The sequence below is a fragment of the Myotis myotis genome, unplaced genomic scaffold (genome assembly GCF_014108235.1).
Source record: "Myotis myotis isolate mMyoMyo1 unplaced genomic scaffold, mMyoMyo1.p scaffold_m19_p_1, whole genome shotgun sequence".
NCBI classification, from domain to species: Eukaryota; Metazoa; Chordata; class Mammalia; order Chiroptera; family Vespertilionidae; genus Myotis; species Myotis myotis.
In genome coordinates, this window is record NW_023416313.1 from 27,623,274 (window position 1) to 27,695,362 (window position 72,089).

Below are 72,089 nucleotides of genomic sequence, written 5' to 3' on the forward strand. Positions count from 1 at the left end.
ACTCTGAGGCTTATCCAAGACAATGGCAATAAATAATTTCTGGTGTTCATATTTTAATCCTTTAGACTCCCTATATTTTACTTTCAAGTATCTGTTCCCTGTTTCACTTACTTCTCAAATATCATCTGTACTTCAAGATGTTTACAACTTCATTTAACCCGTGACCTATTTTTTGTAAAAGAGTAAACTGAATGAAGTGCATCGAGTGGGTTAATAAATATTTGAAAATGGGTTAAAAATACTCTTCAGTGCAACGACTTTCCCTGGCAGGTACAAAAATAAATATGAATATATGTATCCAAGAATAATATTTTGAGAAGCATATTCACAAAAATACATAAACTATAAATTAATAATGCATTTATATTGACATTTTATTAACAGCTTATTTTAAAAGTAATCAACAAAAAGAGGGCATTTAAGACATGTTTTTCTCTTTGACAGTTTTTCATGAAAGGGGAATCTGCTGACTCAAGTGTCTGTGTAATTAATCTGCCAGTCCTTAGTGAACATGAAATTTGTGATGTACAGAAAGTGTCAGACTCAACTATTTATACTGTTTGCCTTATGAATAAACTATTACTATCGATTCTTGGCATTCTGTGCTATTTTTTCAGTGTTTTTGAAAGCTCTGGCCATTGCTGTATCTCTTACCCAAAGAAAAACACAAATCTACTCTAAGGAAAGTTTAAAAGTGGATGTGATTTTCCATAATTGGCTTTATTTTAATTGGAAGATGTCCTGAGTCTATCCAGTCTTCTCACTAGCACTTCTTCCTCTCTCCTGATTCACGTGAAAGTATGAGAGTTAGTAAATGGCTTAGCTTCTTGGTGATAGACGTGTCCTCAACATCCATGTAAGTGTATGTAAAAGCAGAAGTGAAAGTTTGCTAAATCACATTAAAAATAGCTGATACAATGCAGAAAGTCATAAAATACAACTTTTTATATCAGATCCTGAGCTGATAAAGAGAAGCCAAAATTTCAAAGTATGTGTCTGCAGACACAGTCTCCCTTAGTAGTATATTTTCTTTCTATCAAAAGGGAAAGGCAACCCTGTCAACAAACGATTTGCAAATTCTGGGTTATATCCACTGCACAATGTTACTTTCTAAAGAGGACTAGGACACCGGGCCGTCATGGCTTACTGGTTGAGCATCGACCCATGAACTAGGAGTTCACAGTCCAATTCCAGGTCAGGGTACATGCCCAGGTTACAGGCTCAATCCCCAATGTGGGGCATGCAGGAGGCAGCCAAACAATGATTCTCTATCATCATTGATGTTCCTCTCTCTCTCTCTTACTCTCTGAAATCAATAAAAATATATTTTAAAAATCTCTCTATATATAAAAGCCTAACATACTAAGTGTCCAACCATTCGTTTGACCATATGACCAACCAGTTGCTATGATATGCATTGACCACCAGGGGGCATACACTCTGACTGGTAGGTTAGCTTGCTGCTGAGATCCTGCTGATCAGGACTGGCGAGAGGGGCTGGACATACCCTGGAGTCCTCCCATGGTCCCTCCCCAACCCTGATTGTGCACCAGTGAGGTCCCTCGACCTGGCCTGTGCCCTCACGCAATCTGTGACCCTTCGGTGGATGTTGGAGAGCTGGTTTTGTCCCAATCCCTGCAGGCCAGGTCGAGGAACCCACTGGTGCACGAATCTGTGCACCAGGTCCTAGTAAATAAATAAAGAGAACTGGGATGTAGTCCCTGTCTTCAAGGAGATTTTAGTCAATTGCAACATTTAATAAATCAAGTAAAATGATTATGATGATTTAAAATCTATGTAGTTTCTAAATATTATCTTTATAACCCTTCTCAATAGTCTCTAGATGATCCAGACATAAGCAACACTTTCATTGGCAAAAATGTATCTATTTGATCCAATTATGGAATTTACTTCAAATTAACTTCCTTTTAACTTCTAACTCCCAAATGCTGGGGGAAACAACGGGTAATAATGTAGTTCTCATGAACCAAGGACTTACTCTACCCTTATTAGAGGTGCTCTGTGAACATGTTTCACTTACTTCTCTCTCTATTATTCCTCTTCAGCAGCTCCACTATTTACTTGGTCCCTAGTCCAAGCACCTTAGCAGTCTGTTCCAAATTTATAATGTTTTTAAAGATGTGTTTTGTTTTTTCTTTCTCATCATTGATGTTTCTATCTCTTTCTCCTTCTCCCTCTCAGAAATAAATAAAAATATATTTTTAAAAAAGAATTGGCTTTTTGCTTTTATTCATAAATCCATTAGCTCTCCAAGATGCTAATTGTAGAAGAGATTTCATCTCCACCCTACCAGCCTATTTCTCCTCTATTTCTTTTTATCCTGGTACATGTTAGCCATGTAATCCAGACACTGAGGTTGGAAACTATAGAACCATCCTGAGTACAGATTTGAATGTGATTGCTGTTTTAGCTTACAATAATCTGTTTTATCCTAACCTCTTGCTTCTGAGGATTCTTAACAATATTTGCACAGACAGTTATTTAATCAAATTTAGAGGAATTGCTCTCAAAACCCCTCTTTGAAAAGCAATCATCATATTTAAAAAATAATGTTTCTTACTTAAAACAATAGCACATGTACATTAAAGAATTCGAAACCAAAATTACATGATTGGAGGGGATAGAAGAGGTCAAAGGGGGCAAAAGGGGGTCATATGTAATACTTTCAACAATAAAGTTTTAAAAAAATAAATTAACAAAAAATAAAGTTGTTGTTAATCATCACCTGAGGATATTTTCCCATTGATTTTTATTTTTTAGAGATAGTGGAAGGAAGGGAAAGAGATATAGAGAGAGAAACATAGATGTGAGATGGACACATTGATTGATTGCCTCTCAAAGGCAGGCACCGGGACCAGGGCTGGGGATCGAGCCTGCAATCAAGGTACATGCCCGGAGTTGAACCCAGAACCATTCAGTCAGTAAGCCGACACTTGATTCTCTGAGCCAAACCTGCTAGAGCTAAAAAGGTAATTTTTATGGTCTGAATAGTGTGTCTTTAAGAAATGAGACTATGGAGCCCTGACTGAGTAGCTCAGTTGGTTAGAACGCCTGGATACACCAAGGTTGCAGGTTCAATCCCCTGGTCAGAGCACATACATGAATCTACCAAGAAATGCATAAATAAGTGGAATAGCAAATGGATGTTTCTCTCTCTTTCTCTTCTTCTTTCTTCTTCTTCTTCTTCTTCTTCTTCTTCTTCTTCTTCTTCTTCTTCTTCTTCTTCTTCTTCTTCTTCTTTTTCTCCTTCTCTCTCTCTCTCTCTCTCTCTCTCTCTCTCTCTCTCTCTCTCTCATAAATCAATAAAATAAAAATTTAGACAATGGACATGAAAATTAAAAACAATTACAGGTAAATTGTACTCTACTATTGTATGAATATGCTTTGAATGCTACTATGTAGAAAAGTCAATGGAGGTAAGAAACAGTATAAAACATCATCCCAAGAATGAGATTTAGGGACAATTTCCAATGCCTTGGTTGCAAAAATCTAAATCTAAATGGGAAGATGTACGTGAGAATTTCTTGTATGATTTTTGCATGGGGATGTTAAAAGATTCTAGGCATTATACATGTGTCATCTACGATTTTAAAAATATTTTTTGTATAATTTATAAACATATGATACTCCCAATTTCACATCCCTAATGATACAGGGTTGTAAAATGAATTTGGTATGTTCTGATATAATTCTACTATACTACATTCTTCAGAGTAATTTTATTCAGATAACATAGCGTTGTCAACTTTGAGCAAAATTGAATCTGAATTTCCTGAGTGTGGTGACCTTATGTCAGTTAGTGTTTTGCCTTTAAGAAGGGAAAGTGATCATTTTTAGAATATGTAATAGGAGACAGTAAATTATGGGAGTGGGCTGCAATACTGGGTGGCCTTTTCAGTATTCAGTTGTTTGAATAGCTGGTCTTTTTACTCACTTGATTAAAACACCACTAATCATCAAGAAAGTGAATACAAGATAAAACATTTCTTTTTAAATGGCATAGCATTAATTCTTTCACATGGCAGAAGTTGAAATGGGAGCTGTTAGACATTTGTAACAAATTTCAATGTCTCTGCTGTAGTTGCAAATCTTTCGACAGCAGCCATTGACTTTGGATGATGGAATTGTGACCTGGTAAAACCTTGGTCCAGCACTTTTTAGAGTTATGGTAGGTTACAAATGTGTCTGCCATACAGAGAGTAGACTTGACCTTGGGAAATAACATTGATGTGTCCATTTCTCTTAGAACATCGAAAATAAATTACATCTCCTGAGAATCCTATTTATAACGATATCCAATAATATCAATTTTATCATATTTTTCAGTAACCCACTGCAAAACAGAAAACTCAATGAAAGAGAGTTCTTATTAACACTCAGTGAAGTAACTTATAACTGATGTAAATCTGTGTTGTACTGGTAGGTAGTTTTGCTGGACATTCAATAAACATGTATTGATTGAGGAGCAGCTAATGAAAATAATTGTTTCAAATATGCTAGGTTTTTATATGTAGCAAATTTTTAGGATCATAAAACTTATTTCACTGATTAATTGTATCCAAAAATTTAGTTAAAGTAAGTAAATTTATATTTCAACACATTGGAGAACACAGTAAATTATAAACAGATATTCCCTTCTTATTTAAGAGTATACTAAGTATTCTATTATAATCATCAATATGTAATATTTGGGATTTCAATGGAGAATAGAGTATTATATTTATTGATATAGCAAACTTTTCAATGTCTGACACAGAGCAGAACTCAATAAATGTACTGGAACAACAAGTGACTGAATGAGGAATGAGAACACAAGGATAATTACATATGTTAAAATGTGTTCTTTGTTTCCATAATACTACCAAGTTAACATGAAATAGGCTTTAGTTGTGTTATAGATTTGGAAAATAGAAGGACAAATATTGATTGTGAACAGATTATATGGATGTTTAAATATAAGCAAGTACCAATAGGAGAATGGATATATACAAAAAAATAATTATTCATAAGAGAGTTAGTTAATGAGGAGATTGAAAGTTACCTATTGTTCCACTTAATGATCAGAGTTTAAAATAAACTGAAAATAAACCAGACTTCTCGCTTGAAATAGTTTTGTTTTTCCTTATTTTAAAGCAGACCTAACTTCTTAGCCCTTTCTTAAGGGTTAGAAATCATAATATTCCTTTATCCTTTTTTTGCAAATGAGATTTTAGAGTTTCAAAGAAGCAATACTTTTATTATGGTCTCTCAAAGATTTCTGTAGTTTATATATATATATATATGATCTAGTTTGCATTTCCTCCATCAAGTGGATTATCTGGCATAACAGGTTTTGGGATTTTTTTTTTTTTTTGCCTGACCTCTATTGATTCAGAATCAGAAATTTAAACACTAATATAAGTAAAATAAGTCTTGGTACAGTGGAAAACTAAGCTTGTGTGTATCTGATATTTTTTTCTGCATGTCTTCTACAAGATAATGTAATTCTCCATGTTTTATAAGACTTGTTTGCATCTACCAGGTGCAAATAAATGTTTAATAATGAAGAGTTTATGTATCCAGAATATAGTTTACTTCATTATCCACTATTTCATTAAATAAAATTTATGAGGCATCTAATATGCACCAAAGTTGCAGTAAGTGCTAGAGACTCTTTGTTAAACAGAGCACAAAAGTGGCCTGGTCGTTTATACTTCAGTTGGTAAAAGCAGGATATAAACAGATACAAGATTAACAAATAAGACAATTTTAGCTGATGAAAAATTTGTGAAGGCAACAAATGTGGATAATGTACAAGAAAATAATCAGGGCTTGTACTCTGTATCTGTGTTTTCATTTAACAAATTAAAAATAACTTTACTATTCTTATTCTATAGAGAAGGAAAATAATTGTAGTGGGATAAATCAGTAAGAGTTCATCGAAATTGCTTACAATTGAATTTATTGAAACTGGCATACCCTCAATGGTTAGCATTACAAAATGTAATTTGGTGGTGATCTTTGAATATTGCTTAATATTAATAAATAATAATTCACTTTGCATTATAAATATTAAAAAAGAAGCTAGTGACTTCTCCATGCAGAGTGAGGTTAATAATTTTACATGGGTTGCATCAGCAATGTTAGTTCAATCACCAAGAAGCTTTTAAATTTTGTATGCTTTTCTCTTCTATTGATATACCAATAGAGGCAACTCACCATTTTAAATCATGAAGTATGGATTAAAGTACTAGCAACTTGGCATCATCCTCTAGATATTCATAATATAGAACTAGCTAATAGCTGTCCAAGATTATGCTGTCTGAAAAATATTGCTTAAAATATTAAATTCTAACTAAAGTTTCAAAAATATGGCAGCAGGATTCATCAATTTAAAGAGAAGGAATTGGTTATATGGTAAGTAAAATTCAAAATCCCCAATAGATTTTTTAAGTATCTTTTTTTAAGATGAGTTTCATACATAAAGTAAGTTGCTAGATTATCTGGCATCTCATTCTCCATGGACATCTTAGCACTCTGATGGATCCAAACAAGGCAAAGGCAAAATTGGGATTTATTTCTAAAGAATTTGTGCAGAACTCACATTAGTAAAAAATCATTTCTATTCAACAACTTCCAAATCACACACATTATGGGGATCAGCTCTCACAATATAAACTATAAATAAGAGATGGGGCTCTGACCACATTATAACTATAGAAATAACTAAATCCATGTCTTGGGATCATCTTCTTCTTTCTTACTGAATTTAAGATTACCTTGGATGTTTTTCTCTGGTTCAATTTATAGACACTGAATATATTTAGAAGAGCATATGGTATAACTAACGGTATTGGAAACCGCGAGAAAGAGGAAGAGAGAGGTAGAGGTAGAGGGAGAAGTAGAGGGAGAGGTAATGGGAGAAGTAGAGAGAGGGGACAGAGAGAGAAAAGAGAGAGAGAAAGAGAGAGGGGGAGAGAGAGAGAGAGAGAGAGAGAGAGAGAGAGAGAGAGAAAGAAAGAAGAGAGAGAAGGAAACAAAGCTCTGTTATTCTCAAGATTATTTTAGAATCCATTCCAATCTTGTTTTTCTGTGTCTCTGATCAAGATTTTCTCAGACAACATAGGAATTTCCCTAGTTGGGAACTGTGCCTAAGGGGCCAGTGTTGTTTTAAGTCATTAAGACTGTAATTTAAACTTTGAAAAAAAAATTGTTTCATGTTAAAACTTGAATTTATCTTTGTGTCAGTTCCCTTTGGACAGTGACAGATAAATCAATCATTAGAACCTTGCGAGTTAGGCAAGAACTTAATGTGGGGAAGCAACTGAAAGGAAGAATTTATGGATCAGACATTTAAGTGTTATATTCAGTAAGGTAGATTTACTGTCTTTTGTAACAGATTTATATTCCTGCAAAGGCTTCACTTAGATTAATGTGTGTGTGCGTGTATGTTTTCCTAAGGAAACATTTAGACTATCCTATGGCTTATTTAGGCAAAGTTGGGGATGTTTTTGTTCAGACAGTTATCCCTGGGGGATCTGGAATGCAGACCCTTAAAGCTTCAGGACCTCCAGACCTGCTATATGCTCTTTACCTTCTACCGTAAGAGAGTTGATGAGAACAACCTGGACTGGGGATGCAGAACGCAACCTAATTCAGCGTGATGATGCAGTAGGCTCAGAGGACACTGCTGCTAATATTTTTGACTGATTTTCTTAGATCATGGGAAAATGTACTATGTTGAAATATTACTGTTAACTTTTGCAAAACCATACCTGTGCTGCTATGCACAGCTGTGTAAACTGTACACTGCAAAAAAAAATACAAAACAAAACAAAACACAAATAAACAAACAAAAAACCTGTCTGGGCACAGCACTGGCTCCCAACTGAAGGAAGGAGCATCCTTGTCTTGTTTGTTTGGTTTTATTTGTCACTGAGCTGTGAACCCTGTGGATGTGGTTCTTAGAGGGCCACCATTTTTTATTTGCCTGAACAAGACACCTTTTTCAAATTCAAACTTGGGCTCTGGATATCCTTATAGATATATACTGCAGTCTTGTGGATGGGAGACTTTAAAAGGTTAGATTTATCCACTGCGAATTATCTGGGAAATTATCCAGGAATCTAAGATTCAGGAGACCAGGTTTCACCTAAAGTGAGGAACTTCATTTGTAAACTTTGGAGTCAGTTTTTTCTGGATTCTGTAACATGGCAATGTATAGATGTCTCCCAATGCCACCTGGTTGTGACATGGAGCAAGGCGGGGATCTCTGATAGCAGAAACTCTGCAGCAGCTATAAGCCATAATGACTTCCCTCCTGAATTCTAAACCTTTAGAAAAGCCTTGTCAACTGTGATGACTGACATTGACTGTGAGGAATTAAGGAGACTGCCTATTCCTTGCCAGAGATGTAGTTAAAAGAATAGAGCAGTATTCTCTTCCCCTATTCTAAATAGCAAGGACACCTTTACTTATGGGAAGGGCACCATTTGGATTAAGCACAGAGGCCTGGTAGGGCACGGAAGGTTGTTTTTCTTCTTAAATAATATAAACATATTTAGCCAGGTGATTGCTCTGGAAGTTATATTTTAGAAAATAGTATGAAAACCTGTTCATAATAGCTTTGGATAAAAGTTTTTCTAAAATTAATGTTTACTAGCTGAAATTAAGTTTCACAACTTTTTTTTCTATGAAAGTATTCAATTCCTTTTTGGGGAGGAGGAATTGTGGTATATACTCAAATGATACACATACTTTTTTCTCTTTTGAGGTGTAACTGGGAAAGGATCACCAAGAAAATATGTGATGTTCTCAAAAGAAGAGTCATAAGTTTTAGATACAAACACATAACTGAATTTGACAAATAATCAAGTAGAAGGCATTTAGATGATGGCTTTTATAAACACTTTATATATGTAAAAAGTCATGTGACCATAAAAAGAAGTTGTAATACTTTCCTGTAGGGGCTCTTGTTTTTGTCTGCCCTTTATTTAAATTTTTATTCTCCTAGTTTTATTAATAAACCTTGTTCTGTATAGCATAAGGAATACAGTAAAAAATACTATAATAACTATGTATCCTGCCAGGTGAATACTTAAAATATTGGGGGATCACTTTGGCAAGTATATGATTATCTAACCATTACGCTGTGTACCTGAAATTAATACAAAATAGTGTTGTCAACTGTAATTTAAAAATAAAATTTAAAAAACACACACCTTGTTCTCCTGAACACAAAAACAATTTCTAACTCTGTCAAGCTAATCACAACCAACCTTTTTTCCAGGGTGATTGGTGCAGAGAAGCATATACACTCAAGCACGGACCTCTCAGAGGCCTGGTATGATGTTACATTATGGTCCCAGGGAAAAATGCTGGCTGTCTTTCCAAGGGATTACTATCCTGGAATCTTGTAGGAAAAGATGAGCATGACTCTTATCCCTACCACATTGAAGAAGCTTAACTCCAGTCAGAGAAACTACTAGTAAGATCTGCACACTGAGGAAGCTAAGAGATGGTTGGGGAGATAGGAAGCATGCAGTACCCTGTAGGAGGCCTGTGCTCAAGAAACATTGAAGCCAGTCTCCTCCACCTCTGGTGTGGTAAGCAAATCCCCTTTGTTTGAGTGGAAACTCTAGCTGCTCATTAAATAAGAGAAAGCTGTGAAACTGGATAAATCTAAGCTCTAAGATTTAGACTGTTTTCCTCTAAATCATTGTGTCTTTAGAGATAGTTATTCCTTCTGAACCTACCTTAGATGCTATTAAAGATATATGATAAAATGATTTTATAATTTATTTTTTTGTTATAACAATCTACATTTTATCTGGCCTTCATTTTTACATTAAATGCAAAACTTTGACTTTAAGATAAGGTGTTAGAGAAACCATTTGCTGTTCCTGTAGCTGTTTTCCAGGCAGATAAATCAGTGAAGTAGGGGTGCCTTGCATGAATGTTGAGTAATTGTCTGTGACTGTCAAGAATGTAATATAGATATACAACTCACTCATTCACTCAATGACTATTTTTATTGAGTTATAATTGACAAAAATCCTTGTGTAAGTTTAAGGTGCAAACCATGTTCATTTGAAACACTGATATATTGAAATTTTGGTAGTATTTCCACTGAATCTATGGATGGCTTAAGGTACTATTGACAAGTTAACAATGCAAATTCTTACAACACACACACACACACACACACACACACGAGATATCTTTCCAATTGTTTTTTTTTTCAATTTGTCTTAGGAAAGTTTTACAGTTTACATTGTATAGATCTTTCACTTATCTGATTAAATATATTACTAAACATTTTATTTTTTTATGTTGTGAATGAGATTGTTGTTTTCACTTCTTTTTGACATATTTCATTGTTAGTATGCCACTGATTTGTTGATCAGTTCCAACATTTTTCAGTTGAGTCTTATGCCATCATACTCCTGACTATTTTTTAGTAGTCCTCAATAACTACTTTTTAAATAACTTCTTTGAATCAGCTCCTTTCGAGTGATGCAAATCCAGCAATGAAAAATAGAGATAGCTCTTTTGTGAGACTTACTTTCCAATGGCATTTTTATAATTAAAATTAACAAATAAGTAGAAAATTCCACATTTAGTGCAAAAAAAAAAAAAGAAAACTAACAAGATAATGGGTTTTGAATGGGGTGGCTATGTAATAAAAGTGCCAATTTAGCTAGATTGTTCAGGAAAAATTCTTCTACAGAAGGGACATTTGCTATGAGACCTGAATGATATAAGAAATCAATCATGTGATAATCTTTGGAAGAAGGATAGAGAAGAAAGATCCAGGAGTTTAAATAACAAAGTATACTAGATTTGGGTTGACTTCATAGTAATTATTAAGGGAATTACTCATGCTCATTCTTGGTACCCTAATTTTGAATATTCTGATAAAATACATCTGAAAACATGAGAATCATTTATACATAATTTCCACTGTCCTAATTTTTTAATGGATCTTCAAAAATCATACTGAAGGGGCATTCAAAGGTGGGCCTTCTTTCTCATATAACTAAGACCAACTGGGTAATTAGGGGGAAAATATGGAAGGATGAAAAAAACAGTACCACCTTCATATTACCTCTACTAAATATAGTTAGAATCAATCATCGATGACTCCTTAGTTTATTCCAAAATAAATACTGCAGTCCTACAACTTTTCACATGTACCTAAGCACATAAAATATTTAGAAAATTTTATCTCAGCAAATTTGGAAGATATAGTCAATCTTAACTACCTTTTCTTACAAAGATTTAGAGGACTTTTGAGAGATAGAAAAAGAAAGCTCTAACCATCATTCAGATCAAGCCTGGACCATTAACATGCCTGTCACCCTAATGATAAAAGCAAAGATGAATGCAAACTGCTTTTGTGGTTGAGAAGCTATCGGTAAGCAATTTGACAGTATATTTAGAGACTTGATATTTCAAAAGTCTAAAACATTCCTAGAGAATATATAAGCTCCTGTTCCATTAATGGAACCAGCACACTTACCTTAAATCATTTCTGATGAATTTAAATGCTAACTTATAAAGCAAACACAGCAATATAAATGTTATCAAGATCTTCTTGTGAAAGTATCTTACTTGGTTTATTTATTTAGATTGATATGAATAGTATTTCCATTTCGTACTCTTCCCAATTTACACCTAATCCTGTTACATATACAGATATAACTAAAAGTTATAACATGGACTGGGTACCTGGAGGATCTAATATATTTCAGAGAGCCAGGCAGTAAGTGCTCAAATGCAGATGAGGCAAGGGTTGCATGGTGCAGAGAGAAACTCATCACACATGAAGCTGAAAGTTAGTTCTACTCTGACACTTTCAATAACCAGTTGAAGTCCCAAGTGGAACATGTGTTTTGTGCCTGGTGAGTGTGATGATATCAAAAGTATAAGGTCTGTTCTGGTAAGAGGGATCAGTTGTTGCTGAAGGTGAGAATGTAAACTGCCTGCACTTCTGTCCGAGGAGGATGCCTTCGGAGTAAATTCAAAAGCCAACATCTATGAACCACTTGTCTAGGTTCTCTGTCCTAGGAACTCAATCTCAGGCCCTCGCCATACAAATGCTACACTTGAAGAAGGCCACTCTACAAATGAACTTCAACCTTGAAAGGCAGTGGCTTTGGGGGGAAATATGAAGTTCTGAACTAAAATGACCTGGGTTCGTGTCCTGGGTAGGATCAGCTCCAGGTGCATGTGGCCTTCACACGGGGACCCAGACCTGGGAGCGAATGCTCTACAGTAGCTGTCTTGAAATTCTTAATAATTTTATCTTTAATTTGTGTTTTGTAAGTGAAGCTTATGGAACAATGGAGTATGTATGCATTAGGAACTTACAGCCTGGGATGACACATGCCCTGCCTCCCACCTCTCCCACCTTCTTGCATCCCCTAGCTAGGTTCTCTGCCTCCTGCACCCACTCAGCAACTGCTGCCGGCCTCTGCCCATGGGGGGAAGGGTGGGGAGTGGGAGAGTGAATCCGGGCATACCCCCTACTCACAGTTGGGGTAGGACTCCAAGCATCCTCAAGAGTCTCCTGCATTTGTCCCACGATTTCCCCCACTCCCGTGCTGATAGGACCCTGAAATAAAAAACACCATGACAGCTAGAGAGACAGACTGTGGAACAAAGGAAAAATTCTTTTTCCCGATTTTTTGAACAAGGGACCAGCCTTGCATTTGCATTTTCCACTAAGTCCCTCAAATTACGTAGCTGGCCCAGATCCCATGTCCTACCACTTTACTGGCTGCATGATCCTTGGTAGGTAATTCATTACTTGAAGTTTGTTCATTTATCTGTAAACTGTGGGTTATGTTTGCTGTTACTCAATGGTGTCAACTGAAAATGCCATTATCTTGATAGGAAACAAGTAGCAGGGAGTTGCCTTTGAGTTGATTCATTCAGTTACTTGTACTTCTAAATCACTTTAAGCAGACAAATCTATAGATTACATAAATCTATAGATCGTTCTCTGGAACAACCAGTTCTAGATGTCTCAGTGTCAAATCAGCAGGAAGATATGTTTCTCAAAGACCAGGTTAGCACTTTGCATAGAATTAACTTTATAAATTTTAACGAGGTTCAGAATCAATAGTCTTTTTAGTCCCACTGTTAAACTGTAAAGCAGATTAAATGAGATTATGTTGTCTGGCTTAGAAAACTGATTGTCACTTTTAACGTTATAGTGCCATTATTATATTTTCATAGGAAAATGAATTTTGCAGTTCAAGACACTCAAACATACAAAAATGAACTTTGATATCTAGCCTATTTTTATGCTGGAGGTGGACTGATAGTAATTCATTTTGAGGAGATTTCAGTATGACAGTTATGGATGCACAAATTAAACAGTCACGCCCTAACCGGTTTGGCTCAGTGGATAGAGCGTCAGCCTGCGGAGTGAAGGGTCCCAGGTTCGATTCTGGTCAAAGGGCATGTACCTCCAGTAGGGGGTGGAGGCAGCTGATTGATGTTTCTAACTCTCTATCCCTCTCCCTTCCTCTCTGTAAAATATCAATAAAAAAAAATTAAACAGTCACCTTCTTCACCCCTCTAGCTCTCCTCTGCCCTATATTTCTAATTAAAAATTCACACGCTAGAAGGATACTCTGATCTAAGATACCTTGAAGTCATATCTTCTCCCCTTCCCTTTCAGCCATTTGTTCCTGTGTACGTTTCTTCACCATCTCCATATCTTTGCCAGTTAAATTTTAAATGCACCAATGCCCATGTCAATTTCTAAATTAATGATGAAAAGAGGAATAAACATTCATATGAAAATATTCTAGAATGGCTAGCAGTTTTCTAGCCTTTCGTGTCACTGAGAAATACAGTACTGTAAATCTTTAATACTCAAGAAATATTTATCCCAGGAAACAGAAAGATTATCCTCTTGGGTAGAGTCAAAAGTAAGTTACATCTTGGAATCATGTTTCTAAAGCTTAATTTCACCGTGAAGCCAGTTATTAGGAGCACATCTTTCCTGCAAGTGGAATTTAAAATTTATAAGCATGCCAGATAGTTTGGACTTTATTGCACAGCAGCAACAAATACATAATTTAGTATTTGGGCTTATTCTCATTGCCCTACACATCAAATATCCTCACTCCCAGCCTGTATATTAGATTGACAAGTGGTGTTTAATGCAGGTCTGAGGACCCTCTTCCACTTTCTTACTACACGGGCTGTAACAGATATGTTAAGCACATTGGGAAAATTCAAAAAATATAACTGGGTAAGAATATTATAAATTAAGTGTTTTATAATTTACTAAAGATGATCTGATTTTAAAAGGGAAAGAAATAAACGCTCAGTTCTTCTCACTGACTAATATCACATCAAGTTAAAATAATCAGATTATATACAGCAAGACCCTTTTTCAAAACTTTAAAGGAATATGAGGTTAACAGGAAGGAGACTTAAAAACTACTTAGTTATAAAAAGAGGATCTAAGGTTCTTTGAGGTTTTGACTCCAAGAAAATGAGGTGAGAAGATGTGTATATTTGGGCTGGAAACAGACCTCATGTCTCAAATGGGGCTCCATGCTTAAATCCATGAGGCACTAATCTGATCTGTTCAGTCTTTTTATGAAATTTTCTCTAGTCACATATTTTCATGTTCAAAACTCACTGTAAATCTTATATTTAAAATGAAATACTCCTATCATTCAATATCCAGATCACCAAGGCTCTAATTTTTCTATCCTTCTCCAAACATTGTAACATTAATCATGACATATTTTTTATAGATTTGTTGAATTTCCCTTTATTCTACTCCCTCTTCTTCCCCAAAAGATTAAATTTTTCATACAGTTCTCTTTTTTTCTATTTAGTTTTCTACCATTGGAAAAAAATGTAATGCTTTCTTTAATTTAGCCATATTTGTACTGAACTTCTTAAAATGAATTCACAGAAATGCTTTCCTTTAATGTATAAATGTGCATATGGCATGACATAAAATTATATTTTGGATATATGCATTCAATTACATGTGCACAGATCATACACTGAAAGCTAAACACATGTATCCTGTCTTCTATAATTTTACAAAGCAAATTGTATATATCATATATCATATTTTAGAAGGATAAATCATAAGCCACTGACATGTAGATACAAGAAAATATCATGACAAAATATCGTTACAAATAAAATTAACAAATATCTTGGAGTAAACTTCACAGAAAAAAAAGTAATTTTGGTAAATATTGCCAATTTTGTTCTGTTGTTCTGTGAAAAAATTTCACCTCAGATATTGGTGATAGTGTGCAGGTTAGGAAATAACTATTATAGGAATTCTAAGTGTGCTTAGGAAAAGAGAATATGAATTGAGAGCTATTCAAATAGCTCCTATTATAGAAGGAAAATATAGAAGCCAGCATTTAGCAGTTATCAAAAATAATAAATAATATTGTATACACTTTCTCTACCAAGTCATTATTCTAATTGATACATATCTATAATCATATCTACATATCTATCTATCTATCTATCTATCTATCTATCTATATACTTACCTAGTCATTCAAGTCTCACAGCCATTCTAAGAAGGTGCTCAATTTGTTGCCATTTAATAGTTGAGGATAATAAAGCACAGAAAGGGTAACATGCCCAAATTTCTCTCCCATTAAATGGAAAGCTAGATTAGATTAATGATTCTAAATGAGAATGAGGATTTTGAACAATTGTTATTTCAAATATGATTAGCCTCTCAAGTACATTATACACACAGAGCGTAGTATTTGAATGCCTGTTAATTGATTTGAAAGGGTGTTTATGATTTTCTACCTTTCTTGTGGGATATGTTTTGTACCTATAGATTAATGATCACTTATATGAAATAACTGACCATGTAGTTAGGCTATCACTCAAAATATCTAACAAGAAAGTCTCTACTTCCTGTTTCTCCGTAGCTATGACCATCTGTTTCTTATATGAAATGGCGCATAATTAGATGTTATCTGTTTCTTGTATGAAATGTTGCATAATTAGATGTTTGAAATTTCTGCTGCATGAAGAGTAAGCATATATTAGGCAGGAAAGTGTTGATTGCAAGTAAGAGAAACTGAACTCAACCGAGCTTAGGGAATGAAGAGATTTTATTGCTTTACAGAGACAATGAAAACCAGGGGCCAACCAGTTTTGTTCTCTACATAGTGGGGAACATGGACACCGACATTTTGAGAACCTCATTTACTATCATTTCTGCCACCAAAATGCTGATTTCTTTACCTAGTTCCCAGGTTCACAATCTTAGAGAAGAACCGTGATTGGTTCTTGATAACCATACACCTAGCCCCCAGACAACTGTGGCCAGAATGAGCTGTGTATTTGTTTCTTCTGGAGAAGCTAGAAAAGAAAGAGAGTGTCCCTCAGATGAAGGGAGAAGGGGAAGGACAAGGGAAAGGAGATAATATTGGTCAGACAGAAACAAATTGCATGCAATAAAAATAATGCACTACAAAACAATTAATGAAAGGAAGCTAGATGAACATATTTGTTGCTTGTTTACAAAGCACAGGACAGTGAATGTTTATACTAATCAAGATGATAAATCACTCCTTTTATGGACTATTAACAATTTAGAGATATCCTTTTTAAAATTCTAGTTGATAGATTGGACAGTCTAATTGTTAATAACTTTGTTCTGCATTTACATAATATAAGTAGTTCTGAGAATTATAAAGATTCGTGTTGCATGACAAAAATCAGTGGTGGGTACAAGAGTGGTAGGATAATGATTTCACTACATGTCACAGAAATAGCCTTCTCCATTGAATGGTAGGTAAAGTTTGCCTTCCTTCTACACATATATAGATATGCAACTCTGCATGTTTTATGTATGTCCAGTTAAGTTATGGCTTTCCTAGGACTCTATCACATTTTTGCCCCAGTTTTCATTTTCTTTACATGCAATTGGTTAAAGATAGCATAAAATGTTTAACTGAAAATATAATTTAAATAAATTTGTGAATCAAATTCTAAGCATCTAGCTTTTTCCCACTAATACTACATGTGATCTCTTATATGCATATTCTGGAAAATATGTCTCTACTAGAGGCCTGGTGCACAAAATTTGTGCACTCAGGGCAGGACAAGGGGGTGTCCCTCAGCCAGGCCTGCACCTTCTCGCAGCCCAGGAGCCCTTGGGGGATGTCTGACTGATGGCTTAGGCCTGCTCCTTTGCGCTGCCATGGAGGCAGGAGAGGCTCCCGCCACCGCCGCTGCCCTTGCCAGCTGTGAGCCCGACTTCTGGCTGAGCAGCGCTCTCCCTGTGGGATCACACTGACCACCAGGGGACAGCTCCTACGCTGACCGGCTCTCTGACGTCCCTTAAAGGGTCCCGGATTGCGAGAGGGCACAGGCCAGGCTGAGGGACTCCACCAGTGCCCATTGGGATCAGGGAGGGACATGCGAGGTTGGCTAGCCAAGGAGGAACCACAGGAGGGCTCTAGAGCATGTTCAGTCTGTCTTGCTCAGTCCCGATCTGCCAGACCCCAGAAACAAGCTAATCTACCCGTTGGAGCATCTGCCCCTGATGGTCAGTGAATGTCATAGGGAGCGGTTGAATGGCCTTAGCATATCATTAGCATATTATGCTTTGATCTGTTGAATGGATGACCAGACAACAGGGGACACTTAGCATATTAGGCTCTTATTATATAGGATATTTGTTGCTCAAATCCAAGGTATTTCTCTAATTATGAATTTTAAAGAGACATTATTTTACTTACTTATTGGTTTGTTTGTTTTTTATTTGTTTGTTTAGAGACTTCTATTATATCCCAAATGACTTAATTGTTTAAGAGAGACCTTTTAGATTTCTAGTACTGGGAAGATAAAAAACTGGCATAGGTTGCTAGCTCTATTATTTAGCCTGACTTTGGAAATACTACCAAAGTAAATATGGCCCAGGACAAGAGACCAAAAGAGAGTGTTAGAAACATGTATTTGTTCTGTCTGAAGGTCAAAATATTGACAATTTCAAGAAACATTAAAGGTAATGTGAACATGACTATGTGTCTTAGTAAATGACAGATAACCACACAAAACATTTTAATTTGATTCTGTTATCTTTAAAACAGAAGAGAGATATTTTAATCTAACCAGTGGAAGAAAACAGAGTACTTAATAAGAGCTTTAAAAATATAGTAAATTGAAATGAAATAAGACAGAAGAAATATCCTATCTAATAAAGATGAAATACGCAAATTGACCATCACTTTATGACAAAGATGGTGATGCCCACAGCCAATAAGGAGGGAATATGCAAATTAATGTGACAAAGATGGCGGTGGCCAGCTGGAGTGAAGGCAGGAGGCGGCGGCCAGAGTGAAGGCCTGGGTCCTGTGTGCTGGAGGGAAACTGGTGCCAGCAGCCAGGGAAGAAAGGCCTATTCTTGTATGAATCTTTGTGCATTGGGCCTCTAGTTTCAATATAATGTACTTGCAAATATATAAATGGATTAAATTCACTTATCAAAATATAGATTCTCAAATTAGAATAAAACATTAAAAACAATTCCAGCATCGTATACTATAAATGACATATAAAATGGTGAATAAAAGGTTAATGGAACAGAAAAAGATATACTAGGTCATTTTGAATTACAAGAAAGAGCAAATAAAACTTTCACATATCATCATATAAAAATTAAGGCAAAGTATTATACTAGTAAAAGAATATCAAACTTAATAAAATGTAGTGATCATCATGATATGTACATAATGATAGAGTTCCCAAAAGAATTAAACAGCAATGTAAAAAAACATAGGGAGAAACAGATAAATCAACATTTGTATTTAGGTTTTTTAAGTATATTTCTCTCAGAAGAGGAAAGATTGTGAAGAAAAATGTAAAATAAAATTATGTCAATCTTTAAAATCACAGTTAATAAAATTATACACAGGCATATATTTTTGTGAATATATTATATAAACTTTACACTTAATTAACAGAGAACTTCAATTATACATGCAACATAAACAAAAATCAATGATAATTTAGTCCAAAAAATAGCCTTCATGAATTATAAATTTTAACAGAATATAGACTTTGTATTCCAATTCTATGAAAACTTGAAATAAAAATAATAGCTAAAATAATAACTACATGCTTTGTAAACTAATCAATAAGTAAACAGTATTGAATAGGAAATCAAAAGGAAAATTAAAACATATTCAAAAATGTATTAAAAGGAAAATACTCAAATTAAATGCATAAAATATAGCTGAAGTAATCCTTAAATGTATGTTTACATTTATCAGAAAAAAAATAAAATAACTGAAAATAAATGAATATTCAATTCAAGAAAACAGAGAGAAAGAGAGAGCAACAAAGAAAACCAGAGGAGTAAAAAAGGAAGGAAATTATAAATATGAACAGAAATTAATTACACAGATATTTAGAAGAGGATTTAAAAAGCCAAAGCTTTGGGAAAATCAATAACATAGAACATCTTCTAGGACAGAATAAAAAATAAGCAGAGGAAAGGTTAAAAAAAAATAATGAAAATAAGCCTGGCTGCTGTGGCTCAGTGGTTCGGTGTCAACTCATGAACTAATAGGTCACCAGTTTGATTCCTGATTAGGGAACATGCCTGGATTGTAGGCTGTCTCTGGTTGGGGGAAGAGGGAAGCAGCTGATCAATGTTTCTCTTTCATCAAAGTTTTTATCTCTCTAATCCTCTCCCTTCCTCGCTGTCTAAAAAATAAATAAAAACATTTTAAAAAATGATGAAAAGAAGAAAATAATATAGTTAGTACTAAAATAACTAAGAATAGCATATTAATATTATATATCACTGAATTTTAAAACTACTTGAATTACTATAAAATGCCAAATTTGAAAAAAGTAGAAATATTGAACAGAACAGTGTTCTTAAATAAATTCAAATAGTAGAAAAGCCAGAAGCACAAAGAAAATGTATGTTTTATAAGGTTACATATAGAGTTGAGAAGATATTCTCTGTGTACGTATAATGCATATTAAAGTGGGTGTTATTGAAGAGAGAAGTAGGAGTAAAGACCAGGGGAAAAGGAAAAATAATGCAAGACATCAATATAATGCAGCACAATACAAAGAGAAACACAACAATGAAGGTTTTTTAGATAAACTGATAACATAGCCCTAATTACTGGGAAAGAAAATAAAATGAGAATGCAATGTTATGTATCGAATACAATATTTTTAAGTAGCTTTATGTAACCAAGGGAAAATGTTAACACCCACAACTGTTTACCAGGCCTGTGAAAAATGTCCCAGCAGTGCAGATATAGATTCATTAACTCCTGCAGTTTGGGATGCAATATCAAGTATCATATCCGAATACCCCAGTAAATGCCCCAAATATGGCATTATTAAGTTAATGTTGCAGAGTGTTTTAGTTTAAACATTTTTGATTATGCAACCACTATGCATAACATAACTAATTTATAGGTTGTCTCTATTTTGAGGAACAGCCCAAAAAGAATCGTCTGCACTTATTTGGCCGCTTACAGTATAAACAAGAACTAGAAATGACTCAGGAGGACAAGTAACAAGTTCTGCATGTACATTTTCAAAGTGAAATCAAATGTAATTTCTGACTTCTTCCTTCTCTGATCCTTTTAAAAGCACACGTGTTATAGGCCCTATGCCTAATGTCTATATTAATACATATTTATCTATAAACATGAGGGAAATATTCCCAATAAAACTACTTACTATTTTATTTGATTTATTTTAAATGTATTTTTATTGATTTCAGAGAGGAAGGGAGAGAGAGAAAAACATCAATGATGAGAGATAAAGAATCATTGGTCAGCTGCCTCCTGCTTGCCCCACACTGAGGAATCAAGCTTGCTAACCAGGCATGAGGACTGTGACCTCCTGGATCATAGGTGGAGGCTCAACCACTGAGCCGCACTGGCCAGGCACTACTTAATAGTTTAAATAGAGGAAAATGTAATTATTCTTGTATTATTTTCTATTAGTATTGATAAAAACCTTAGAGTCATTTCAATAATTGAGTTTTTAATAAACTTAATTAAAGACATTCGATATTTATTTTGATTGCAAGATTCTAGAACAGTGAAAATGATTGCTGAATATTGTTTTCCTTAGCAAACTGTTCACACTCACATATTTGCCAAGTCATAGAATAATTATTGGCAATTATTCATTCTAAATGATGAGGTGTTATAATGATTTTATAAGTAAAAGTACTTTAGTCCACAAGTACCTTCAAGTTGATTGATATAAAAGTAATTGTTATTTCCAAATCAGTCATACTTGATTCTAAGATTCTCATACATCAAGTTAAGTTATATATAAAAATACAACTCCTATGTGTATCAAATTGAATCAGCAAATCCTATTACAGGTTTCTCAGTAATGTCTTATCTAATGCTTTTGCTAGAAGTTCTTTTGGAAACTTTCTCATTTATTTACTTTTTTCTAATTCACATTTGGAAGAGGGAAATTGTTTTGACATAATTCCAATATTTTTATAACTCTGTACATAAATAAAAGTAATACTAAGAATAATTATGTTCCACAATAGCAGAATTTTATCTTTCTTTAGAGTCAGCATGCTCTATTCCTAGATAAACATCTGTAAACCTAAAAGACACCATCCCTAAAAGACATCAGACACATAACACGCACTCAACACAACACACATGTGCACAACCCATTCAACCATCTACTTCCCATTCCTGCCACAGTGTCTCCTTTTGTCATGACCTTTATATTTCCAGGTATATTCTCCCTTCTTTACATGTTATGATTTAATGATTTTGCTGATAAAGAAAGAAATGAAAAGATGAATGAAAGGATGAAATTGAATGTAATTCCCTGAGATTTTTACTGGATTTACATAAAATTTATCCTCCTGCTCTCTAGGCTAAATTAGATTTTTACTTTTTATGTATCTGATTTCTTGATCCCCTTTTATCCCTTTTCCCTTCCTCCTTTTTCTCATTTTATTATAGTTTTATGGCAGTTTAGTAAACCAGGCCCTCCTTCCTTCCCATAGTTCTATTTTTAGAGCTTCTACAATGAGCTTTGGAAATACTACTGACGTGCTCTACTCACCTTACTTAGCTCTACTTGAGATTTTTGCTGTTATCAGCTGTATCCTCTGTTTTTATCCACCTACCAACACTAAAAAAAGGACACACGTTTTTATATTTTATATTTTTCTAGAGAATGTCCAGTCTAAGAGTAAAGTAGGCCAGGCCTCAATGGCAGGAACAGTTTTGAGGATCATGGAGAGAAATGACTTAGATTAGACTCATTCCCTTCAGTTCAAGTGTCTACACTTAAGAATACAGAGAGAGTGCACACAGTCCCCCAATGCCTCTCTTTGTTCCTCAAGGATGCACACCAGTAGTTGGATGGTCTCAGTATGTGGCATGGAAGAAGGGATTGGACAGGTCAGAAAAACCCAGAAATTTATTCTACGTTAAATTGAGGTGCTGGAGCATGTCAGCATTAAAAGGCTCATGCTGTTACCATAGGAGAAAATTCTTGTCTAATCAATTACACATTTCTTTACTCTAATTCTTACTGGAACATTAGATCTATTTGCAGTTTCAGTGCTACAGCCTTGGCCATGGCCTGTGGTATGACAGAGAGCAATTTGAAAGAGAAGTATTATCAGGTACACAATCTCACTCAATGTCTCTTTTCTCAACCCCCTGCTGTTTATCTCATAACTTCCTTTCCCAACCCACTGGTAATCTTCTCATATGTTATGCAGAGTAGTTTAGGCTGTGCCCTTATCTAGTATCTATCCCACCACTCATCAAAGAGCTCTTTGGAGCACACCATCATGAGAAAGGCACCTGGGACTACATACCAGTATAATAGATATATCCTGTCATTCAGTTGTTCAAGCAAAGCACTGAGAACCAATAGTGTGGATTTATGGAGAAGTCTCCTCTGACCTTCAAGAGTATATCTGTACCAGGGAGGTGAGGGCATGAGTGGAGAGGTAGAGGGATGATGGGGGGATCAGGACACATATGTAATACCTTAATCAATAAAGAAAAAAAGAATATATCTGTAAACCTGCAATGCTATGAGAACCTTGTGTCTTAAAAGCCTTCTGGGAGTTGTACACCGCTAGGAGCTGGGAGTCAACCTTGGACCTGGGAGTCAACCTGGGAATGCTGTTCATTCTCATTCAGTTACCATGTAAAGATGAACAACCTTGTTGCACAAATAATGGAGTCCCGCCCCAAGCCCCTTTGCCTACTTCCCAATGCCTGCAATTCCTACATTCCCATGTAATCTTTGTCCTACCCAATATAAGCAGCTGGCTTATGGTGAGAGGCAGAGCAGATCTCTGTGGCTGACCTGCTGCTCTCCCATACTGCCGGCAGTATTGGAATAAATGCTCATATATGACTCAACCCTGTTTCTGCTTAATTGGCTCAAATAGTGACAGGCAGCCTGGACCACTTGGTTACACTTGGTTACACTTCCAACATTCTAATTAGTGTATTGGAGAATTTAGTGGAAAACTATTTAGAGATTATAGAGGTTCAGCACCTTACAATGTGTGGAAAAGTTAAGCCACAATTAGAATTTTGCATTTACATCCGTACTTAAAAGAATCATTACTCCTTTACTAATATTATGAACATTTTATGAACATAATTTATCTTCATTGCCCTTCTTTTGGTCTGTTTCTGTTGATATATGGCACACTCCACATTGCTAGAAATAAGTTATTATAGTGAGCAATTTCTAATTATTTCCTCTGATGAAAGTTCAGACATGTCAAGAAACCTGATCTCACATGTTGCTGTCTGATGGGAGAAACTATGCTTTATAATTCATCTCTGCCATTTAAAAAATATATGAATTGAAGTTTACATTAATGTCTGTGGACTGTTTTAATAACTTTACTTCTTATTTGCTTCTGATTTATTGGTGGATCAATTACCATATCCAACATAACTTAGAATAAATGAAACACCACTCTGATGAATAGGAGTATTATATGCTCTATTTAGTATAAGGGTGAACACAGTTTAGCATCTGCCAGGAAAGTTTATAATCAGATGCAAATCTAAATATTGGGTGTTTCACTCACACTTCTACTTAGAGTGTGAAGGAAAACCCCTATTCTGTAAAACTACTGTTTGGAATTCTCTGCTATTCTTTGGACGGCCTCTTATTCTGAAAAAGTAACTTTGCTTTCTAGCCTGCTTGAATAGTGGGGGAGATAAACTTAGCTCTCTGACCCTGTAGGCCAGAGGCTAGATACGCCCAATGCCAGGCCAGGTGCATTTTTTAATTGGATAGAACTGTGTAGTTTTCAAGGCCGCCGCCAGCAAGCACACAAAGGGCTGGCTCTTCTATAAAAAGGGAAGTTCTGCTTGTAGCTTTGCTTAGATTTGGATTCATTTCCCTGAGCCCGCTGCGGTGAATAAAGTGTAACTCCAAACTCTCAGGGCGCTGTTTGGTTCTGGTCCGGTTTTTTCTGTAACAAGAGCTTTCTGCAGAGAAAACTATTAATTTTCCGAGGCACTATTTTCCAACTATACACTCCCGTGAACAAGGATTTGATGGAGAACTCACTTTTAATCATACTGAGAATTCTTAAAAATTAATTTTAAAGATTAATAACTCATTATAATCTGACTAGAGCAGAAATACAACCAAGAAGGAAAAAAGAGATTAATATATTTTCTCCTAAATTGTTTACCAAAAGGTAGTTTGGGATATGAAATCACGTGAACTGAACTTAAACTTTTGATTCTGCCTCTCCTTAGTTGTATAACCTTGAGAAGTTGCTTAGTTTATCACTTTTTTTTTTTTAGAGGTCTTTTGGAGAGAACAGCACCAAACCCAAAGTGATATTGTCAGGAACAAGTTAAATAATGTTTGTGACTATTATTTATAAAGCAAAAAACACTATAGAAGTGATAGAAATTACTTTTAATGGTAATAAAAAGATGCTAATTTTCTAGGTATCTGACAGCTCCTTGGCAGGAAGACATGATAGAATTAAACTGTCTAAAGAGAAACCAGCCAAAACCGGTTTGGCTCAATGGCTAGAGCGTCAGCCTGTGGACTGAAAGGTCCCAGGTTCGATTCCGGTCAAGGGCATGTACCTGGGTTGCGGGCACATCCCCAGTAGGAGATATGCAGGAGGCAGCTGATCGATGTTTCTCTCTCATCGATGTTTCTAACTCTCTATCTCTCTCCCTTCATCTCTGTAAAAAATCAATAAAATATATTTTAAAAAATAAATAAATAAAGAGAAACCAACTGTCCAAAGTCCTTTGAGCACTAATCTATATTATTATGAAAACTAAAGGGCCAGTGCACAAAATTTGTGCATGAGTACAGTCCCTAGGGCCTGGCCTGCAATCAGGGCCATCTTCCCCAGCTACCTGCAGCTGGCCCCTCCCCACTGCCACCACCCACCCCCAGTTCCCGTTCGCCATCAGGTGATCAGGGCCTGCGGGCTGGGGGCAGATCCTGCATTGAGCATCTGCCCCCTGGTGGTCAGTGTGCATCATAGAGACCGGTCATTCCACTATTTGGTCAATTTGCATATTAGCCTTTTATTATATAGGATGATTCAGCCAATAGAAAGCAAGTATTAAGAAGTAAACCTTAAATAGGCATTTTCTCTTTCAGCTGGCACCAAGCTATGGGCATCTCCAGGACAACTGGCACAAGTGCCACAAGACCGGGGACAAGAGAAAGCCCTACCACAAGAAGCAAAAACATGAGCTGGGACGCCTTGCTACCAATAGTAAGATTGGACCCCATCACATACACACAGTCCAAGTGCATGGAGGCAACAAGAAGTACTGAGCCTTGAGGCTGGACGTGGGCAACTTCTCCTGGGGCTCAGAGTATTATACGCGAAAAACAAAGATTATTGATGTTGTCTACATTGCATCCAACAATGAACTGATCCGCACCAAGACCCTAGTGAAGAACTGCATCTTGCTCGTTGACAGCACACTGTAGCGACAGTGGTACGAGCCCCACTACACACTGCCCCTGGGCTGCAAGAAGGGGGCCAAGCTGACTCCTGAAGAGGAAGAGATTTTGAACAAAAACGATCAAAGAAAATTCAGAAGAAATATGATGAAAGGAAAAAGAACACCAAGATCAGCAGACTTCTGAAGGGGGAGCTCCAACAGGAGAGCTGCTTGCATGCATCGCTTCAAGACCAGGCCAGTGCGACTGAGCAGAAGGCTATGTGCTCGAGGGCAAGGAGCTGGAGTTCCATCTGAGGAAAACCAGGCCCGGAAAGGCAAATAAATCCTCATCCCTCCTATCTTAGTGTAATAAAGACGTTTATTCTAAAAAAATAAATAAATAAAAAAGTAAACCTTAAATAAACAGCATGTGTCATAAATATAGTGGAATTGTAATAGTAAATATTTAGTGATTATCAAGATGCCATCAAATTATGAACAACTCAAATGAATTCTATTCAAAAATATTAACTGAGCAAAGTCAAATGCACTGTGCTTAGTTCTGAGGACTAGAAACTTGAATAAACACATCATCTTTATTTTGGCATTTGTGTAGTTACCAAACTCTAAACATCAGAAGAGTGACACAAAAACAAGTAAAAACAACATATTAATTTTAAAACACTGACTACAACAAAAGATTTTCCCTTTATTTACTTCACTCAATAACTGCAGTGAAGACAAACATAGCGTATGTTCAGCACAAAGAGGAAAGAGAAATAAAATAATATAAGGGGTTCATTTGAAACAAAATTATTATAATTAAAGCTATGCTTTCTTTGTGAAACTGTTACCCTCATTAAAATTATTTTGCTTTTTACCTACTGGCACAAATATGTAATCCAAACAGAATCTACAGTCTCAGACTAAAAATAACTTCTTTCTCAAAATGATAATCATTGTTTAAGTATTTAGTACACCGAAGACAACCAAAAGGAGAATGAAGCTCAAGTGATATGTCTGTGTGGGGCTTAGGAATGAGAGAGGCTCAGAGTAATCAAATAAAGATTAATAGCGATGCTTTCTCCAAGAGGAGGCTAAATTGTGTGTTGATGTTTAGAGAAGAGGCAAAAAGAAAATTGTATGCTTATTTAGTAAATATTGTTTGAAAACCTCTTATTTCTCAGGCTGTGATCTAGGCATGAAGATACAGTGGCAAACAAAACAAAGTATAGGTAATTATGGAACTTACATACCATTGAGGGAGAGAGCTAATTAAGCAAATTCACTATATTCTAATAGAAAATTCCTCTGGAAGAGGAATTTCTAAGAGATATAAAGATAAAGAAAGCCAAGTAAGAATAGAGTTTCCTATGCTATTTATTTATTTATTTATTCATTTATTTATGTATTTTAATATAGTTTTATCATTGATAGTGTTACAGATATCTCCCATTGTCCCTCCTCCCCTTATCCCTCTCTCCCAGCCCCTGCCAATCCCCTAGGTCTTCACTACCTTATTGCCCATGTCCATGGACTATGCATATAAGTTTATCTCTTCTTGTCCCCCCAACACCCACATCAAGGTATGTCAGTCTGTTCCAAGTCTCCATGCTTTGGGTCTAATGCTGTTGGTCAATTCGTTTTGTTTCTTAGACTCCACAAATAAGATTGGATAATCGGGCATGGTCTATTTGAGGAGGAGAGCAGATGTAAAGTCTGCAAAGAAAGCTTAGCGCTCAAGAAACAGTCATTCAGAGAGGCTGGGCTTGGATGAACTGGGGGAATTCAAAGGAGACGAGGTCACTCAGGTAGTTAGAGTTCACATCATAGAGGGTCTTGTAGGGCCATGAAGAAGACTTTGAATTATTCAATCATTGTAAGGACTTGATTTTAATGTGATTTTGTAAACATTTTAAAACTTTCTGGAGAACAGACATGAGGCTGAGGATGGTGGGGAGGGTGGGACAGTGAGTGGAAGGAATGAGGTCAGGCAGGAGACACTGCTGTGGTCACCTGGTCACCATAGACATGATGGCAACTTGAACAGAGTAGCAGTGATGGAGGCAATTAGAAGTCATTAGATCCTGGATGTATTTCAAAGTATCTTAGCAGAACTTGACAATGGGTTGTATTTGGGTTGTTAAAAAGAAAAACAAATGTGACCCTAGACTTTTGTCCTGAGCTGCTGGGGAAAAGTGATGGCAAACACTCAGGGAGAAGGGAGTGAGTCTGGAGATACAGACTAGGAATTCTTTACGAACATGTTAAAATGTGTGTGCCATGATAAGTAGGCAAACAATAGAAGAGTCTAGAACCAAGGGAGAGTCTGGGGTTGATGATCATAAGGCTACAGAAAAGCCATGGGCCTGGATAAAACTAACTAAAGTATGTGAAGAAGCGAAGAAGCACAAAGGATGAGCCCTGGGAAATTCTGAGAGTGAAATGTCAGAAAGAAGGGGAAGAGCCAGTGGAAGAGACTGAGAAGGAGCAGTGTGCTTGCAGGGTAGGAGGAGACTCAGCTCTCATATGGGAATATATCCATGAGCTTCGGGAAGTTGGCTCCCACTATCACATCAAGGGTCGGATGTCAGAGTAAGATGTGGGTGCATTCTGTATTTTAGTAGAAGTTGAGATATATACAGTCACATCAATAATAAGGCATAAAATATTTACAGAGATATTGACAATGTAGAGATTCAACTAAACCCACCCACGTATCTTAGAATTTGTTCAATCCCATGTATTACGTATGGTATTCTCAGACTAAGTAGTGACCATCAGACCTCAGTGCTCAGTGGTCCCATTCAAAACACAGGGGTGGTTTTTCTCTGGTCTATGAAGGAAACTTTGGTTTTGTATCCTCGGAGTGTCTTTATTTTTCAGAAGCTAATCGGGATGAGCTCATCCTGAAAGTATTTGTCTTTCTTGCAAACAGTTCCATATAAAAATTGCATTTTTCCTTTTTACAGCACAGTTGCAGTCAGTACCAGAGGAAATGAAGACAAACAAAATGTGTCTGCCATGCATAAGGCTGTGTGAAAGAATTCCCACAAAAGCTGTTTGCTAAAGGCAATGTTTTATAGTTTTAATTATAACACGGCTGGAAAATCATGGAATGTATATACAAATTCATTTACCTCATTTGTTTTTTGCCCTTAGGTCCAATATTGTACACAACTGCAGTTGAAATCTGAAACAGAAATTTATTTCCCACCAGTGTTTGTTGACTCCTAGCAAAGTGGACTTTCTTCAAGCAACATGTCATTGTGTATAATGCCCTGGCAAGCCAGAGTCTTAATTTCATTAAATGGCACATTTTTTATGGCTCCAAATGCCTTTTGGCCACCATTTATTATTGAAGAACATAGTAATAATTGTAAAATATGAACTCCTGATTATTGGGTAGATATTTTAAGTAATTCACTACCACCTCCATAAACATTATCATTGGTGAACACAACACAATTATAGAGGAAAGCAATTACAGTGTTTTCCTTCATCATCAAGTGAAATCTAATCATCCTTGAGAAATAGACATTTCCTATTTTGACTGGAGCATAAGAAAGAAAATAAAGCATTTCATAATGGATATGATGAAGTCTAATTATTATTTTTTAAAATATATTTTTATTGATCTCAGAGAGGGAGAAAGAAATAGAAATATCCATGAGAGAGAATAATTGATTGGCTGTCTCCCTACTGGGGATCGAGCCTGCAACCCTGTCATGTGTCCTGACCAGGAATCGAACTGTGACCTCTTGGTTCTTAGGCTGACACTCAACCACTGAGCCACCAGCTAGGCTGATGAAGTTTAATTATAAAAATAGACTGCTAACTATAGTTTTCCATCTCTGATTTCCATATCTCTTTGGAAACTTTAAACCATCCTTTATATATTAGATTTCTTAATATTCAGATTTCACATGAAGATGTAATGGCAGCAGGGATCTCAAAGCATCGTGAAAGATTAGCTTTGGGCCATAAGGGTCAAATGTGACAGAGAAAACAATGATTCCTTTCAACTTACTACCTGAGACTTGCAGTGTTCATTCTCTTCTGCATTCATTCCACTCTTGCAATTGTAGGAAAGTCATGGCTCCGCTAAAGCCAAACTCTTCTGGGAATGAGACTGCCAGCCAATCAATGATTCTCTCTCATCATTGGTGTTTCTATCTCTCTCTCCCTTTCTTTTTCTCTCTGAAATCAATACAGATATATTTTTAAAAATATACTTTACCGGTCAAGGTTCTAGGTAGGAAATAGAAAACACTAAAGCACTCCCTGCATCTATTTAAAATTTCATAGAGGAATTTCATAGAGGAAAATAAGTGCCCACAATATTCTTGGAAGGGTTAGAGGAATGCAATGCAGTCTGGGACTTCAGGAATGACTCCCAAACCCTGAGAACTTGCCTGCCAAGGGAGCTTCCACCACTGAAGCCACCACCAACACTATAGAGATGAAGATCGTACTACCTGGCTGTACTCCAGATCAGGAGTGTATTGTCACCATGAATGGGATACACACAAAACGGGGGCCTGTGTTCTGAAACATGGTAACAGCCTCTATAGCCAGAACCCTGGAGAGGAGAAACGGGAGTGCTGATGCAGAACACTTTCCCATCTCCATGACCTTGCTTGTGAGAAAAGAATCAAAATGGCAAGAAAATGGCCCAATTCACACATGGGTTTTCCCCATCTAATTGGGTTGGATCTTTTTGGTGCAAATCAATCCGCATCCAGAATCTTAGCTCCAAAGAAATATAGAAAATGTAATTTTCAGTTTTCCTATCCCTGCACTAGAAAGACATACTAGAAGATTGATGGAATAGAGGAAGAGCAAAGCAATCTTCAATACCTATCACCAATGGAATTTGAAACAAATATTATTTTCAAATAAAGATAGTATAAAAGGATGCTTTTAATTTTAGATTGTGTGAACTCATATGTTGGCAATATTTGCCAAACCTTTCCAGATCCCCATCCTTCCCTAAAGTTTATCAGAACTTTATTCTACAGCACAGGTATGAAGTAAAATAACATGACATATTGTGTGTCTTCCAATTTCTAAATCTTTGATAAATGGTAGATATGTTACACTGGTGACTTATTTTCACACATTCCAAAAGAAACACAGACAAGTCATTCAGTCATATATGTTCAAACATCAGTGGTGGTGACAGCATAAACTATAGAAATTGATTTTTATTTGAATTGGTTAATGTTTCTTTTGGATACTTCCAGTGACAACTATTAACCTGACTTTTCTAGACAATAAGAAATTGCCACCGTTATTCAATTTGCTTTCATTTCATGTGATCTCTTAAGTTCATTTTTTAGCATTTTCTTTTTTGATCTATCAATATGAAATAAATTTCCTCTGAAATAATATTATGAGCTGATATTTAGCTTCTTTTTTAATTAAATTTGTTGAAGCTGAAATTTAAAGTGGCTTTTTTTATTCACTTAATTTCCTTAAATAACAGTATCAAGCAAGGCTTTGAGTTTCACTAATATTTTCCTGTTATTTTTACATTTGTTATTTGTATGCAAATAAAAACTTTATTTTTGTTAGAATTGTCAGTTAATTACCTGAGTGTAATTCTGAATATGACACTGACAAAGATACCCTAATGCTTAAATATGGGCAAAGATCTATTGGAGCTAAACAAGAAAGTAAATATACTATTGTTTCAATTGTTTTGTAAACTTGTCATTAGTGAGATGCAAAAACAACTGTATATTTACCATTCTTTTTTTCAAATATAAATAATGTATTTGAGCAACAGAACCTAATGCAACTTCTCATTAAAACTATTAGGTCAAGTTTTGACAGAGTCTGAAGGGATTTCTTTTCTCTACAGAGTCAATGGAATTAGCCTCAGATATTCATGTGCAAGACATTTATGGGGGGAGGGGTAATTGGGTTTTGTTTTATTTTGATTTTGCCTCCCCACCTTTGATCTCCTTTCTGTGAGTGTGAACACCTACCCTCCATCCCAACTTTATGAGATCTGGTGGGCAACACAGTCCTCCGCCATGACTAATGACTGATGCTTGCATGCCCAGCCTCTCTTTTTGTTTCCCTGCAAACTAGGTCATGGAAAAGTGATCTACGCTAGAGCCAGCCTCCTATGACCCCTTAAGACTCTGAATTTGTTTCTAATGATGCCTTGGAGCAGGGAGAGAGGAGACCTCAGGATGGTAGTGGCGGAAGCATCCATACTGTCCCGTGACCAGGGAGCAGTGGGAGCAGGGCCAATGGTGTTCTGCAGGGTGCAGGGCTGAAGGACGGCTCTTCAGCCTGGTGTCCTGTGGTTGTGGCAGTGCCAGGTTCATCAGCCTGGAACTGTGGCCTGATCTGGACTGTTTTTGACGGCCTAAACTTCTGCCCATTTTCGATCCATTTGCTGACCTTCATTTCCAAGCCTTTATAGAGATTCTATTAGTGGTCTCTACTGTTAATAAATTGCTGCTGATTTTTTGCTTTGTTGTGTGTTGTTTTTTATAAACAGTGATTTGGGTTTATTTATCTGTTTGTTTGGTTGTTTTTTTGGAGGGAGGTGGGTTGCTTTCTTTCTTTTCTTTTTTTTTCTTGCAACTAAGAAACCTGACTAGGACAAAAATAGATAACATCAGAATAGTGCACATAATTCTGACAAATAAAGAGAATTATAATTTGTGGTTGTATTATTTTCCTGTGGCTGTTATAACAAATTACCACAGACTGGGTAGCTTAAAAGAACAGAAATTTATTATCTTGTGATTCTGGAAGCCACAGGCTGAAATGTGTTGGCAGAGTCACATTCCTTGCAAAGGCTCTTGGGGACAATCTTTCCTTGCCTCTCCCAGGGTCTGCTGGCCCCTGGTAGTTCTTGGCTTGTGGCAGCATAACTTCATCTGTGCCTCCATCTTCACCTGGCCTCTGTCTCTGTGTGTGCTTTTTTCCCTCTTACAGGGACATGATCATTAGACATAGGGCGCACTCTAACCCAGTATGATCAAATCTCTAGCCTTGCCTAAATGACATCTACAAAGGCCTTCTATATTATAAAAGCCAAAGCAACCATTAAGGTAGAACAACCGGAATGACCGGTTGCTATAATGCACACTGACCACCAGGAGGCAGATGCTCAACATAGGAGCTGCCTCTGGTGGTCAGTGAGCTCCCACAGGAGAAGTGCCACTCAGCCAGAAGCAGGGCTCATGGCTGGTGAGTACAGTGGCAGTGGTGGGAGCCTCTCCCACCTCCGCTACAGGCGGGTGGTAAGGAGCAAGGGGTCCTGGACTGTGAGAGCCCCAGAATGCTAGAGCCCTTAAACCCTATCAGCCAAAACAGCCCCGGACTGGAGATCGGGTCTAAGCTGAAAGGCAGACACCCCCCCGAGGGGTCCTGGACTGAGAGAGGGTGCAGGCTGGGCTGAGGGATTCCCTCTTCTCCCCCTCCAGTGCAAGAATTTCATGCACCGGGCCTCTAGTTTCCAAATAAGAACACATTCTGAGGGTTCAGGTGGATGTTAATTTCCGGGGGACACTATCCAACCTACTACAGTTACTGTACTTCATTTGACTGGAAGTCAGTGAAAATCCAATAGTGGGGAAAGATAACCTGGGACCCATGAGGTATGCTGACAAAACAGTTGGTTATTTTATCTCTTTAAAATGAGGGTGAGGCTTTAGAGGCTGCATTGCTACTTCTAAAACATTAAGTGCATTGGGATGTCAAGGACTGTGGGATGAGGTAGCTGCCTCTACAGCACAGACTATCTTAAGAAAAGAGAGTGAGCCTGGCCAGTGTGGCTCTGAGGTAGAGCGTCAACCCATGAACCAGGTCATGGTTCAATTCCCAGTCAGGGCACATGCCCAGGCTGGGGGCTCGATCCCCAGAGTAGGGCATATAGGAGGCAGCCTATCCATGATTCTCTCTCATCATTGATGTTTCTCTCTCTCTCCCTCTCCCTTCCTCTCTGAAATCAATATTCTTTTTTAAAAAAGAGAGAGAATGACAAGTTAAAATCTCCAAAATATCTATAATTTGGATTTAAGCTACACCTAAAAGCTACAGAGTATGATTATGCTCAAAGAATAGCCAAACATTTAATATGAAAGGATAAATACATCTCAAAATAAAAAAGCACATCTAGTTTTATCCTACAGATTGACAAAGCTTGACATCAAGTGAATTCACAGTTGTCTTGGGAACATTATATGAAGACTATGGCACTGATGAGGGAGGAGGACACCAGATTTGGGATAAATTTATATAGAGGATTTCAGAGGATCCAGCATACCCTGTACCCCTAAACCCAATCAGCCAAAACAGCCCTGCCTCTTGATTCCTATGAGTGTATTCCTGCAGGCAGAATGGGCTGTGATATGAATCATTACTCTTGCCTCTTTAGTCTTTGGTGGTGGTACCTATCCTTGACTTTTTTAGTCATACAGTGCTGCTTTGTGTTTACTCTTTCCTTAGAGAGGTTAAACTATAGTAGCTTGGCTCCACCTTCTATAATACCTCTTATTCAGGATTCTGTCAACTACTTAAGTTATTTCCAGAAACAATACACTCTGAGACTGGGGAGCCAAATGCAGGTGTCCCAACTGGGTATACAGGGAGGTGTACATAGGTCAAAATGGAAGTTTTTATTTGATCCCCAACAACACATTTAGCAATTTGCCCAACTAGTGGCAATTCAGACTGAGTGTCTAATAGTAAATTTGGCAGAATATTTTAGAGAAGGTCTGGAGGTATATTTGTAGCATTTATTGTGATTTTGTCATGGGATCTTTCCTCCTGATTACCTGACAATCTCGTACTTCAAGGATACCAGGTCTGTAAAGATATTAGTTCTGGAAATTCAATGAGAATTTACAACTCTCCACTGAAATGACTCATCTAGACTTTTGCTCATCTCATCTGGAGATTTGTTTTTCCAGCTGTGTAAATCAAGTATGGCCTAATGCACATTCTGTATTTATGGTGACATCACTGGGGTTAATGATGTTACTAATCATAACGTGCTGCTGTCTGAAGCGGTTACCATTGAAGATCGCCTCTAGTATTCATGCCACTCCTCTGGAAAAATGAGGAATTAAGTCAAGAAGAAGGAAACTAGGGGACCTCTGACATAAGAATGATGCCACCGAGAAGAGACATGAAAGAAATCAACAGGCTGGTGGTGTGTGGAGCTGGCAGTGAAATGCTGTCCGGTGGACCCAGTTAATAGCCAAAGAGGAATTGATGGAGGGGAGACTCCAGAAGGGATATGTAAGAATAAGATGAAATTAGTGGTGTACTAGATTTTCAAAAAAAATGTACTAAAATGAAACTTTATTCAGTACAAAAGAGTTCAGTTGTAACAGGTGTGAGGCAGCTCTTGGGTCATGCCAATATCTGGGTAAAAAACTCAGCTTTGCTCTGTGATGTTCTTCTTTGGGCTGTGCTAGTCAGGTCTGCTGTTTTGTACTGAATAAAGTTTAGTTCTTGCCCTAGCCGGTTCGACTCAGGGGATAGAGCTTTGGCCTGCAGGCCAAAGGGTCTCTCTGCTTCAATTCCAGTCAAGAGCATTTACCTCAGTTGTAGGATCCTTCTCAGGCACTGGTCAGGGCACATGCAGGAGGCAACCAATCAATGTGTTTTTCTCACATTGATATTTCTCTCTGTCGCTCCCTCTCTATTCCACTCTCTCTAAGAAATCAATGGAGTCCTAGTCAGTTTGGCTCAGTGGATTGAGCGTTGGCCTGTGGACTGAAGGGTCCAGGGTTCAATTCCGGTCAAGGGCACATGCCTGGGTTGCAGGCTTGATCTCCAGTAAGGGGTATGCAGGAGGCAATGATTCTCTCTCATCATTGATGTGTCTACCTCTTTCTCCCTCTTCCTTGCTCTCTGAAATAAATGAAAAAATATATTTTTAAAAGAATCAATGAAAAAATATCCTCTAGTGAGGATTAAAAAAATAAAAAATCCTATGTAATAAGAGGCTAATATGCAAATCGACTAAACAGCGGAACAACTGGTCACTATGACATGCACTGACCACCAGGGGACAAACACTCAATGCAGGAGCTGCCCCCTGGTGGTCAGTGCACTCAGGGGGAGCGCTGCTCAGCTGGCTCAAGGCTGGTGAGTTCAGTGGCAGTGACAGGAGCCTCTCCTGCCTCTGCAGCAGGTGGTGGTAAGGAGAAAGGCATCCCAGACTGCAATAGGGATGTGGAATTTCTGACTGCCAGCAGGTGGACATCCCCCAAGGGGTCCCAGACTGAAAGAGGGAAAAGGCCAGGCTGACGGACCCCACCTCCAACCAGTGCACGAATGTCATGCACCGACTCTCTAGTAAATAAGTAAAGTTTACTTGTTTACTGAAATAAATACATACATACATACATACATACATACATACTAAAAGGAGATATAATTGGGAGACCTATTGTAATAGATATGTTAAAATCTATAATAATAAAAGCATAATATGCTAATTAGACCAGACATCCTTCTAGACAACCTTCTGGATGAAGCTGGGGTTGCAAGAAAGCTCGGGTCTCGGGTGCCAGAGGGAAGCCAGAGGGAAGCCAGTGCCGGCAGCCAGGGGTAGGAAGGCCTACTCTTGCACAAATTTCGTGCATCAGGCCTCTAGTGGTTAAATAATTTTTAAAAAGACATAGAAATAAATTTGAACTCCCAAAATAGGATGGTAGAAAAAAGAAAATTGTCTTGCACAGAGTGAATGCTAAATAATCTTTGATGTTGTTGGTGCTGCTGTTTTTGTTATATCACATTGCTCAGCTGTTAATATTTCACATAACAACAACTGAATAGTGATATAAACAAAAGTAATAATATAACTGCATTGGAGGATGTGGCAGGTTAGGAATGGGAGAGCTGGATCACCATCCTCAATAGGAATTTAACACGTAAGATATAAATAAGAAAGGGCAACATGAGCTAATGTTGATGCAAATGCCAAAGATATCAGCTAAGAAAGTGAGATGAAGCGGGTGTGAAGGAAGATTGGCTGAGAGCTGGCTGGAGGGAAAATGAGGAAGAGACTACCGCCTTTTGTAAAGTACCTTGTATGGTTTTGTGTCTACATAATGTTAATAAAAATTAAACTTAAAAATCTTTAGCAATATGGTTAAAAGTATAAGCTAAGACAATCACACAGACACTTGCCTGCCCCAGACTGGAATACTGTGGGTCCCATCCCTCTAACCTACAGAGAGGCTTGCAGATTTATCAGCAGCCTTTGCCTCTGCACCCTGCTTTTTCCTGTCTCTGTGACCAAGCAGCACATCACCTACATGATGGCATCTTTCTTTAGTTTGGTTCAGACATGACTCATGTCACAGCAAATCTTCCTGGTGAGAGGTTTTTCTGCCACGCTCTTGCTTTCACCCCTATGTGGTGATTATCATACTTTAACCTTTCTCATTCTATTTAGTGAGTTTCAGCTTCCTGAAGCATGTTTCCCTCTACCCTCTCCAAATAGCAACAGTTCCTAACCCTGATTCAAGATGCATATCCTTATTATTATAACTTATTTCTTAACAGCCTGTTTTAAACACACTAATTCACCCTTAAAGATCTATATACTCTTTGCAAGCATGAGTAATTCATTTTACTTTAATGTGTGTGGGGTTTTTTTCTCTCCTCAACCATGTTTTATGTGAATGCAGGGACTTAGCAATCTGTATATTTAGGACACTCTTATAATGCACATGCTCCGTGGAGAGAAGTTAATTAATTGACAATTTAAAACTGTTTTTCATGGTTATCTGCTGAATGCCTAATACATTAAATTGGCAGAAAACAGTATTAAATAACTTTGGGATTTATTTTCTTCCAATATCATTCCCCTTATACCATAAAGAGTATAAAATTATGAGCTTAGTGCTTCTGATGAAATGCAACTCTTTACGAATTAAATTGAGTTTTAGAATTATGTTGGTAAAAAAATGACCTTAGAGCTCAATTAATTTTAACCTTATTCCAAGGGCAATAAACAAAATTATATGAAGATATAGTAAGACAGATTCTGTATTTCTTGCAGTGGCAGTCAGTTCTGAAGGTACAAACAGGAAAAAGCTAACACAAATCAATGATTTCACCCTCCTGGAATTGGACACAACATATCTCTTTTCATCACTAATGCTCACACTGTAGAATTCCTTGGCAAATGTTGACCAAGTCTATTAGCAGTGATTCGATCTATAAAGAAACTTTAAGATCAACACTAGTATAACATTTGTCCCCAAATAGAGATTATAGGTGTTTTCCCTGAGATTTTTAGGAGAGTTTTAAACCTACATGAAGGATATGTTCACTGGATAGTACATATTTTTAGCAATATAAAACTCTTCCCCATGAAAATATGGCATTGTTCATATCCTCTTCATCAATACATGAAAGTATTTAATATATTTTATTAATTTCAAAAAATAACAATATATATAATTTTTATTGAAAGTGTGCCTTGGATTTAGTGATGAACTACACTTTCCAAAGTAAATTGAGAGGGTCCCAGTTTGCTCCTGATTCTGGGTGAACCCAAGGCCAGCTGTGTATCCTTTAATACGCACTTTTCAGAATGGAAGAGTATATTTTAAAAATGGGACTTTACTTATCCCAACCAATTATTTTCAAGATTTAAAGCCCCTGTTCTCCCAAGAAATGTTTGGGACACTCTTCAACTAAATGCATCTCACCTTAAATTGGTAGGTGTGCATGGAATATGAATATCTAAGAAATATTCCAAAGAATTCTGACCTCAATTACCCACAGACCTCACTTGAAGAGGCCCCACTTTAACTTTTATCAACAACAGCAACAAAGAAGTCATAGCATTCCCTAGTTCCTCTGGATTTCCTTTATGCTTAAAGGGTAACTCAATCCTTTAAGCCAGTTACCTCAGTCCTGAACTTCTGCAATTGATATTATTATTGTAAACTTAGAATTTTTTTTCTGTTAATATTCTTGTTAATTTGAGTCCAAGTGGATGCCATTGGGTAAGACCTTTGAACCTTGATTGTGCCACCGAGAACATCTGCTTCCCTTGCCAGTGCCGTGTCTCTTACACAGTTCGCCAATGTCTCTTCGTCCAAGTCACTGGTGGAAATTTATGAAGCTAAATAAAGAAAATCTTATGATATGCCACAAGATACCTCCCTCCAAGATGACAATCGTTTATTAAACAACATATTTGGGGGTTTCTGTGCATTTATTTGAACTGCTCTATCACTTAACACATATTTCTCTGTCTTATCTACTGGCATGCCATACCCAAGAGAACTTACCCAGTGTTTTTACTGTGATTCTAATAAACTGTGTCAATAATTTTCCTCTACTCTCACAGAACTCGCAGAGACAGTTCTGTCGGGGGAAAGCAATGAACACTACTGAGCATTTAACCCTTCAAAATGCATCATCTCATTTATGATCACTTTCCACATCAGCCTTTTTAATTCCGGCTGAGAAGTACACAGAGGCTTAGGGTAGTTGTATAGGTACACAATGTCATAAAACTACAAGGTATGGGGTGCAAGTGCTTTTTGTATCACACCACATACTAGCCCTTTGGTATTAAGCAAGTCTCTAAATATCTCTACAATACACATATTTCAACATGTATACTCAGCTCTGAATAATCAGTTATGCCCCGAATCTGTCAGCTAAGTCACAGTCAGTGTAACAGAGAACCAGAATATAAGTGATTAAAATATAATAGAAATGTATGTATTTGCCACTTAAAAGTTCAAGGTCGGCAGTCCAAAGCTAATATGATTCCTTTGTTCTATACCAGTGATGGAGAACCTTTTGAGCTCGGCGTGTCAGCATTTTGAAAAACCCTAACTTAACTCTCGTGCTGTGTCACATATAGAAATTTTTTTATATCTGCAACCATAGTAAAACAAAGACTTATATTTCTGATATTTATTTTATATATTTAAATGCCATTTAACAAAGAACAATCAACCAAAAAAAATGAGTTCACGTGTCACCTCTGACATGCGTGTCATAGGTTCGTCATCACTGTTCTATACGGTTCTCAGGATCCCAGGCTCCTTCTGTCTTGTTCCATCATGCATGGCTTCCCATCTTCAGATCAATTCATTGTTCATGATGGCTCCAGCTCTAATTATTACACCCACACGCCAGCCGGTGGAAAAGAGGAAGGGCAAAGATGAATATACAACGCAAATTGGTTTTAGGAAATGATTCTGCAGCTGCTATATGGCACGTCCACTTACATCTCATTGTCTAAAAGTTAGAGAGATATAGCCACATTCTCTGCAAAGAAAGCCAGAAGTACATTTAAAAAATTCTGTGTGCCCATGCACTCAATTACAAATTAGATATTCTATTGCTATGCAACAAAGAAATGGATTTGAGGAGACAACTTTGAGTCTCTACTACACTCTTTAAATATAAAAGAAACAAGTTCATATACTTGTTTTAGTGAACACCAACTGACCCCTAAAATGTGAACTTTTTTTGTGTTGCTTAAAATATGTTCTAGAAATGTCTTAAGATAAAACACATTCATTAATTCATTTATTCAGTCAATGGGCATCAACAAAGTGTCCCAGATAACAAATTACACAGTGGTGCTTCAATAATCAATATAAAACATGGTCCCTGTTTTTAAAGGACTCAAAATCCTCTGAAGGAGATCGACTTTTGAACAAATATAATAAGTTTCATAACAGAATTATGTACAGAGAGACCTGGGAGAGGAGCAAGATTAAATTAACTCCTTGGAGATTTGAGAAAGGCTTCAAAAATGTAATATTTAAACTGAATTTTAAAAGAAAATATATTTTTTATCAGAAAAAGGAAGTAGAGAAGTACTCTGACTTAAGATAATAATATATTCTGAGGCATAAAGAACAACAACAACAAAAATATCCGGCAATTAGAGTAAGGGTGCACAGTTACATGTAAGTGCAAGTAAAGACATAAGTGGGGTGGAGGGAAATGAGGCTGGAGATTAAAATGGGGTGCAATTTGATAGGAGCTATGAGTACCATAGGGAGAGTGATGCGATACTATCTATGGAGTTTCCTATTTGGTGAGTGTTGGCAGCATGAATGGAACTTTGGAACCAGTGGACTAGAGGCAGGATGGTTATTGCACAGATTAACGACTCAAATGAGACCTGTGAGACTCTCCATGGGGCAAAGGGAGAAGATGATGCTCAAAGACGCCATTGATCCCCTTATCAGCTTCTCGTTTATCAGTGGCACCAAAGTCTCTTTACTTTTTAATTTGTTCTTTCCAGTTGTGAAATCTTTTCAAATGGGAAAACAGACACTAAATAAATAGGTATTATATAATTTTCCATTTTGGAAGGTTTACAACAATAGCTTAAAATACTGGACATAATCAAAGCTAATTATATGCGAAACACTATGTCAAGAGCTACACATAAATTATTTTGCCTATTCCTCCTTTACCTATAAATACCTACCTACAAGGAACATACTATTAATAAGAAAAATTAAATAACTTTTTCATGGGCACCTTGTTGGTACGTAGTGGAGCTTCAATACAAAACCGGGTCTATCACAAGTAAATAACAAGTATGTCTATCAATATATAGTATTTTGCTTATTTACTTATGAAGAGCAAACAGAAAGTCCATTCTATTTTTTGAGCTTTGTGAGTAAGTTTATCATTCATTTGTGCCTTCCTTATCCTGTGTGTGTACAGGCGGTGGTTGTTTCTGTTGTCCCATGTGTCCCTTCTTCCACTTCTCTTTTACAACAAGATTTACCAAAAGGGAATTCCATTTCTCTCCTTAAAGAAAGGAAGCTTCTATTCCAGTGATGGCGAACCTATGACACGCCTGTCAGAGGTGACACGCGAACTCATTTTTTTGGTTGATTTTTCTTTGTTAAATGGCATTTAAATATATAAAATAAATATCAAAAATATAAGTCTTTGTTTTACTATGGTTGCAGATATAAAAAAATTTCTATATGTGACACGGCACAAGAGTTAAGTTAGGGTTTTTCAAAATGCTGACACGCCGAGCTCAAAAGGTTCGCCATCACTGTTCTATTCACTCAAACTATGAGGACAACTGTTGTACACAGGCATCCAGTCTCCCTGAACCAGAGCACTTTCTTTAAAAAAAAATAAAAATAAATAAAATATATATATATATATATATATATATATATATATATATATATATATATATTTCAGAGAGGAAGTGAAAGGGAAAGATAGAAACAACAATGCTGAGAGAATCATTAATTGGCTGCCTCCCACACACCCCACACTGGGGATCAAGTCTGCAACCCAGGTATATGCCCTGACTAGGAATTGAACCATGACCTCCTGGTTCCCAGGTCAATGCTCAACCACTGATCCACACTGGCTGGGCCCAGAGCATTTTCAATGTAGATGGCATTTTGGATTTTTTTTAATAATCTGTGAAATTTTACCACCCTTTGTATTTCTCCGCTTCCTTAACCCTCCCAGCTTCCAACTTCACCTACAAATACATAGCTTAGTGTTAACTAGTGGTTTTACAGCTATGCTTCGTTTCATTCAACTTTCTTTTTCAAAAAAATATTAATTGATTTATTTGAGAGAGAGGAAGGGAGGGAGGCAGAGAGAAAAATTAATTTGTTGTTCCACTTATTTCTGCATTCATTGGTTGCTTCTTGTATGTGCCCTGACCAGAGATCAAACCAGCAACCTTGGCATATCAGGACAATGTTCTAAGCAACTGAGCTTACTTGGCAAGGGCTCATTTAACTTTCTTAATGTCATTTGTTAATAGTAAATAAAATTGGGTTTTCCAGGACACATAATTATAGAACATAATTTTTAAATTCTGTCAAAATGATAATTATATCACTGGTATGAATTTATAGTACATAATAAAGATGAAAAGGAAACCCATTATTTAATACCAAGTGTAATTACTTTCAGAAAATATTAGTTCTACCATTTTTGTGACTAAATCAGGCACTTTATGTGCTCTTCTGACACTCATTTTTCTCTCTTTGGGAGCACTATGCTAATGGTAGGTAAAAACAAAAACATTTGGAGTGGGAAAGACCTGGTTTTAAGTAAAAAAACTTTCTACTTACGACCCTGTGCAAGTCACTTAACCTTTCTAATCTTTAGTTGCCTAATCTGTAAATGCAGATAATATCACACGTAGTTTAGAGTGGATATATATGAAATATCATGTCTGAAATGCCAGTATAATGCCTAAAACAGGCATGGTTGAAACTGTTTGCCTCGTAACAGATTCAAGTGGAACACTTTGGATCTGCAAGGAAACGCTTGGAGATAATTTCATTCAACTTAATTATTTAACAGAGGAGGCCATGGAAGCCTGCAGAGTGAAGTGATTTGCCCAAAGTTACACAACCCACTGAGACAGAGCACCAGATCTTCTAACACCTTATTCCAGTGTAAACTCTACCCACTGCTTCAGACCATTTCAACCAGAGGAGAACGGTTTTCAAATTTCACACCAAAGCATTCACGTAAAAGATTTTACATCATCCAGAGAAAAAAAGGAATGAAAGCAAAATAGTATAATAATAATAAAAAAAAAAACATTACTGTAGAACTCAAATGTATCATCATGTTGATAAAGAGAAATTTGGGCTTTTGAAATCTACTTAACTATTCTAGACCATAAGACCGTAGCTTTCACAAAGTAAAATGAGAAAAGGGAAAAAAAGTAAAAGAAATTGAATTCAAGAAAATCTATTTAACTCTGTCTGCTCCATAATAGCAGAAAACTATGTACTTTAAAACAGTAAAATGAGGACATTAGAAATTCTGTATCATTTTCAAGTTTTATAGATATAGCAGCCAAAGTAGATTAAAGTAAAAAAATAAAATAAAGTAAAAACTGCTTTGTATAACAAATAGTTCTGATGCTAATAATATTAGCAACTATATATTACCCCAAAATTATGTTAAACACTGTTAATAATTTATTATAGTAATTTATTTCTAATAATTTATATTTATTTATGTAAATACTAGAGGCCCAGTGCACAAAATTCATGCGGGGGGGGGGGGGGTCTCTTGGCCTAGCCTGCACTCTCTCCAATCTGGGACCCCTCAAGGGATGTCTGACTGCCAGTTTAGGATCAGGTTTAAACTGGCAGTCGGACATCCCTCTCACAATCCAGGACTGCTGGCTCCCGACTGCATGCCTGCCAGCCTGATTGCTCCCTAACCGCTCCCCTGCCAGCCCAATCACCCACAACTGCCCTCCCCTGCCACAACCCGCCTCCTCTGCCGGGACCCACCTCCACCGTGCGAGGCAGCGGAGACACCAGAACCAGCCTCCTCCACGCCACACAGAATCATGGGACCCCCCAGGCCTCATTGTGTGGAGCAGCTGCCAGGCCCCGCCTCCGCTGTGCATGCGTCCGTCTTGTGGTGGCCATCTTGTGACGACTTCAAGCATAAGGGCCACCTAGGCTTTTATTAGTATAGACTAGTAGACCTGTGCACAAATCCATGCGCCAATGGGTTGCTGCTGCCCTCCTGTAGCTCTCCACCTGCTGCCCCGCCCTCCTGTAGCTCCCCCTGACCTCTGACCCCCCATAGCTTGCTGCCCTGCCCCCTCCTGTAGCTCTCTATAGCCCGCTTGTACCTCGCTGGCCCACCCTCCTGCTGATCTGTGATCTGGTCGTGATGCACTTGGTCATTACACCTCAGGGCATAACAGCTAATTAGAATATTCCTCTTTTATTATATAGGATTGCATATTCTTTCAGTAGCTTCAAATGTAGGAAAATGTGAGAATTTTATTTTATGTATTTATCTTTTTAATTCTGTATTGTTGAAAGTATCACATATGTCCAGTCTTTCCCCCAGTGACTTCTCCCAGCCTCCTCCTGCCCTCACAAAGGATTATAGAAGTGTCAAACCCAGATACAAACATTTGACCCTAACGCCCATTATCTTTCTTTTCTTTTTCTTTTTTGTAGTAGAAAAGAGAAATCCAGGTTTATCTCTATCTCATGATTCTCACTGCCAAACAGAAAAGAAATCCCCCGTCCCCAGGTCCTCACCTGGGAATGAGTTGAGGAGCAATATGACAATATCGCTTCTGCTTCTCAAGCCAGATCATCTCTTTGTTGCAGAGACATTGCTCCTACCCTCCATTCCTTCCAAGACAACCACCATCCCGAGGAAGGCGTGATGCAGCATAACTGGAAAACAATGACATTACATTTCTACACTTATAGTCCAAAGCCTCAATTTATGTGAAAAGACATAAAAATGAAAGATATACTGGTTTTCCTCAACTTGTCTAGCAACCTCACCCCAGATGAAATATGATTCTTTGAGGAGAGGCGGGAGGCTTTGTAAAGACAGTCACAAGAAACACGAAGTCGTTGAGGGCCATGCACCCTGACCCCTCACTGCATATCAAGGTCTAACCTGGAATCCTTTTGAGTCTACGGATGCTTCTGAGAGAACAGAGAACCTTTGCCTAGCTTCCTGTGTTAGGACCAAGGACATAGCAAGTCACGTAGAAATCTGCTGTGAGTGGTAGTACTGCTGGAACTCCAGGAAGCAGTGAGTGTCAGAACTAGCGGACTCTGACGTCTATCATCTGAATGAGAGAGAAGCCAGTGTGAGGCTTATGGAGGGGAAGAGACCTATGAAAACTGGAAGCCTCTTGAGGCTCCTGTTGAGTGGCATGAAGCAGGTGAAATTTCCTCGGGGATTCTGGGGATTCCAGATTTGACTCAGTTTAAACGTGACATGATTTACGAGACCCAGACGTGACCGATAATATTTGGCAGTCACTAGATTATTGTTTTCTGCCAGCATGCAGAATGTAATCTTGAGATAGGAATTGCATTCGATTTTATAGAAATAAGGAAATTTTTCTTTCTGGGGCTATCTCTGTTTGCAACTTGGAAAATCCATATCAATAAAGAATGAAATTAAAGGTCTAATATTTCAAATAAAGTAACCAGAGTTCTTGACCACAAGGCTGTTTTAATTGACCAAGCTTTGCTATTTTTAAACTAGGCTATCTGCACACTGAAGCTCATTTGTATGGGAGAGAGTATAATAATGAAATCATAGGGGAATTAGCACCATAAGAAAGCCAATGGTCTTTGCCCTGTGTGTGAAATAATGAGCATGTCTTGTTCACAGCCTTCCCCATTATAATGTTATTACATGACCACTAAACTGCAGTTCTTATTCCACAGCTAAAACAACTGATCAATATCCATTTCCATCCTCTGACGGTTGGAGCCAAGATGATATTAATGTAAATGAGCCACAGTCAGGTAATGATCCTTTTGCATTGATATATTTATTTAAAGAAATTCCCCGAAGCTCCTAATTTCCTTAAGTGATGATACAAATTATCAACAAAGTATACTCCATGTAAGAAAGAAAATGTGCTTTCACATCCTCTGGTCTATGCAACGTTATATTAACATTTGAGATAGAATTTTGTGAGTCCAGAACTAGTCCCTGCCATTCTTTCTTGAACTAATCCCTTTGAAGAAGTTTAATTTCATCCCAAAGTTGAGCAAGCGCACGTCCTAATGAGCCAGGTAACAGATGAGCCCTGAAAGACTGCTTTACTGATTGCTTCTGTGTTCGGGGCACTCTCTGAAATAAATAGATTTCATTATTACCAATGGCATACGATTTACTGAAATTATATGCATGGAGAATTTAAATTCTATGCTTGAAAAGAGATGGGCAGAAGTTCAGTTGTAACAGGAAGACAGAAACAGACCATTGGAGGAAAAAATATATAATTTTTAGTACTTTAATTCCAAAGGGGGAAAACTTTTATTTAAAGCCTTGTGTACTATATTATAATTAGAGTAGGTGACAGGGCATATTGTATATAAAACTATATTTACATATTACATGTGAAATTATACACATTTTTTTTCAGAAAAAAAAATGCCTAAATATTAATAATGTATTAAAAACATTGTATTTTTAAATACCAACTACATATAGTAAAGTATTACTACAGCAATGAAAAGGTTGTTGTTATAGTCACTGATGCTGTTCACCTCCTTCCTGGCTCCTATCATTTGATGGGACCCTGCTGTGGGCTGAGTTGTGTGTCCTCAAAACTTATTGGTGCCCTGACCGGTTTGGCTCAGTGGATAGAGCGTCGGCCTGGGGACTGCAGGGTCCCAGGTTCGATTCCAGTCAAGGGCATGTACCTTGATTGCGGACACATCCCCAGTGGGGGGTGTGCAGGAGGCAGCTGATCGATGTTTCTCTCTCATCGATCTTTCTGACTTTCTATTCCTCTCCCTTCCTCTCTGTAAAAAATCAATAAAATAAAAATAAAAATAAACTTATTGGTAGTATTTTAATGCCCAATGCTTCAGAATGTGACTGTATTTAGAGATAGGTTCTTACAAAGATAATTAAGTTAAAATGAGATTATTCAGTGGACCCTAATCCAATATGATCAGTGTCCTTAAAAGAAGAGGGGATTAGGACACAGACATATACAGTGGGAAGACCAAGTGAAGATACAGGGAGAAGAGCGGCTATAAGCTGAGGAGAGAGGCCTCATAAGAAGCCAAGCCTGCTGACACCTTGATCTTGGACTTCCGCCCTTAAGAACTGAAAGAAAATACATGTCTGTCGTTTAGGCAATCCTAGCAAACCAATTCAGGCCTTGTGAGCTGTGAGCAATGAATTGGCAGTATGCCAGGCATGCTGGCACTATGCCAGGTAGTGGCTCGCTTCATTGGCCTTTGTCCTAGGGGAGTAGGATACAGCCCAGTGACTTGCAATGGTATGGACAGGAAATAAACCTTCTTTGTTCAAGCCATAGGGATTTCGAGGATATTGGTACATAGCATAACACGGTCCATGGTGACTGTTGCACATCTGTGCTTTGAGATTCTTAAAGTCAGCAAAAACCCTTAAAAATTATACAAATATATTAATGATAAGGCTATGGAATAGCTTTCTCTTTGCATAGTAAAACTACTTTTGGATGAATTTTTCATTTGATTCACATTCCAACCATTTCAAACACTGAAATGGTAAATATTTTGCTAAGCTGCTGAGAAATGAATTTTCAGAAAGGTAACTGACAGTCAGGCTGCATCAATAAAGCATGATGACACAAGGGTCAGAATCCACATTTTTTAACTCGGTTTTTAAAAATACTTTTTACTCTACCTTTATGACTCCTTAAGAAGTTGAATTTACATTGGAATAGCCATTCAAAGTAAACAAATTCATCACTGAGGATATGTCCCTTTCCCCCAAAATTATAAAAAGAAATGTAATTTTATTTTCTTATAAACAATATAACATAGCAGTTATAAGTTTTGACTTCTGAAGATAAATTAAATATTTATCATTATTTAATTGTTGTAAACATAATTTATCTAAACAACAACAAAATAGTATGTTTATGTCCAGTTCATCTTTGATCTACCCTTAGATTCAATGTGACTTCTAGTAGTATTGGACTGCTTCATAAGCTAAGTTTTAATTAATTCAATTTGATGAAGAGTTACAAAGTCCCTAGATGTTTCATGTTCCATGCTAGACTATGGGACCCATAAAGATAACAGCTGGGCCTGTGAAGAGCAACCTTGTTCAGTTAAATTCTAAAACTCTATAATTCTAGGCATGGAGCCGATATTTAATGACTGAGAATATGATTATTTTGATAATATGAGATGAATCTCAGGGTAAAGATTTCAAAGGGTATTCATAACAATGGAAAGAATTACATGTTCACACTTAGAGTAACCAGGCAGGTTAACCCTGTAGTTTAAATCAGACTGAGCTACTGTGAAGATTTTAATAATGAATTTCACCTTGTCTTGGAAAAGCCTAAATTAAAGATGAAAACCATATATTGCATTATCTGGGCCATAACCTGGGGACCATCAGGATTGTTCTTTAGAGTTTAATGTCTTTGATTCTCTGCCATCTAACTCCATATGCTTCTGTCAGTAGGGTTTCCACGATGTTCTTTGCAAAAGACCATCTTGCTACAATTGATCTTACTGTCAGGAAAATCTTTGAAGATATTCTGAATAACTTTCTTATTCTCTTAATCATGTATCTGGAACAATTCCCAATTTAGAACCATACAATAAACTGAATAAAGTTTGTAACAAAAGATCATGCTCTTTTGTTAATACTCTGGTGAAACATTATTAACAGGTGCACCCACCATGAACACCATTCCCTAAATCTGTCATCAGAGAATAAAGAGAAGTTGACTCCTATGAAATACCTTAATTTCATTTAATTACTAGTAAGATTTGTTGTCTTAATGGTACAAGTAACTCATAGAAGTGTTTGGGATTATCCTCAATCCAGAACTAGCTTCATAATTTAAACTTAAGTATTTAGACCAGGATTTGAAAATGACAGTCCATGATTATAGCTACTCAAACTTACATTTCGTATGCCCTTTCAGTGTTCTGGCAGCGTTGAAAATTTGGAGACTTGTCATAAAATAAGGCTTTTGGACTTCTATTAAAAATGAAAACAAAAAAAAAAGAGAAAAAATGTAGGAGAGGGGGAGGGGAGAGGGGTGGAAATGAACAGGAAGAGCAAAGGAGGAGAGAGAAAAAAGGAGAGGAGAAGAGGGGGGAGGGGAGAGGAGGGGAGGGCAGGGGAGGGAAGGGAAGGGAAGGGAAGGGAAGGGAAGGGAAGGGAAGGGAAGGGAAGGGAAGGGAAGGGAAGAGAGAGAAGAGGAGAGGAGAGGAGAGGAGAGGAGAGGAGAGGAGAGGAGAGGAGAGGAGAGGAGAGAAGAGAAGAGAAGAGAAGAGAAGAGAAGAGAAGAGAAGAGAAGAGAAGAGAAGAGAAGAGAAGAGAAGAGAAGAGAAGAGAAGAGAAGAGAAGAGAAGAGAAGAGAGGGAATTTAGTACTTCTGAGCCAGCATTGCCTCTTGGTAACAATGGTTTCTTCTGAGTAGCAGGTGTTCCCTTCAGAAGGTATCTCTACTGTTGACATTTGCTATAAGCCTCTCTTTTTCCCATTCTTTGACATCTGGCTCTTTTTTTAACTTACTCTAGTGCGCTGTGGTCACTTAGTCTGTGGCCCTTAATTTAGAGTCCAAACTCTTCAAGGCAAACCCAGTGCCTCTCATAGTGTCAAGTCCACAGTAAAATTTATTTGGGCTGAAATGAATTGTGTACAAAGTTGAAGTCTCACCAAATAATGCAAATTGATTTCCATATGAGTTTCCATTAGCTACAGTAGGTTAATGTCTGTTTATTCACTCATTCTTCATTTTCCATTCTCACTATCAGGTAGCACCTTTATGTTGTACTCACGCTCCTAACCTCATCTCCACCTGGCAATTCTTGTAGTCATCCCCCTTTCAAGGATTTCATTTTCTCCAAAGTCTCCTGCTGAAGCAAATAGTTCTCCATCTCTCAAATCAAAATATGATTCATCTTAAATGCAAAAGAAAACTAATGTCATCATAAAGTATCTACAGCTGTAAATCTGCTAGTCATTATCTAGGGCAAAAGAGTCTTACCCCCTTAATTTTGCATTATCAAATATGTATTCAAGAACTATGAACCGACTCTTACCACTTCAACAACTAAGACTTTTTAGTCATGCAAATTAATCAGTTCTAATTAATTTGGGCCCCTAAAACATAATTAGACTCTTTTCTCATTACTCACTTTAATTTTAAATTTACAGCCTTCCCCTAAGTTTATCGCCTATATTGTAATCATCATTAGAATTAAAATAAAATAAATATCATGGCTTCTCTATCCAAAAAATTTTAAAAATCCAAATATTGTTTTAATTTAATTTGTTAATTATGCAATATTTAATAAGTTTGGATTTTGTGTTGTTGGGTTTTTTAAGCATCTGGGTGCTAAATAATCATGCTTCTATCAGTCTTCAGAATTTGGAAGGATTATTCCCATCACAATATATTCATTTCACTATCTCCTTGAGGTTTTCATTTTTTTCCTGCTAGTGTAATTCTTCGTACTTCAATTCTTAACTCATAACTCCAAAATACCACAAGACATTCAATTTTTGAAAAATGATTGATCCTTTTTCTGCTAAGCTTGTATCTTATTTGGATAATGTCCAAGATTCATGTGCATTTTCATTTAAAAATCTTCCTATTTTTTATATATCTTTATTCTAAATGGTTATTTTTGCCAAGATCTCATCTTATATGTATTTTAAATGTAGAAAAGAGAATTAAATAATTAGGAGTTCTTAGACATTTGAGAACCACTATTATTTTTAAGCCTCATTCATTTTCTCTCTAGTATTTTTCATTGCATAACATCATTGTAAAAGCCCTGCTTATTCTGTGCCCTTCCCATGGCTACATTGCTGCTTTTAGTTTTATTTACTTGTTTTTATTTCTTTTATTTTCTTCCTCACCCACAGACATGTTTTTATTGATATTAGAGAGAGAGAGAGAGAGAGAGAGAGAGAGAGAGAGAGAGAGAGAGAAACATAGATGTGAAAGTGGTTGCCTCCCACATGTGCCCTGACTGGGGATGGAACCCACAACCTAGGTTTGTGCCTTGACTGGGAGTAGAATCTGTGACCCTTTTGTGCACAAAACAATGCTCCAACCAACTGAGCCAGACCAGCCAGGTCTAGTTTTATTTTTTAAAATACATTCAAGTAAAATAGAAACAGACTAATAAATAGAGAGCAGGCAGACAGCTCTGGTGGTGTGTTTGTCGGGGGGGTGGGGGATTTTGGAAGAGGTGTTGTTGGGGGGTGGGTGGGGGATTGAGCAAAAAAGAGAAAAGAAAAAAGAGAGAACTCATGACATGGTCAACAGGGGGTGGGTGGGGGGAGACGGAAGATGGCATAGAGGGGATAAATGGTGATGGAAAAAATAAACAAAAATAAATAACATTTCCTTTTTTTCCTTGAAAGCTTTACATTATAAAATATGATGTAGGCTCTACTTTTAGTTTCCTTTCTAAACCCTGGCTTGGTTTATTTGGAAGCCCTTGTTAGACGTGGGCATTTTTTTTTACCTTGTGTTTCCAGAACATATATACTCCTTTTTACCTTATTTAGATGCAGTTTAAGAGTATTGACTGTTGCTATTAATTTCTTTTTCTATTTAGCAAACTACAGTTCTTCTTTCTGGTTGAAGGAATAAATGCACTATATAATTACAGTTGCTCAGAGTTTACTGATAAAGGTTGTAAGAAATGCTTAATAAAAATAAACTTGACCACTACCCTCATGTGATTAACACTGGTAAAATTCATACCACACACTCGTTTTCCATTCTGCCAAACAATGGAGTGACTTATAATGACTCTGGGTCATCCTAATATATAAAGTAAAATAACCTAGAAGGAGAGAAGAGGGACTATAGTTTTTCAACTAAAGTATGTTATTTAATTTTTCAAAAGAATAATCACTTAAAATTTCTTTTCTAAGACCTGAGGAATCAATCTGCTAACTATATAATTGTAACAAACCATGTAACAAACCATTTTATTACTGAAAACTTTATAATGGGCACAGTGTAGACAGAAACAAATTTGAAAGTGAAATTTGGAACAAGTCTGAAAAATAAAATTGTATTTACAGATGACAAATTCATTAAAACCAGAGTTGTGTCTTAAATTCCTGAACTAAAGAGCCTCCCACCATAGAGAAAGCTAACTAAGCAGAGTTCAAATATCCTGAGAGGGACTGCCAGCCCCAACTGGATTGGTTCTTTCTTTGCTGCCCATGGAGCAGGTACCTCTCGCTATGCTATGTTAATTCTTCAAAGGACAATAGGAAACAAATGTCACACTGTTAGGTTTTTTCCCCCCTAAAAATCTTAACTTCAGGCCCTTTCCATTCCAAACGTGGCTATATACTCCTGTACTTGCTACAATGGAACATATATAATCCTATATAATAAAAGGGTAATTTGCAAATTGACCCTAAAGGTGGAACATTGGGAAACGACCAGTCGCTATGACATGGACTGACCACCAGGGAGCAGATGGTCAATACAGGAGCTTCCTCCTGGTGCCAGTGTGCTTCAACAGGGGGAGGGCCGCTCAGCCAGAAGCCGACTCATGGCTGGCCAGCACAGCGATGGTGGTGGGAGCCTCTCCCGCCTCCGTGGAAGCACTAAGGATGTCCAACTAACAGCCTAGGCCCGCGCCCTCCTGACTAAGCCATTAGTCAGACATCCCCCACGGGCTCCCAGGCTGCCAGAGGGATGTCCGACTGCCAGCTTAGGCCCGATACCCCAAGGAGTGGGCCTAAACCGGCAGGTGGACATCCCCTGAGGGGTTCTGGACTACAAGAGGGCACAGGCTGGGCTGATCGACCGTGCCGAGTGCATGAATTTTCATGTACTGGGCCTCTAGTGCCTATATAATACTCTATTTGTAGACTCACAATTCACTCTGCTAACTTGGATGATAAATATTATGACTATTTTGTTTCTAAACTCTGATAAGTTATTTGTGTAAGTTTATTTTTAAACTATTAAAATATTTTTATTATAAATAAATTTGAAACTATAAAACATTTGTAAACTATCCACTATGGTAGAACATGGCTTAGTATAAAACAAATATTTAAAATTTTCAGATGCATCATTATATTTTGAGGTGTGTTTTTTTCTTAGCAACAGTTCAGAGAATAATATATAAACATCCTTGTGCTTACTACCTAGAATAGGTACATATTAACAGTTTCTTTTATTCTTTTTTATCTTTCATTAAATGAAATAAAATATTATTGGCAAAGCTGAAATAAATTTATATTTTATTCCTGGTCTCTCTCACCTCCACCCTCAGTGATCAGCACTACCATAAATTGGTGTATATTGTTTAGTCCATATTTTAATAAGAAAAAGAATAGGGAGAAAGAGAAACAGAAGGAAGAGGATTAAAAAGTATAGACCTTTTATATTTGTTGAGCATTTACTGTAAAGCAGTCTATTCAAGTGCTTTTCACATATTAACTCATTAACTCATTTAATCATCCAAAGAAGTGATTTTTATAGATGAGGAAACCAAGGCACAATGAATTCAAGTCAACTTCACAAGGTCACGGATATCATAGGTTCTGGAACCAGAATATAAGGCTGGTTTCTCTATTACATATAGCTGTATATGTATCCTTTAATTATGCTTCAGTATTATTTTCTGTTTTAATACTTTTTTTTCATTCACCATTTTTGAGGTATATTCCTCTTTGTTTTGTCAAACAAGCATATCTTTGTAAATACTTATAACATTATTTTTACATATAAGTAAAAACAGAATTTCTGAACCTAGTGAATATATATATTTCTACTTTTAGTAAAGTTCATTAAATTGTTCTCCACAGTGGTTCTATTTACACTTCCACCAGATTTCAGAATTTTACATTTACCTCAGATTCTTTTCAACATATTCTGCCAGATAATTGAATTTCATTCAGATATCTGTAAAATTGTAATTAATTTTTTAAATTTATCTTCTTGGTTATGAGAGAGAAGGAATAGATGGGGGTTTTACCTGAAATTTTTCTAGTTCATTACAGTGTTGGGCAACAGTAGATTTACAGTTGTGAGTATGTGAAACACAGAGTTTATTCTTGCATTATTATTTATTAATTATGGTATTATTTTCCATATATAACCCTACTTTGCCTGACATTTATTTTCCCAGTTAGCTTTTGATTTACGTCTTTCAATGATATATAATTTTTTTTTAATTTGGAATATAAATCCTTTTTCTGTTTCAAGTACACTCTTTCAGTTTGGCACAGGTCTTCTTAAGCATTTATCGTTGTTTCTATTGAGGTATAATTGACATATAACATTATATTGATTTCAGGTATACAACATAATGATTCAGTATTTCTATATATTGTGAAATGATCATTACAAAAAGTATAGCTAATATCTGTAACTTACATAGCTACAAAAATGTTTTTTCTTGTGATAAGGAATCGTAAGATTTACTCTCAATAACTTTCAAATATGCGATAACTATAGTCACCATGCTTTAAATTACATCTCCATAACTTATTTATTTAATAACTGGAAATCTGTTCCTTTTAATCATTTTCACCCATTTCTTCCACCCTTCACCTCTGGCACCACCAATCTGTTCATTGTATCTATAAGCTTGTTTTTGTTTTTGTTCTGTTTTGTTTGTAGGTTTCCCATATAAATGAGATGATGCAGTATTTGTCTTTCATGACATTTTATTTAGCAAAATGCCCTTGAGGTTGCAAAAGGCAAGATTTCATTAGGTTTTTTTATGGTTAAATTGTTTGTTATAACTGTAAAAAGCATGATATAATAATTAGTTTAAAAGGAGAAATAAAAGAAAATAAAGTTAAGTCCAAAATCTTGGAACTTGGATGTGAAAAAAGCAGATGTGGAAAATTGTATTTTCCAAAGATGCTACCAACAATATCTCCCACCAGATCATTTGCCATCTACCCTGAAAGATCTTTCCTGACCCCATCAACTGTGGTGAAGCAACCCTGCTGTGTGCTCTCACAGCTAACTGCCTGTAGACATATTATCTTTCCAACTGGATAGTGCATTACTTGGTGGGAAATAACTATTTATTGACCTTAATGTTCTCAACTCCTGGCACGGTGCTTAGCACACAATATAATAGTTCTCCAGAAAATAAACTTAATTATACTAAATTGAAATTAACTTATATGGAATGTGCTGGAAGCCGATCCACCCTTGCTGCTTGACGCAGTCGCTGCAGGGATGTTTCAAGGGACCTGGCATATATGGCATACTGTTCTTAATATGTTGGCTCCCCCTCTTAATGCTATGTGTTTTAAACAGGACCACCTCCCCGAGAAAGGTTGTTTCCCCAGGTGAGGATTTTTATCAGTAAAACCCCTTAACTAAGTGCCAGGCGGGTACCACTTTAACTACGAACAATCACGCTTAAGCTACTTAGAATAATCTCCTTCAGTTACTTCCTTGTAGCTTAATAAAACAATAGAGTAACCTTGGCATGAAGATAAGAAACGCCCTAACCTTTAGAATAGAAATTGATAGGATTAAAATCAACTGGTATAAATACAGATGTAACAAGACAACAGAACATAGAACCTGGCAAGAGAACCTGGCTGGAGAACCTGGCTAGAGAACCTCGTTATGCTGATCAACTGAACGCTGTCTCCATGTCCTTCCTTCTTCGCCGACTCTGTCCACACCTTGGGGAACCCCTGGACCTGTTGGGGCTCCAACAGGAATGAACCAAGATGGGAAAAAATGAAAACTATGAGCGTTTGGTGTTATGGAAGACAGGCAAAAGAATGGCTACATCAAATATTTCAGAGAAACGAATATGTCCAAAAAAGTTTATTAGTTTCAGCCAATGAACACAGATGAATATGTACAGTTAGTGAGAAAAAGGTGAGATAAAAGGAGAAATTAGGTGACAAAAAAAAAAGAAAGAAAAAATGATCCTCTAAAGAGGATTGCTTTGTTTTTAAGATGAGAAGTAATGGCTTTCCCAAAACATACCACAGGATATAAAAATAAACAGCTTACGTTGTAATTGTTCCCGAGTGTCTAGCCTTGGATTCCATTATTTTATGCTCAGCATAAATAACACATGCCCTCGGGCATTCAAGGTTAATGATGTCCGATTTTTGGTTTCTCAATTGCCGAGGAAGTATACTTTCCAAAATAGCTGAGCAGGTATGTAATTAAACAAGCATGTTTCATTACTGGGATCAGAGTATTTTTAGTGTCCTGAGTTTTCAAATGCATTTCAATTCTCAAAAGGTTATGTCCCAAAAATTTGTATTTGTTCTTGCATTCTTAAGCTAATTGTGATTCTATTTTCAAAAAGAAAAGGCAAGGTTTACATCCTTTTGTTAGTATTAATGCACTATAAATCATATGAAGAATGTTTACCTCAACTCGAAGGATGATTATTTTCTTCTCATGTGTCCAAAATAAGCACATGACACTCTTTGTTAGCCTTTTTTGTATCTCATAAATGGAAATCCTCCAAAATACTCTGTATGCACTTTCTCCTTTCCCTATCACTCTGGCCTGCTCTAGATCCCAGGGGGGGGTAAAAGGAAATCCTGCCGAGTCAGATAAAGTCATAAGAAGATCAAATGATTACAAGGAAATGGAATAACTCCTGAGTCTGGAGCATCTCCTTCTTACCACACGTCAAGCATCACTTGAACACTAGGACCTTTCAAAGGAAGTGAAGGGATTCTGTGAATATCATATTTTTGGAGCAAAGAAGACCCTGGGGTAGTCCAACACTGTAGATTTCTTTTCTTTCTTTCTCCACTGTTCTTTGGGCCTGCTTATGCACTCCCTGAGCTGGGGTTAAGAACCTATTGTATTGCCCAGCCAGAGTGGCTCAGTGGTTGAGCATCAACCTATGAACCAAGTCACGGTTCAATTTCCAGTCAGGGCATATGCCCAGGTTGCAGGCTCAGTCTCCAGTGAGGAGCGTGCAGGAGGCAGCTGATCAATGATTCTCTTTCATCATTGATTTTTCTTTCTCCCTCTCCCTTCCTCTCTGAAATCAATAAAATTTTATAAAAAAAAGAACTTATAGTATTGTTTCCACAAACCATACATTAATCATGAAATATCACATAAAACACTTTATTGGACTTCTCCGTGGAAAGCATTTGGAGAATGCAACTGGGTTTGCTTATATTGTGTATCTATCCCTTGACAACCACCTATGGTAAAGGGAATGTGATCACACTATATAGATATGACTGCCTAGGTGGAATGAGAATTATTTAAAAAGAATTATGTGGACTAAAGAGGTGTTCACTATAGGGAGAAAATTCTAGGCAGTATTGACAAACATATTAGGGTTATGCTTCTGAGTCTGTGATTAAGAGAGTAGATTACTTGTCTTGATTGATTTTGCTTTTTTACGAGAAGAGATCTCAGAGACATAAGAATTGAGGGTGGTAAAAGAACAAGGTTTGGGAAGCAAATTGAGAATAGTCTAGGAAAGAAGACCCCCAAAGGTTAAAAATAATGTTTTTTGTACAATTAAAAAAATGTTTTTCTTTCTTTTTTTAATGCAGCAAATCTTAACTGGGAATTGATAGTGTCAATTCAGCAAAGCCTAGTTTCAAACTGGCTGTTTAGATTTCAGAGAGATGCTTGAAAGAATTCCATGAGTAATTAGCAACAGGTAAAATTAAGCTATCATTTTTTAATTATGAAAAAAATATTTTTCTCATTATAATGAGCTGCCTTAAAGTAACAAACCCCCAAAGCAACTGGACTGAGGAATATTAATTTTATTCTTATTTTTGTATATATTAGGATTAGCATTTAAAAATACTTTACAAATAATTTGTAATTATACTTCGAGGATTTATTGTAATCTTTCTTCAATGTAAATGGCCTCTAACAGGCCAATTCAAATTGTTCTCACTTTTTAACAGCTTAACTGAAATATAAATCACATACCATGAAATTCACTATTAGATGTGCATAATTTGGTATTTTTTAGGATATTCACAAAGTTGTATAATCATTACCACTATGTAAATTTTAGAACAGTCTCATCACCCTAAAATGAAACTACATAACCATTAGCAATGGTTTCTCTCCCATCATCCTCACATCTGGACCCAGTTCTAAGTAGCCACTTATGTCTGTTCTGCCCCTATAAAGTTGCTTATTCAAGAAATTCCATATAAATGAAATTATATAATATGTGGTCTTTTGTGACTGTCTTCTTTTACTTAGTATATGTTTTCAAGGTTCATTCACACTGTAATGTATTAATATTTTATTTGTTCTTGCTGCTGAGTAAGTTCTCCTTGTATGAATATGCCACATTTTGGTTATGCTTTCATTAATTAATGGGTATTTGGGTTTTTACTTTATGAATAACAAACTTTTAAATCCTCACTCGAGGATATTTTTTCATTTTTTTAGAGAGAGTGGAAGAGAGAAGAAAAGACAGAGAGAAATATCATTGTGAGAGAACACATCCATTGATTGCCTCCTGCAGGAGCCCGAACCAGAGCCTGGGCCAGGGAGGAGCCTGTAACCCAGGTACGTGCCCTTGACCAGAATCAAACCTGGAACCCTTCAGTCAGCAGGTCAACACTCTATGCACTGAACCAAACTGGTTAGGGCATGAATAATATTAATATGAACATTTGGGCACAAGTTTTTTGTGTGGACGTAAGATTTCAGTCCTCTTGGATTTGTACCTAGTAGTGGAATCACAGGGTCATATGAAAAACCCCTTCATAACTTGTTAAGGAATTGCCAAACTCCTTCCTTAAATTCGCTGCCTCATTCGCATTCCTATGGGTGATGTGCAAGGATCCTCACTTCTCTACAACCTCACCAATATTGTTATTGCACCCTTTTTCGTTTCATTTTAGCCATCCTAGTGAGTGTGAAGTGGATCTTTTTGTGGTTTTGATTTGCATTTCCCTAATGGCTAATTATGTTGAGCAACTTTTCATGTGCTTGTTTGTCATTTGTATCCTCTCTGGAGACATGGCTGCCCAGAGTCTTTGCTCCCTTACTAATTGGTTTATTTCCCTTTCTATTGTTGAGTTGTAGGAATCCTTTTTGTATTCTATACAGAAATTTCTTATCAAATATATGTTTTGAAACAATTTTTTCCATTATGTGGGTTGTCTTTTTGATGGTGTCCTTTGTAGCACAGAAGTTTTTAATATCAATGAAATCCAATTAATCTAATTTTTCTCTTTAGTTATTTGTATTTTTTTTAAAAAATATATTTTATTGATTTTTTACAGAGAGGAAGGGAGAGAGATAGAGAGTTAGAAACATCGATGAGAGAGAAACATCGATCAGCTGCCTCCTGCACATCTCCCACTGGGGATATGCCCACAACCCAGGTACATGCCCTTGACCGGAATCGAACCTGGGACCCTTCAGTCCACAGGCCGACGCTCTATCCACTGAGCCAAACCGGTTTCGGCTAGTTATTTGTATTTTTGATAGCATATAAAAAACAAAACAAACACATTACTTAAACCAAGGTCACATAGATTTATGCCTGTATCCTTTTAATATTTTTATAATTTTAGCTCTTTCATTTAGGTCTATGATCAATTTTGAGTTAATAATTTTATATAGTGTAAGGTAAGGGTAAGGGTTGTCTCAAAACTATTTATTGAAAAAATATTTATCTCTTAATTGAGATATTTTTGAGGAAAAATTATAAAAAAATATTTGTAGAGTTGATTATTAAAAATACTATTATTAGAATTTATAGAAAAAGGAAGTAATGCCTGGCTAAAGTCACTAGACTCTTGACTGGCTGTACTCTGGAGGGCTAGGTTGCTACTTTCCTAGAAAAAGAGTCAGTCCCTTCCCCCCAGCTCCCCCAGAAATTATTTATGCATCTTATCAGAAATACTTATTTGCTTGTTGGTTATCAGTTGTCTCACCATAAGTTTATTTTTGACCAAGTTTTAAACTGTTTTTAATGGGCTGGCCCTAGCTAAAGTGAGATATCAAAATTCCAATAAACTTACTCTTTTGTCTAATAAAAGTTCTGATAAATTTTTATTTTTACCACAGGAAGATAGAGAAATTAATATATTAATATAACTTTTACATGTTTTCAGACATTCAAATGATCACTGACAAGCATCATATATTTAAAGAACCTCAGCGATTTGTTGTTATTCTTGCTGTTTTATTATTGTTGCTATTTTTGTGTTTTTTCATGTGAATCAGTCATTTCATGGTCTAATCCAAACTCCAGAAACCTTTGTTCATAAGGATTGTATAAACTATAATATAATATTTAAACACATCTCCTATATTTTTTAAAGCACAGAGACTGATTTCTGACAGACCAGTGATGGAAATAATAGCAATATTTGAAATCAATTTACTAGGTGAAAAGGGAAAACAGAGAAGCAATTATGCAAATGATCACCATGCAAAGGTTTTCAGAGCCCTTCTGCCTGGAGAAGATAATGTGCAATATGGAGGAAAGGGCAAACCAACATGGATTTGTTTCATTTGATTTCAAGTTTAATGCTCAGTTACTGTTTGTTTTCTGAATGTTAGTCATCCTTTTATTTACCTGTTTAGGTATATTTGTAATTCTGGTCATTATCCCTCATAATTTTTAGGCAAATAATTTTCTCTTATTATAAAAATACTAGAGGTCCGGAGCATGAAAATTCATGAACTGGAGGGGGCGTCTCTCAGCCTACCCTGCCCCCTCTCACAATCCGGGAGCCCTCAGGGTCAGGAGGCGACCAGGTGATCAGGGGAAGGCGATGTCCCCATCACACCTCTGCTGTTGCCACTGCCGGCAGCGCAAGCCTTGGTCGGCCTTGCTTACCTGAGAACTTGGATGACCCTGGGCGGCTGGGCAGCTGCCATCTGAGGCTTGCCTGTGCCTCAAACTGGCCCTGGGTGGCTGGGGGCTGAGGAGACTGGGGGACTTCAGAGGCAGGCGTGCGGAGCAGCTTGCCGGGCACCTGCTGCCCCAGAGGGACTGAGAGGTCTGAGCACTACCATCTTGTGGCTGTGGGTGCTGCCATCTTTGAGGGCGTGGCAGTCAATTAGCATATACCCTCCTTATTGGCTATGGGAGCCACCATCTTTGCAACAGTGTGAGGGTCAATTAGCATATTCCCTCTATTAGATAGGATAAGTTTCAGGAGTGCTGAGATGTTTTAAAGTTTTGTTTGCCACTATATTTTATAATCTAGAACAGTGTCTGGCTCATAGGAGATGATCAGTAGGAATTTTTGACTGAATGTTGAAGTGTCTGTTCTATTTAGAAATTGGTAACAACAGAGCCCCTGCTACACTTTTGGAAAAGGCAGAGAAGAAGGAAAGAGGCTTTTCAACAAGTTTGTAAATATTTTGAGCATGGGAAATCTATGTGATATGTTTTTGTATATTCACAACCAAAAATATACCAAAAAAACATAAAACTGTTAAACATAAAATATAACCAATAAATATTGCTGATGAAATATGTCCATTTTTAAGTTGAATTTTAGAGACTTTAATTTGTATACACTCCCCAAATCCAATTCAATGGATAGTTTCTTCATATCATTTCTTCCTCAACGGACTCCGAAAGAGAATAAAACCATTCAAGCAATAGTAATTTTAGGACAAGGTTTGTTCACTGTTTTATAGTCTGGAAAACTAATCCTTCTCCAGAGAAGCACAAAAGTGGATTTCATTTAGGGAATAAAGATTAGTTCGATAATGATTATCCTCCATTAGGAAACGAAGCTTGATGTCTCTTCTTGCATCAATCCCAGAACAGTTCGTGCAAAACAAAATTATTTACAATCTTTATTGACTGAATGAGCAGTAATGTTAGTAGAGTAAACCTCACCATAGTAGAACAGGGTAGAGGAACGGAGCCATGCATTCATCATTACTATAGAAAATGCAAGTATTACTTTTATTTGACTTAAGAATATATAGTCTGTATTTTTATTGAATTATGGGTCTGCCTAAATTTTGAGTAAGTTCAGTATAGGTGAAAGAATTCTGACACTACTGTGGCAATACCTTGATCCAAAACCTAGGTTTCCTATTTACTCTCTGGGTGGCTTTGGGAAATCAGTGTTCTCATTCTGAACCCTTTGAGTGCCAACCAATATCCTAGGAACTATGCTAAAATTGCCAAAGCATTTTGAGTTAAGGTTTTTAATTTTTTTTTCCCACATAAAGAGTGAACTACCAGCATCTAATAGTGACACTGCAGGAGGAGCGCAATAGCGCTCCCGGCACTTTTGGCGAAAGACAGGAGGAGCGCGATCGAGCTCCCTGACACTCTGGGGTTAAAAATAAAAAATAAACTGCCTCCGACTACCTCACAGGGTTGTTTTAAAAGTCAAATAAGAGAATATTTTAGCTTAGCAACTTGCATGATGCTGGAATAAAAAGTTGAATAAGTTGTGGGCCTGTTCTCACACCACTTAGTCTAGGTAGCAAATAGCTACATAAATGGTAAAGTTCTGTATAAATGACAGCCCCCAGCAGGATGATTCTGGAGGAGACTAAAAGTGGTCTAATTTTTCTCTTCAGTGCCCTTCCTCAACAGTTTCTTGCAATCAACTTTCTGAAGTCCTTTTTAACTCTGAGAATGAAGGAATCTATTTTTGAAAGATGTTTTCTTTTAAATCCTGTCTGGAGTGAGTAGCATCAGTTCCAAATGCATGGCCTATTCCTGGAATCTAAGATAAAATGGAAGATGAAAATAACGATGTAGCAGAGAATTATCTTTGGTTGTATTCTCATTTTAAATGAAAATATTTACCTAAGTCATTTGAATTTTGGAAGGAATGATAAAGGTTACCACTTTTGACTATCTCTAAAGTAATAGAGTTTTTATTAAGCCCAAATCACCAATTTTTATAGGGCTTTCTTTATTTCTCATGGCTAACTGTGGGACTTTCGGCAAGTTATTTAAATTTTTAAATCTGTTTCCCCAAACATAAATTGAGGATGATAATAACACCAACCTCATAAAATAGTTGTAAGGAGGCCAGTTGAATACTAAACACGGGAGCATATAAAGAATCAGTAGATTTAACCGTTATCATTATTATTTTATTCACAGAGGTTATAAGAGAAACTTCATAAATGACCTTCCTAGGCATTTATGCTGTGCTCTGAAATTCCAAACCTGTTCTGCAAATAGCCAGCTTCCCCTGGCTTTCTTCCACTGGAATAGAAAAGATGCTGCAGTAACTTTACCTTAGCCAGGCAGAGGACCTGACGGGCAAAGACACCTGCATTGTGAAAAAAGAAGGCTGGTGTCTGAGTTTCCAAAGAAAGCAGTATTGAACTAAATGGAAGGAAGCGCTCTTTAGTTAGGTTGGGTGGGAGGTATGAGTTGGGGGAGAAGTGAGAGCAGAGGGAAAATGCAGATATCTAGAGCTCTGCTAGAAGACAAAGATTTTTCATTTTTCTTATTTTAACAAGAAAAGTAATTAATTTTGCAGGAATCCTCCTGGCATAGCTGTCTTTTTACGTTGGCTTCTTTCTGAGGTTGGCTTTTTTCATGGCAAAATGGTTTCCAACAAATATTATTGACTACAACTACAGATTTTCTTGCAGTTAGGCAGCAAGAATGTACAACCATCAGATAAAAGTTCCACATTCACTTGATTGGACCAATATGAACCAATAACAGTAACCAGAGAAAATACTACATGGTCATTGGTTTATGCTTCAGTTGTTGCTCATCCTCGAACCCACAATTTAGCAACAGGGATTGTAATTATGCCAATTTGCTCCCATTAATCATAGCATGCCCCATGGAGCTACAAGCAGCTCACCTGTGTAACAGGACTGCCACACAAGGAGAGAGGTTTTGCTGAAAATAGGGAAGAGGAAATGGTTGCTAAGGAAACACATGACTGGTGATCACTCCAGAACCAATTGAAAAGTCAATTTTAGTTCGGTTGGTAAATACCATCTCTTCTATTGCAAAACGGTCAAACATGGAGAAAATATACTGGCCATGTACTGATTTTTGCCATGCACACTATTACCAAGCATGTTCAAAATATCTTCCATACGTCTTGAAATCCATTTGGTATGAAAGTGAAGTTTTCATTTCCTCATTTTAAAGATCACATGTAGAAATCAGTGTACCTATAATTGATTTACTATGCCTCTTGTGAAGTGGAGATCAAGTTTTATTTTTCTCCATGTGGATCCCTAATTGATTTAGCATCAGTTACTTTTCCCCACTGTTTTGCAATGCTTGCTTTTTTAAAACAGTTCTCCACATAGGTATGGGATTGTTTCTGGGCACTTTATTTTGTTCCATTGGTCTATTTGTCTATCCTTATACAAGTTATAATGCACAATATATACGAATACTATATATATATATATATATATATATATATATATATATATATATATATACCATATAGCAACTCTTTCAACCTTGATTTTTTTAAAAAATATATTTTATTGATTTTTCACAGAGAGGAAGGGAGAGAGATAGAGAGAGTTAGAAACATCGATGAGAGAGAAACATCGATCAGCTGCCTCTTGCACATCCCCCACCGGGGATGTTCCCGCAACCCAGGTACATGCCCTTGACCGGAATTGAATCCGGGACCTCTCAGTCCGCAGGCTGACGCTCTATCCACTGAGCCAAATCGGTTTCGGCAACCTTGATTTTTAAGAGTGTCTGAGTTACTCATGGCCTGGTGCAGTCCCCTTTGCATTGAATCTACTAATTTGAGAATTGACATTTATCAATATTATGAATGGATATTTAATTTTATTGTTGTTTTCTATCTATATTAAAATAATTTTATGTTTTTTCTCCTTTATTCAAACAGACAACTTATTTTATAATATTAAGTGAACTTTGCTTTTAAGAATATATAATCTTATATAATAAAAGAGCTAATATACAAATCAACCAAACGGGACGGCTCCTGCATTGAGCCTCTGCCCACCCCACCCCACCCCCAACCCCCCCACGAGAGGGGGGTGGAGCCGGTGAACAGGTGGTGCCAGGCCACCAGCCAAGGTGGGTGACAGTGGGAGCTCCCAATCCCCCCTCCCGCCGGTCGCCCCACAGATGGCCCTGATCGCCAGCCAGGCCTTGGGACCCTACCCATGAATGAATTTCATGTACCAGGCCTCTAGTCTTTATTAAAATGCATCATATTTTTGTACAGTCTCACATTTATGACTTTTGTTGTAAAGTTTAAGAATGAATTTGAATGTGTTTTTTTGTAACTTATTTTAAGGATTTTGTATCAAGTTTATACTGGCTTCATAAAATGAGTTAGAAAGTCTTTAAGTTGTTTTTTTTTAATTATTCTCTAAAGAAATTTGCATAAGATTGACATTATGTCTTAACCGATTGGCTGGTGAAGCCACATGAAACTGCAGTTCCCATTGTGGCAAAATTTTAAATTAGAAACTTTACATTCTTTATTAGTTTAAAAAACTATTCTTATTTTCTTTTATTCTTATATCCATTTGGTACTCTGTAAAGTTTGATAACTTTATTACAAGTTAAATAATTACTTTTATAATATTTAAAAAACTGAAATGAGGACCCCTTTTTATTCTTATCTATCTTTGCTTTTGTTGTCTGTGCTTTTGGTGTCATATGAAAGAAATCATTGCCAAGGCCAATGTCAAGTAGGTTTTCCCCTCTGTATACAAGATAAAAACAAGAATAAAGAGGTTTTAGAAGGGTCGATACAGAATGGGAACAACAAACTTTTAAAGGTAGAAATGGAAGCTTACGAGATTTTTAAAGGTCAATTTCTAAAGGTAAAGTGGAAGCTTAAGAGATTTTGGAGAACTTTGCAAAGAGAGAGAGAGATTGACTAAAGTTAGAAAAGAGAATGAAGACTGTGATTGAGATTATAGTTTGGAGGAGACCAAAATTTTAAATTGTTTAGGTCATGAATTCAAGTCTGTAAAGATGCATCAGAAGATTGCCAGGTGGTGTGAGGGGACCAGACAAGGATATATAACACAATTGTTTAGTAGACTCAGTCATCAGAGCTGTATGACTTTGACCTGTAATGATTGATAGGGTAAATAGTCACATATAGAATTGTTGAGTAAAGTGTATGTACATTTAAAGATCTTATACATGTTACCAAAATTGTATATCAATGGTCTATAATTATCTTAGTCAATTTGGGCTACTACAACAGAAATACTGTAGACTGGGTGGATTAAATAACATTCCTTTCTCATAGTTCTAGAGGCTAGGAAAGCCAAGACCAAGGCACCAGCTGTTCTGGTGTCTAGTGAGGGTCTGCTATGTCCTTGCATGACAGAAAAAAAGCAAGATACCTCCTTAAAATCTCTTTAATAAAGGCCCTAATCTCATTCATACAGGACTTAACCCTCATGACCTAATCATTTCCCCAAGACCCCATCACCTAATACCATCACATTGGGAATCAGACGTCAACATATGAGAATGGGGGGACCTGGTAATCAGTCCATAAAAGTAAGATTACCTGTGATTTGTTTAAAATGTATTTCCTTCCAGGAAAGAAAAATGTTTAAATAAATTATTATTGATTTCATATCAGAAAATTAGTAATAAATTATTATTGAAATTATAAGCAATATTTTAAAATATTATTTATGATATATGTTTTCCTAATTTTTATTGTAAAAAGTTCCAATATTACAATGAGAAAAAATATATTTTAATGAAAAGGCAAGATAATGACTCAACCCTGTGGCATGGCAAGTAAAAATCAAGAAACAGTTGTGAACATTTCTAAGATAGCATTACAGTCATCTGTAGCTGATTGATCATGGCGTTCAGCTAATCAGCCTGCAGGTCCATGAGGGTGAGTGAAAGCAAAATGTGCATGTGGGGGAGTAGGTTGGAATGAGAAGAAACAGAGGATGGATAAAAGCTTGAAGTTAGCGAGGTTGGAAAAAACGGCTTGTGGGAGAAAAAATATGAATGGCAGGAGAGCAGGAGTTTATTGGAGGAGATGAAGCATGAGATCTTTGACATAGAGTGGTTCACAGAGGTAATGTGCACATCACCTTGGGTGCTTTGAAAAGACAGATATCTGGTCCCAACCTATACCTTCGGAGTTGTTTTCATGCAGTTTCACATGTGATCTTAATATATACTGGAATTTATAATGATTTAAGAAATGGGCAGCAGATGAGGGATGGGGGGCGGACAATGAGGGGATAAGGACACATATGTAATACCTTAATCAATACAGAAAATTTTAAAAAAGAAATGGGCAGCAGAAATAGAGGAAAAATGGATGCTACTAGTTCAACAGGTTGATGGAGTGACCCTTTTAAGAAGATCATGAACTAATCTACTTTATTACTGTCTTTCATTGAGGAAGCACAATGGAATAATGAGAGATAGAAAGATCACTTATTGAAAAACAGTATGAAAACTTCAGTTGGAAGTATTAGCAGGTAATGACGATAATGCCGATTCCCTTTACTGGCTATAGAAGTAGAGGTACACATTGATTGAAGGGGGTTCTGAAGGAAACAGGTACTTTATAGTTCAGTTAAAAAAATGTAAACAGAAAAATTGGTGTTTGAGAAAAATTCTGAAAAAGCACTGTGGAAGGATATATGATTCCCCAAACAATCCAGAAACCCAATAAAAAATTGATCTTTTTTCTTCTTGAGATTTTGTTTCTTAAAAATGGATTAACCACTCCTATAAGTTTTTGCAGGAAAAATTAAGTATCCTCTCACATACAATCAATGCGCTTATTTTAACATCACCTTAAATTACAGAATTCCACTGAAATGCATAAAATAAATAGTTAATAATGTATATAGATTTTATTTCTATTTTTATAACAATCTATTTAGTAACTTATGAAAAGTTGATTCTTAATTGCTTTAGGTAATTGAGTCTCTCTTGATTATGGTACCAAATAATTTATTGAAAAACAATTAAGTGGTTAATGAGTACAACTCTAGGATTTTCAAATTAATTTAAAAAAATTTAAATATAAGCATTAATTATGTTTTGGATTTGCTGACCTATTCTTTTTATTTTTCCTTTTACTTATGTACCTCCAATTGCAGCCACCAAACTAGTCCCAGGGACAAAATAAAAAATAAATCTATGTGGGATTGAGAATGACATGCAACCAAGAGAACCTGAGCTAAGATAAGGTAGAGATAAGGTAGCAGAAGGAAGGAAATTCAGGAGCCTTACAAGAATAGAAAGGAAGTTTTTAAGGTTGCCATATCCTTTAGTCATGTTTCAGCCAAGTAAACAATAAATGTGAGATAAGAATACTTATTTCAGCTTCTACCTATAAAAAAGAAATTGTATTTTTAATAAATATGCAAATACTCTACCACTTGGAAAACAAATTAAAAAGCGCTTTCTTCCTAAACATATTAATTTGATAAAATGTCTAATTAATCACTGAACTGATTCAAAGATAACCTGAAACAATTTGGAGAACTATTGTCTTTAACTTCATGAAAAAATTAATACTCACACTACAAGGGTCATTTCCCCCATAGACTTATTATTGGCAAATATGGCCAAAAATGTGGCCTAACATCAGAAGAAACATTTAAGGTCTATGTATATAAAAGCCTAAGCTATCAATTGTATTGACCACCAGGGGGCAGACGTTCAATGCACAGGATTGGGCTCCCTCCTGTCTGGATTGGCCTGTGGGGATCAGACTGAAACCTGCTTTCTGACATCCCTGAGGAGTCCCGGATTGAGAGAGGGTGCAGGACAGGCGGAGGGACCCCACTGGTGCACGAATCCTGCACCAGACCTCTAGTATGATAATATTTCAGATAAATGATGTAATTTTTTTGTTATGATTATTATCAGCAATGGTGCTTTTTAAATATGCCCACAAATTTGGCATAAATGCTAGAACCTAGTTCTCCTTATCTTGACTGTGGCCAGATTGAGTGACTTGCTTCTAACAAATTAACAATCACTAATTTATTTTTTTAATTTTATAAATGTAACCAATTTTGAAATTATTTTAATTCTGTTTTCTTGTTCTTAACTTGTTACATTTTACATTCCTTAGAAGTGTAATTATTACCTTCAACGGAATTTTAAAAATCATTAGTCCACCAGAAAGACTCTTTGCTTGGCTTCTGTAGTGTTATTTATCATTGATTAAATTACAGAAAAATATTTATTCCTTTTTCTCTACTTTTTTCATATATTGAGCTTGAACTTGTTTGTGACCATGTTATTTGTTTTTATATAAATGAGTATGCCACTGAAATTTTGTGGCTATTATGTAACAATAGCTAATAAAAGTATTTCGCTCAACAATCAGAGTTTTCCAGTTTGGAGTAGGTCATGGAGAAAATTTAGTTAGCTGACAAGACAATTCTGAATGAGTGAATGAATAAGTGAAGAAATGATAGAATGGCCCTAACTGGTTTGGCTCAGTGGATAGAGCGTCGGCCTGCAGACTCAAGGGTCCCAGGTTCGATTCTGGTCAAGGGCATGTACCTTGGATGCGGGCACATCCCCAGTGGGGAGTGTGCAGGAGGCAGCTGATCGATGTTTCTCTCTCATCAATGTTTCTGACTCTCTATCCCTCTCCCTTCCTCTCTGTAAAAAATCAATAAAATATATTTTAAAAAAGAAGTGATAGAATGAACAAACAAATGTCCGCAATCCCGATTCTGTGTATATGGAAATGTTATGGAGACTTCTTGACATAACATGCCTCACTTTCCATCTAGGGCACTCTTTTTTTCTTATTTCTCCTCATGTCTCAATATCCATTTGTCCTCAGTGTCCTTTGCTCATTGAAACTCATTCTTGTAACTTCTTTTTCTACCTTCATGGATTCTCTAGATAGCATCATCAGTTTGGAGGCTTTAAACACTATGTATATGCTGATTCCTTCCGTAATCCATTGTCTTGTTTGAACTTCAGGTTCATATTCCTATTTTTCTATTTATAAGATACATCAAAACTGAGATATTAAATTTCCCACTGAGCCTTCTCTATCTCCAGTTTTACCCGTCTTCAGTAATGGCAACTCCACCATTGCACTTTCTCATGTCAAAACCATGAGTTATCTTTCCTACACACCATAAAATTATGATGGGCCTTCAAAAGGTAGTTAGATGTGACTATTTATCACCACCTTTTTTGCTACTACCCCAGTCCTAGCCTCATTCGTCTTTCACTGTTCCCATTCTTGCCAACTTTACATCTATTTTCAAATATGCAGCAAAAGTGATTGATCCCTTTAACGCATAAAAATGATCATACCTCTCTTCTGCTTATAACTCTCCAGTTGCATTTCATCTTACATAGAGTTAAATCTATATTTTTTGCAATGAATTAAAAAGCTCTCAAAAGATCCTTTACCTATTTATGTCTCTTTACTCATGCCCTACCACTATTTTATATCCAATTCTTCCCAAACTCATATTGGACACTTTCCTAAGCCATGTACACTCTATGTATGCTCTTGTGGCTCATTCTTCTTGGGATATTATTCCTTTAGACTTTTGCATGGCTAGGTAGGGCCCTTACCTTCTTCAAGTTACCTTCTCATTGAAGTCTTCCCTACTCTATATTTAAAAACCGCACAACATTTCCTATTTTACTTCAGTGCTTTATTTTTTTCTCTCTTTCTTATTACTATGCATGCAGTTGGCAAAGTTTGTGTGGCTTTCTATAATCTATAGTGCTGGTTTTTAATTTAATTTCATAACTTTAGATTTTATATATGTTACACATGTAGAATTAACTTTAATTTATAAGAGATTAGATTTTCATTCCAAATCACTCTTTTCCATCATTTATAAATAGAGATTTGTTAGGCTAGGCTGCTATATTATTTTGCTACAACTGCCATAACAAAGTACACCATACTGTGTGACTTAAATACCAACAATTTATGTCCTCATAATTCAGAGGTTAGAAATTCAAGATCAGGGTATCTGCAGGGTTGGTTTTTTCTGAGGAATGTGAGGGAAGAATCAGTTCCAGGCCTCTCTCCTTAGCTTCTAGGTGGCCATCTGCTCCCTGGGCCTTTACATCATCTTCTGTCTGTCTATGTCTGTATCCAAATTTCCTCTTGTTATAAAAATATCAGACATATTTCTTTGGGAGTCACACTACCTACTTCATTTTATGCAATGACCTCTGTTAAGATCCTATCACCAAATATGGTCACATTCTGAGGTACCTGGGATTTGAACTTCAACATATAAACTGGAAGGGGGGCATAATTCAGCCCACAAAGACCACTTTATTCATGTTCATGTCAGGAATTTGAAATATAACTGATTCTGAATTAAACTACAAGATATTGTAAAAGAGTATTTATTGACAGGAGGGAGAAATGAAAGCATGAAAGGGTAGATTGATTTTTTTCAAAAAAATATACTAGGTTGTACATTCATGAACCATTCAGGTGCTGAGAGATTTTTCATATGCACTGTTAGCCTGATCCACTACATAGAATATTGTTAAAACAAAATTGGTTATATAGCTCTCCAATGGATGTCTAACTTGTGACTTCAGCCTAGTACAGACTTAGAATTTATTGCAACATATTAAAATTTAGAACTATTCAAATTGTTCCTAGTTGTATTCAAGTTCTTACCTTAGCTATTTTGGAAAAGAAATTAGCTGCAAGAATATTGAATTGGAA

At 36.6% G+C, this 72,089-nt stretch overlaps 1 pseudogene; it reads left to right on the plus strand.

Moving 5' to 3' along the window:
• Positions 1-22,630: 22,630 nt before the first annotated feature.
• On the plus strand, positions 22,631-26,332 carry LOC118660627 (annotated as a pseudogene).
• The last annotated feature ends 45,757 nt before the right edge of the window (positions 26,333-72,089 follow it).